The 71,148-nt window shown below is 46.5% G+C and overlaps 2 protein-coding genes across 5 annotated transcripts; both read left to right on the forward strand.

The window, feature by feature from the left end:
- The first annotated feature begins 568 nt into the window (after positions 1 to 568).
- Positions 569 to 32,104, forward strand: ZNF71 (zinc finger protein 71). Of its 4 annotated transcripts, none has more exons than XM_030912952.1 (4): positions 570 to 623; positions 8,231 to 8,314; positions 20,952 to 21,078; positions 29,197 to 31,364. In XM_030912952.1, exons 2-4 carry the CDS (start codon positions 8,282 to 8,284, stop codon positions 30,684 to 30,686), a joined length of 1,650 nt encoding a protein of 549 aa, XP_030768812.1. In that variant the 5' UTR covers positions 570 to 623; positions 8,231 to 8,281; the 3' UTR covers positions 30,687 to 31,364. The 4 variants fall into 4 exon arrangements, with proteins under 4 accessions (XP_010385334.1, XP_030768812.1, XP_030768814.1 ...); XM_030912953.1 differs by having other exon boundaries at positions 612 to 725; XM_010387032.2 differs by lacking the exon at positions 20,952 to 21,078 and having other exon boundaries at positions 569 to 725; positions 29,197 to 32,104.
- Positions 32,105 to 50,060: 17,956 nt separating this feature from the next.
- Positions 50,061 to 67,054, forward strand: SMIM17 (small integral membrane protein 17). The gene is made up of 4 exons (XM_030941601.1): positions 50,061 to 50,076; positions 56,825 to 57,093; positions 58,765 to 58,841; positions 66,944 to 67,054. The coding sequence occupies exons 2-4, from the start codon at positions 56,925 to 56,927 to the stop codon at positions 67,052 to 67,054; spliced, it is 357 nt and encodes a 118-aa protein (XP_030797461.1). The 5' UTR covers positions 50,061 to 50,076; positions 56,825 to 56,924.
- The last annotated feature ends 4,094 nt before the right edge of the window (positions 67,055 to 71,148 follow it).

Below are 71,148 nucleotides of genomic sequence, written 5' to 3' on the forward strand. Positions count from 1 at the left end.
TCCTGCCTCCCTGCCCCTCCCTCCTCCCACCTCCCTCCCTCTTCTTTCTGTTGGTTCTTCTCTCTGACCTGTTCTTTTCCCTTAGTCTCTCCCCAGCCCTTCCTTCTTCCCCTCCACCCTTCTTCCAACCCCTCCTCCTTCTCCATCTCTTCCTCCTTCTCCATCTCTTCTTCCTCCTCCTCCCTAGCTCTCCTCCCCAAGTCCCTCCCCTCCTATCTCTTCTCCCCGCTCCTCCCCATCCCTCCTCCCCTTCCATCCTTCCCACTCCTCCTACTTTTCTCCCTCCTCCCCCTTTCCTCCTCCTCGCCCCTCCTTTCCCTCCATCCTTCTTCCCACCCTTCTCCCCTCCGTCTGTTCTCTCTCCTCCCCTTTCTCTGCCTCCTCCCCCTCAATCCTCCCTCTTGCCCCCGCCTCCTTGGCCGCGGTGGCCTCTGGGAGCTAGAGGAGCTCAGTTGGCTCCGCTCGGCTCCGCTCGGCTGGGGGCAGGGCTTCGCTGAAAAAGCCCGAGGGGAAGTGACGTGCGCGGGCTTCTGGGAAGCGTAGTCCGGCGCAGTCCGCGCAGGCGCATTGCGGCCGGGCGGGCCTAGCGGGCGCGGTCATTGTCCTGGCAGAGCGGCTAGCGGGTGAGTGTGGCTGCGGGGTCCCGCCCACCCTTTACCTGTGTCGGGGGCCATACGCCGGCCCCGGGTAGGGCACAGCCTCGGGGAGAGGGCGTGCAGGCCCAGGTACGGGGAGTGCAGGGCTGGGTGCAGGTCCAGAGCATGCGGGCGCAGGGGAGGGCGTGCAGGCCGGGACCGAGGGGCGCCTGGAGCGGCCGAGCGGCCGAGGAGAAGCTGAGGGGAGGCTGAGGGGCTGAGGAGAGGCTGAAGGGCTGAGGAGAGGCTGAAGGGCTGAGGAGAGGCTGAAGGGCTGAGGAGAGGCTGAGGAGAAACTGAGGAGAGGCTGAAGGGAGGCTGAGGGACTGAGGGGAGGCTGAGGGGCTGAGGGGAGCCTGAGGGGCTAAGGGGAGGCTGAGGGACTGAGGGGAGGCTGAGGGGCTGAGGGGAGGCTGAGGGGCTGAGGGGAGGCTGAGGGGAGACTGAGAGGCTGAGGGGAGGCTGAGGGGCTGAGGGGAGGCTGAGGGGCTGAGGGGAGGCTGAGAGGCTGAGGGGAGACTGAGGCTGAGGGGAGGCTGAGGGGAGGCTGAGGGGCTGAGGGGAGGCTGAGAGGCTGAGGGGAGACTGAGAGGCTGAGGGGAGACTGAGAGGCTGAGGGGAGGCTGAGGGGCTGAGGGGAGGCTGAGAGGCTGAGGGGAGGCTGAGGGGCTGAGGGAAGGCTGAGGGGCTGAGGGGAGACTGAGGGGCTGAGGGGAGACTGAGGGGAGGCTGAGGGACTGAGGGGAGGCTGAGGGGCTGAGGGGAGGCTGAGGGGAGGCTGAGGGACTGAGGGGAGGCTGAGGGGAGACTGAGGGGCTGAGGGGAGGCTGAGGGGCTAAGGGGAGGCTGAGGGGAGGCTGAGGGACTGAGGGGAGGCTGAGGGGAGGCTGAGGGGCTGAGGGGAGACTGAGGGGAGACTGAGGGGCTGAGGGGAGGCTGAGGGACTGAGGGGAGGCTGAGGGACTGAGGGGAGGCTGAGGGGAGACTGAGGGGCTGAGGGGAGGCTGAGGGGAGGCTGAGGGACTAAGGGGAGGCTGAGGGGAGACTGAGGGGCTGAGGGGAGGCTGAGGGGCTGAGGGGAGGCTGAGGGGCTGAGGGGAGACTGAGGGGCTGAGGGGAGGCTGAGGGGCTGAGGGGAGGCTGAGGGACTGAGGGGAGGCTGAGGGACTGAGGGGAGGCTGAGGGACTGAGGGGAGGCTGAGGGGAGACTGAGGGGCTGAGGGGAGGCTGAGGGGCTGAGGGGAGGCTGAGGGGCTGAGGGGAGACTGAGGGGCTGAGGGGAGGCTGAGGGGCTGAGGGGAGGCTGAGGGGCTGAGGGGAGGCTGAGGGGAGACTGAGGGGCTGAGGGGAGGCTGAGGGGCTGAGGGGAGGCTGAGGGGCTGAGGGGAGGCTGAGGGGAGACTGAGGGGCTGAGGGGAGGCTGAGGGGCTGAGGGGAGGCTGAGGGGCTGAGGGGAGGCTGAGGGGCTGAGGGGAGGCCTGGGCCAGGAAGGGAGAGGCGTGACTGGGTTGGAGGTAGTAAAGTTGCATGGACAGCAGGGCCATCCTGGGGAGAAGGTGGCCTGTGTGAGAGACGGGCGGTGCATATCATCCTGAGGATGAGGCTGAGCCTTTGTGGATATTGTGAAGGTGTCCGTGTGGGTCTGTATGTGTGTGTGAGACAGATTGTGTCGTCCTGAGGGTATGGCTGTGTCTCTGGAGATTGTGAGGGTGTGTGTGTGTGTGAGAGAGAGAGAAACTGCGTGTCGTCCAGATGCTGGGTCTGTGAATGAATGTGAATGTGTCCATGTGTGTCCATGTGGGTTATGTGTGGTAATGTGTGTGTGTGTTTGTCCCACTTCTACAGAGTCTTGGTCTCTCTGTGGAGCTGTGTCTCTCCGGGTCTCTGCCTATGCATGTGTGGTGATATCTCTGAGTGACTGCCTGTGTCCTTGTCTTTGGTGTTGTGGGTGTGTCAGCCTTGATCTCTGTCCATGGGTGTCTCTGTGTGAGGGTTCCCTCTGGGTGTCCACTATGTCTGGTCTTTCCATGCATGTCTCTTGGCATGAGTGTAGGGGTGTGTCTCTCCAGGGTCCAGTCCTGTCGGGATCTTTCCCTATCTCTGTGTGTCCACCTGTGTCTGAGTGTTTCTTGATGTTTGCGTGTGACTCCGCAGAGGTGGATGCATCTGGGTGTGCCTCTTCCAAAGACTGTATGCCTGGACAAGGGGGCCTAGCAGAGCCACTACCTTCTCACCCCACACTTCTCCTAGTCTGCCCGCCCACAGTTCCCTGGGTTTTTCCTGCCCATAGAAGGCTCTGGAGGCATAGGGGCCTGGGAGTGACAGGGGCAGGGTGGAGGAGGGGAAAAGGAAGGCTGTTTCTTCTGCCTTCCACAGGATCTTCTTAAAGGGGAATCAGACTCCTAAAGGGTCTCTGTGCCCTGCTCTGTTCTGACCAAGGAGAGGTTGATTTGTTCACAGAATGTGTTTGCAGCCAGTGCTGGCCATTTATAGGTGTCCCAGTAACTCTGAGGTAGGGACCATCATCATCCTTATCTTACAGACAGGGAAACTGAGTCTCAGACTAAGTGACTCACTCAAGGTTACCTCAGGCATCCAGGTTCCACAGCCCCCACAATTAACCACTAGACAAATGGGAGATCCCTTTTTTCCCTTTCCGCTCAGCTGACACAAGGTTGCAGGGTTTTCCCCAAGGGAATCTCCGCTTGGAAACAGTAGAAATGGAAGAAAGGAAGGAAATGCTAAAAAGCTCAGAGGAAGAAGAATCCAGATATAAGGCCAAACCAGGTTCAACAGTCACTGGCAAGTACTCTTGGGCAAGTCACTTCCAGGGCCGCTGTATGATTTTTAAGGGTACTTTGCCTTTATGGACCTCTTGCTCCATTGGCTTTTTAAAGCACTAAAAGTTACATTTTGTTATTTCATTAATAGGAAGACAAATGTAGTCTAGGCTGGATTAGATCTTTTTTATGATTTTAAAAGAAATTAAGACCTTCCTACAGGCCCCTAAAGGTTTCATGGGCCCCAGGCTCTGTGCCTACTGGGTAAGTGGGCTCTGGTCACTGCTGTGGTCTGGCAAAATGGGCCAGTGTTCTTGACCTCATAGGACAGGGGTGAAAGTCAGAGACCACTGATCTGCAAGGAATATATTTTTTTAAATTAAATTCTGTTTCAAAAATGTGTATGGTGATAGGAGGTTTCTACACCCAGGGAAACAGTTCAAAGGAAGATAAAGAAAAAATAATTAATAACCCCTACCCCTTTCTCATTCCCATTCCATGCCCTCCAGATACCAACCCAGCCTCGTTCCACAACCTTTCCCAGGCTGGAAAACGCTGTACAGATGTGTCCACATCCACATGGGTTGGTTTGTTTTTTTCACAAAGGGGCTGAAGTTATGCATAAAACTGGGTAACTTGCTTTTCTCACTTAGTGAAGGAGTGGCCTGCCCCTCCACACCTGTGGGTGCTTCTCGTTTGGTGGAACGAGAGACTTGAGAAAAGAAATAATACACAGAGACAAAGTATAGAGAAAGAAAAGCGGGGCCTAGGGGACCGGTGCTGTGCTTACAGAGGACCCACACCGGCACCAGTCTCTGAGTTCCCTCAGTGTTTATTGCTCAAAAGATAAGGGAGTAAATCAGCAGTAAGACATACAGATACACGGAGATGTTCCATTTCCCAGGGACAGGCAGGAGACAGATGTTTTTCTTTTACTGAGATTTAAGAGAATGGTGATGGCCTTTAACCGCAAGCAGTCTTCAGGCATTTGTTTAACAAAGCACATTCCTTACAGCCCAAAATCCTTTAAACCTTAATTACCACAGCTATGTCTCTTGTAAGGACAAGGTTGGGGGTAGGGTCACAGATTAACAGCATCTCAAATACAGAGCCAAATGGAGTCTCTTAAATTTACTTCTTTCTATATAAACACAGTAACAGGCTGACCTCTCTTTTCCCCACAACTTAGTGAAACCACAGACATGTCAACAGATGCAGAACTAACTGCAAGATGCAGAACTAACTCTGCTTCACAGAGGCGACCTGATACTTCGTACTATGGAGACCCTACCATTGATTTGATTCCTTTAGTAATTTTATTAATTTTGTTTTCAGGGTGTGGTTTTTTTTTTTTTTTCTTTCCTCTAGAAACAATGCTGCCGTAAATATTTTTTTTTCCTGTATGTAACTTTTACACGGAGCTTTATTGGTGTGGGCAGATTCCCAGGAACAGGGTTGCTGGGTTATGGGATTTGTGTATTGCCCGCTCACTTTCCAGAAAAATGTTGAGCGACTCACATTCCCTCACCGGTGTGTGAGAGGGCCTGTTCCTTTGAATCCTGGCCAGCACTAGAAGTTAGCTCATCTGTTCATTCAGCTTGATGTCTAAGTGCCTCCTGTGTGTTAGACATTGTCCTAGATGTCAGAAATACAATCTAAAAATGATAATCCCTGCTCCCTGGGGGCTTCTGTTCTCATGGAGGGAAGACAGATGACAAACTTGAAAACAACTATTTAAAAAAAGACTGTTGTCAATAGTGGTTTGTACTGCAAGAAAATAGAGGGGGAGAGAGTTGCTGCTTGAGGTCAGGTGATTGGGGGTGGAGGACTTCTCCAAGGAAGTAACATTGGAGCTGACCAGGAAGTGGGGCTAGGCATGGGAAGAGCACTCCCTTCAGAGGGAACAGCAGATGCAAAGGCCAGGGTGCCTGGGCCCAAGCATGGGAGAGGGGAGTAGAGGAGATGGAAGAGGAGAGGCCATGGGGGCACATTGTAAGGGCTGTGTGGGCGGCAGTGAAGACTTTGAGTGATTTCTAATGGTGGGGGAAGCCAAGGAAGAGTTTTGAAGAGTTTTAACCCAGAGGACGTTTTCACTGAGTGATTACAGTTGGCCAGGTGTGGTGCATGTGTACAGGTGTTAAGTGGTAGGACCCCGGAGCCCACACCTTTGTGATCCTTTTGTTCTACAACAGGGCTTCTCAGCCTCCACACTACCGACCTTGGGGCCTAATCATTCTTTGTTGTGGGGCCCGTCCCGTGCATTGTATGATGTTTAGCAGCATCCCCAGTCTCTACCCACTGAATGCCCATAGTATTCCCCTGCCAAATTATGACAATTTGGCAAATGTCTCCAGACTTTGACAAATGTCTCCGGGGCGGGGGGGACAAAATTGTTCCCGGTTAAGTACCAAAGGCTTCTGCCAACTTGGCCATATATATACTCCCCTACAATTAAAATTACTTTTCACTTGTGGAAGTTGGGGCCATTTGGCCTAAGAAAGGCTCTTCTTTGTCTTAGTGGTTCTTACGCTTTCAGAGGTGTCAGAATCTCCTGGGAAACTTGTTTAGAAATACTGATTCAGGAGCCCTACCTAGGTAGTTTGATTCAGAGAATCTGGGAGAGGGGGTAGGAATATATATTCTGAGTGATATTTTAATAAGCATCCCCAGCGATTCTGGTACTTTGAGCTAAAAGAGTATTGTGTTGGAGAGGACTGAGGTTTTTCTGGGTGATCCTGAAGGGTTGGAGATGTAGAGAGGCATGTTTCTGTTTATAGCAGAAGAAAAACTTATTTCCAGTCAGAGGTATTGGTGGCACGGGTAGTGAGCCCCCGTCACGGGAGAAACCAGGACTGAGCCAACATGTCTCAAACTCCAAAAATTTGTCCTAACCTGTGCCATGGATCCTATTTTTTTACTTTGCCATTTACTTGAATTGGCTCACTGATTTTTTTTTTTTTTTATTTAAATCAAGTTAGTTTAAAAGGGCATTCTGTGTGACTGCTGTAAAAAGAAGCTGAGTTTTGCTGTAAGAAGGGAAACAAACATTAAAACAAATGGAAGTAAAGCCAGCTAGTTCTCATGAGATATTATGGTCACCCTAAATTTGGGTCCTGAACCCTGCTTTTCTTTTTAATTTTAATTTTTAATTTTTGTGGGTATGTAGTGGGTTTATATATTTATGGAGTACATGAGGTATTTTGATACAGGCATACAATGTGTAATAATCACATCAGGATAAATGGGGTATCTGTCACCTCAAGGATTTATCCTTTGTGTTACAAACAATCTGATTATACTTTTAGTTATTTTTAAATGTATCATTAAATTATTATTGATCATAGTCACCCTGTTGTGCTATCAAATACTAGGTCTTATTTATTCTTTGTGTGTATGTGTTTTTTGTTGTTGTTTGTGTATTTTGTTGTTGTTTGTTTTGAGATGGAGTCTCGCTTTGTTGCCAGGCTGAAGTGCAGTGGCGCCATCTTGGCTCACTGCAACCCTTTGTATTTTTTTTTTTTTTTTTTTTGAGACGGAGTCTCGCTCTGTGGCCCAGGCTGGAGTGCAGTGGCCGGATCTCAGCTCACTGCAAGCTCCGCCTCCCGGGTTTACGCCATTCTCCTGACGCAGCCTCCCGAGTAGCTGGAACTACAGGCGCCCGCCACCTCGCCCGGCTAGTTTTTTGTATTTTTTAGTAGAGACGGGGTTTCACCGTGTAGACCAGGATGGTCTTGATCTCCTGACCTCGTGATCCGCCCGTCTCGGCCTCCCAAAGTGCTGGGATTACAGGCTTGAGCCACCGCGCCCGGCCCCTTTGTGTTTTTTTAATATCCATTCGGCATCCCCACATTCCCCCTACCACTCCACTACCCTTCCCAGCCTTTGGTTTCTTCATCGTTCTAGTCTCTATCTCCATGAGTTTAATTGTTTTAATTTTTAGCTCACACAAGTAAGTGAGAACATGCAAAGTTTGTCTTTTTATGCCTGGCTTATTTCACTTAACATAATGACCTCTATGTTGTTGCAGATGACAGGATCTTATTCTCCTGCTTTTCTTTTGTTTCAAGGGGTGAGTGAGGGGTTGCAGGGATGTTAAGATACCTCTCCACTTGAGACTTTTTCCTGAGCTTGTCAGGAGAACTGAAAGAGAATTGAACCAAGCTGCATTTCTCCAGGCGAATCTGGCTCTGAGAGCCCCTGGGTGGAAGTTCCTTACACTCATATCTGCTAGTTGAACCTCATGGTAACCCCATGAAGTCTGGGGGAAGTACCCAAAGAGGCCCCAGGTGGTTCTGGGGCATCTCAGGGGGCCTCGGTCCAGCACTCACACTGAAGGAGGGATCCGGGCAGGCCACTGGGAGAAGGCAGGGTGTCCGGTGGCCCTCAGCAGCCTGCGGGAATATGTGTGAGTGGATGTGTGTTGACTGTATCTGTAGGAGTGTGCATGGGAGTGCATTTGTGAGGCATTGTAGCCTAGTGGCTAAGCATGTGGACCCAGACGTACTCTGCCTGACTCCAGTCCCAGCTTTGCAATCTTGAGCAAGTGGTTTAATCTTCTCGGGCCCCAGTCTCCTCATCCGTGAAATGGGTGAGTAGACGTAGTACCTACCTTCCAGGATGGTTAGAACATCAACTGAGATACGTTCAAGTACCCTACATGCAGTAAGCCCTCTAAATACTCACTGTTGGTGTGTGTGTATGTGTGTCTGTCTGTCTCTGCTTGTCTCTCAGTGTGTGTGGTTTGTCCCGTCTACATATGTGAGGCCAGCCTAGACTTGGTCTCTCAGCATGCCTCCGTCTCTCTTCTCCCTACAGCCCTGTTGGCCCCCTAGGCCTGTCTTCCTGTTCACCGTGGGCAGCAGAGGGATGGCTGCTCAGCTGCTGACTGATGAGGCACTGGTGAGTCATATTGCCCTGTCACTCTCCTTTCCAAAGGCTGGATTCCTGCCTTGGGTGAGCTTCTGCTGCTCGAACCCTCTCCAAGGCCCCCAGTCCCATCTTCTGGGGCTGTGTCTGTCCTGATGAGGAGGGCTGTGCTTACAGATGATGCTGACCCTGGCTGTGGGGTCAGTTGTGGGGGACAGGGAAGCTTTGGAATGGCCAAACTAGCTCTCTGGACTCTCAGGAGACATAGGTGGGCACCTGTGGGAAGTGGTGGTTTAGATATGTGACACTGAGTGAAAAAACTCGTGCAAGACCATGCTGGATGTGTCACCTTTAAAATGGGCAGACACACTAAATGCTCCTTGTGGATGCCTACATGTGTGATGAAAGTACAAAAGCTTATGGGAATGAGGCCCACAAATTCACCCATGATTTTACCCAAAAGATAATCACTCTGGAATGTTTGAGTCTGGCTAAGCAATTTTAATATTAAAGATTGCTTTTTCATCAGAGATCTCATCCTCAGCATTTCTCCACATCATTAAAAACTCCTTTGTAACATCCATTTTAATGACCACATAAAAGTGTTGTTCAGTGGCCATACCCTGGTTTACTTAATGGTTCCTCTGTTGTCGGACCTTTATTGGTTTCCAAGTATTCTTTTTTTGGTTATAAACAGTGTCGTGGGGGACACTGGGCATAAATCTTTCCTTGTATCTTATATGATTTCTTTAGGAGCAGTTCCTTGAAGAGGAAGATTGGGTTGGGTGTTTTTGAGGTATTTTGATACTACTTTCCAAATCAGTTATGGCGGTAGGTATTCCCACCAGCGTGTCTGAGCAGGTCTCCGCTGGTTTATATGGTTGTTGTCAGGCATTTATTCTGCATGTTGGATATATTTAGACTGGTGTAATATTGCACCATTGTAATCAATGATTATGGATATAAATGATGAAAGCTATAAACCATGAGCCTGAGAGGGCACAAGTGGTGCCAAGTGATTTCTTTCTGAGTAGCACTGTTTGTATTATTAGTGAAGTTCAAGTCTTAGAAAATGTTTACTGGCCATTTCTGTGGGCAGGGAAATGATCCATCTTGTGCTTTACCAGTCTACAGGAATCTGAGTATGCTTTAAAGACTTTACAGAAGTAAATGTGTGTGTGTAAATATTTGTTGCAAATATTCTTCCCAGATTTGCTTTTTGTTTCTTTATTTTGCCTTATTTTTTCATAAAAATATGAAAAAAGCATTTCATATTTTTAAAATCAAATCTGTTGGTTTCTCCCACTGTGGTGTCTTTCTTCCTCTTTAAGCTGTGAAAGGGTTTCTCCATCCACAGGTCACATAGCAGCTATATTTTCTTCCTTTTTGCCATTTATCATTTGAATGTTAACAATGAACTTTTGAATCTACCTGTAATTTATTTTGCTATATAAATGTGTCGATTGACGTATTTGGGAGGTTTGGTTTATTCTGTCTTCATTTATTTGATAACCTTTGTTGAGGTACACATCACGTACCACAAAGTGTACAATTCATTGATTGTGGGTACATTCACAGAGTTGTGTTAACCATCATCACAGTCAATTTCAGAATATTTTCATCGTCCTGAAAAGGAGCTGAGTACCCATTGGCACTCATTTCCATTTTCCCCCATCAGTCCGCGGCCCCTGGCAACCGATAATCAGCTTTCTGTCTCTATGAATTTGACTATTCTGGACATTTCAGATAAATGGAATCATACACTGTGTGGTCTTTTGTGACTAGCTTCTTTCGCTTAGCATAATATTTACAAGGTTCATCTATGTGGTTCATTCCTTTTTTTGACTGAACAATATTCCACTGCATGGTTATACACATTTTATTTATCCTTTCATCAGTTGATGGACATTTGGGTTGTTTCCACTGTTTGGCTATTATAAATAATGCTATGAACATTCATGTATACGTCTTTGAACATATGTTCTCAGTTCTCTTGGGTGTGTACCTGGAAGTGGAATGTTGGGTTTCATATGGTTAACTCTGTTGAACCATTAAAGGAACCACCAGACTGTTTTCCTAAGCGATTGCACCATGATGCCTTCATTTTTATCTCATCTGTGATTCTTGCCTTGAGTTCTTCTTTTACTTACATTACTTAGAAAGATTTGTTGTTTGTTTTTATTTCAACAGGGTTGGGAGTTTTGGTTTAAGTTTGGTTTTTTAAAAATTACTGCTAGTGTAATTACATCCTGATTTTTTAAAAAATTGAGCCTGTCTGGTTTCAGCTCTTTCAAGTTTTCCCTATGGTGAAACGGTTTGTGTCATTAGACAGGAAACAGAAAAAGGTAGAGTACTAGAAAAAGTGGCCTTGGACACGTACATGCAGAGAACTCAGAGGCCCTTTGTAGCACTTCTGTCCCAACACGATGGGCTCCCAGACCTGGAAGGCTGTGTTCTGTGTCTCAGCACAACTCTGGTGCCAGTCTGGGCTTGGTGCCTGGAGACTGCTCAGTGAATAGTTACTGAGTGAATTAGGTGGGTATACTTAGGGAAGACTTCCAGAAGGAATTGTTATATTACAATTTTGTTAAATAAATAAATATAGGGGTGAGAGGGAACTTTTGGAGGTAATGGATCCATTTATGGCCTTGATGGTGGTGATGGTTTCATGGGGGTGTATGCATCTGCTAACTCATCAAGTTATGTACATCATTAAATATGTACAGCTTTTTCTATATCAGTCACACCTCAATCAAGTAGTTTAAATTTTTAGAAAAGGAGGAATTACTAGCTGGACTGGCTGAAAGATATATTGGGCCAAAAGGTCAAATAATGTCATATAAGGATCTATAGTTGTACATAAGATATATATTAAATATCAAAATTAAATAATAATAGTAAGAGTCGACATTTACTGAGAGCTTCTGCCGTCACACGAGGCACTGTGCCTGGACCATATTTCTACACATTTAACCTTATGACCCTGTGGAGGGGAACGTTGTTATCAGGAAGCCTGCCTCTCATATGAGGCTCAGAAAGAGAAAGACAGTTGTCCAAGGAAACATAGCTTGTGAAGGGAAGAGCCAGGATTCTGTCGCAGAGTGTGGTTCCTGAGCTCACACTCTGAACCACCAGCCCAACCGCTTTCTATCAAAGGTGACCCCTGAGGCAGCTATCCTGAGCCCAAGCCCTAGAAAGGTACCCTAGGACCATGGAGGGACTAGCCAGCGGGGGTGAGGCCTCCCCTTGGGATTTAGTTGGTGGTGGGGAGACTCAGTATCCTGGAGAGAGCCAGCAAGCTCTGGGTGTCAATAACAATAGCTGGCAGTTATTGAGTGCCTGCTCTATGCTATGCACTACCATTCTGAATGTCTTACGTAAATAAGTGGGCAGGTGGGGCCCATGGCAAATTGGAGCTCTCTTGCCCCATCAAAGGGCCAGCCACCACTCAGCTCCAGCCTACAGTGGCCAGATATTCTGGTGTTTAAAGAGAAACTAGAAATTCATTTTCTTGGTAAATTGCGGATTTTTTTTCATGTAACAATTAAAAACAATTTTGAAACCCCCATAGGGCAAAATAGCAATGTGTGCAGCTAGCCTCAGGCCCAGATAATCTCATATGCGGTGCATGCTCAGAGCTCCCATTCTTTCCTTGTGCCATGGGGGTTGTACCACTGACTCAGTTCAGAACAGCAGGTCCCTCTGTAGGACACAGTAGGTCTCTCATTACTCACATACCATGCTGTGAGGAAGCCCAAGCAGCCGTAAGGAAAAGCAATGTAGAGAAAAAGAGATGCCCACCAAGGCCTCAGCTGTGCCATCCCTACCAGCTCAAGAGACAGACATGTATGCAAAGAGGCCAGCAGACTACTCTAGCCCAGCTGCCATCCAGCCACTTCGACACGAGATGCCAGGCACGAACTGCCCAGCTGAACCCATCAACCCCAAAATAGTAATAAATTGTTGTTTTTGAGCCATGAAGTTCTGAGATGGCTGCTACCCAGCAAAATATAACTGGATAGGAAATTTAATCTGTGACCGTGGCTCAAGATCTTCATGTGGTAGAGTCATGCATGGATGATGTGATCAGCCAGCAATAATGTGAGACGTGCAGGCCTTTGTCACACCAGGGAGGAGGTCGACTGTCAAGCACCATCTCTGGAAGTAGCTTCAGGATCACTTGTGATCTATCTGGAAGAGAAGCGCCAGCTGGGACACTCTGCTATATTTATCCAACTGTCTTCTTTATTGGAAAAAGACATGCCATCCATCTCAGGGTCTGATCCAAACTAAGCTGCTCCTTGGCCCTGATGCCGGCTAGATCGGTATTATATGTGGATGAGGCCATCTAGTGTTGGGGCTGAGAGTTGAACTGACTGGGTTTAAAATGCTGCCACTCCCATCTGTGTGACCTCTTGTGCCTCAGTCTCCCCCTTTGTAAAAGAGATGAGCTCATAAAAGTGCCTACATAGTAGGGTTGTTTTAAAGATTAAGTGAGATGATGTGTGCAATGGGCTTAGAACAATACCTGGCATGTAGTATGTGCTTAATGAACGTTAGTTATTTTTATCATTATTTACTAATGAATTAGTATGGAAGAAACCTGGCGCCAATACCATGTCTGTCTTATTCACAGTTGTATGCCCAGTGCCTGGTGCATAACAGGCACTTAATAAATATTGGTCGAATGAATACGTGAATGGGTGAAGTGTCACTCTGTGTGTTTTCAGAAACCAATGAACATATTTAGAATATGTCAGAATATGTATTAGATACCATTGATCTAGAATTCCTGTTTAGGGGATTCAACCATACTTTTCTGGTAGCCCAGAAAATTATAAATTAAAACACCAGTTAAATTTCCTATCCAGTTATATTTTGCTGGGTAGTAACCATCTCGGAACTTCATGGCTCAAAAACAACAATTTATTACTATTTTGGGGTTGATGGGCTCAGCTGGGCAGTTCGTGCCTGGCATCTCTTGTTGGTGGCAGTTGGATGGCAGCTAGGCAAGAGTAGTCTGCTGGCTTCTTTGCTTACATGTCTGTCTCTTGCTCTGGTACGGATGGCACAGCCGAGGCATTAGTGGGCATCTCTTTTTCTCCACATGGATTTTCCTTGTGGCTGTTTGGGCTTCCTCACAGCATGACATGTGAGTAATGAGACACCTCTTGTGATGACTGGCTTCTCCCAGTGCAAGTGTTCCAGGAGGCTGAGGCAGAAGCTGGAAGTCTTCTGTGATCTAGCCTGAGAGTCCCAGAACATTACTTCTGCCAGATTGTATTGGCCAAGCAGGTCCCTCAGGCCAGCCTAGATTCAAGGATAGGGGAACTAGACTCCACTAGTGACGGATTTGAGGCCATTTTCGACCAGTCTACCCACTTAAACCATTGTCTACCAAAACTGACTTACATTGAAAGAGAGTATGAAAATGGGTAATTTGATCCAGCAAAATATCACTGGATCAGAAATTTAACTGGTGTTTTAATTTTCAATTTTCTGGGCTACCAGAAAAGCACGGTTGAATTTTTACCCCCTAAACAGGAATTCTAGATCAATAGTATCTAATACTTATTCTGATGTATTCTAAATGTGTTCATTGATGGTTCCTGGAAAGGTACCCACATTTTCCTTGCTTAGGCAGCAGGACTGGGCATTTCTGATTCACAGCCCTGAGAGTATGAAAATTGAGAGTATGAGAGTTGTATGCTCATTTTGGGCAAATACTCAAAGCAGGTAGCTTTTTTTGTGTCTTCTTATCACATACGATTGCTTTCTCAGGACTGTTCAAGGTACCATGTAAGAAATTTAAGGATTCCATCATTTGCTGTACAAACATTTATTGAGTACCTACTAAGTCCCAGGCACTATTCTAGGACCTGAGGATTCTTTGGTGGCCCAGGCAGACACAACTTCACAACCCCCCATGAGGCAGATGCTGTTATCCCCTTTTAACAGAGGAGGAAACTGAAGCCTGGAGAGGTTAGGTAGTTGAAGATGTTCACTTTCACATATTCACATAGCTAGAAAATGGCCAAGCCAGGGTTTGAAAACAGGTCTTTGTACTTCCCAGACATGCCCTTTAGACACTGCACTGTCTTTCAAAACAAAAAACAAACAAAAACACTCACCTCCCTGTATCAGTTGTCGCTGTGTAACAAGTTATCCCCAAACTCAGCTGCTTAAAGCAACAATTATTTACTATCTTACCCAGTTTCTGAGGGTCAGGAATGGGACAGTGACATGGCTGAGGCTCAAGATCTTCAGTCTTCTCAGGGCTTCCCACGGCTGGAGAATCCTTTCTGAGAGGCTCGCACAGTGGTTAGTGGTGGCACGCCTTAGCTCCTTACTGACATTGGTGGGAGGCTTCAGCTGCTGGTCAGATGGGCCTCTCCAAAGGACTCTACAGGGCAGCTGGCTTGCTCCAAAGAGTAATCCAAGGGAAAAAGGGAGCGTGCCCAGGACCAAAACTGTGATCTTTATAACCTTTTTGTCTTTTTTTTTCCCTAAATGTCTTATTGTGCTAAACTACATGTAACGTAAGATGTGCCATCTTAACCATTTTTAAGTGTACAGTTGAGTGGCATTAAATACTTTCCTAATGTGCAGCACCATCACCATCCATCTCCAGAACTCTTTGATCTTGTAAAACTGAAACTGCAGCCATTAAACAAATACTTTCCATTCCCCTCGCCTCCGCCCCCAGCAGCCACCGTTCCACTTTCTGTCTCTCTGAATTTGACTTGATACTTCATTTAAATCATGGAATCGTGCAGTACTTTACTTCTGTGTCTGGCTTCTTTCGCTGAGCATAGTGTCCCCAAGGTTCACCCTTGTAGCGTGTGTCAGATGTTTTTTTAAAACAGGCTGAATAATATTCCATTGTATACACAGACCACATTTTGCTTATCCACTCATCTGCTTACGTACACTTGGGTTGCTTCCACCTTTTGGCGAGTGTGAATGGTGAGTGTGCATATAACCTTCCCTTGGAAGTGACACCATGCTAACCTCTGCTGTATGTTGTTGATCACACAGAACCACACTGGCACAGTGAAGGGGCTACATAAGGCTGTGGATACCAGGAGTTGGGGATCATTCGGGGCTGCCTTGGAGGCTGCTAACACACACACATATACATAAAACATGAAAATATTCACAGTGTCACTCTGATACGGTTGCTGTTCACATTTTGACACATTTCCTTCCATCTTTTTCCTGTGTATTGTTTTTCATGTGGTTGAGATAAAATGGTATTTATAATTTTGGAAACCCAGAGACAACTCTACATGGAAAAGCTCTGCATAATCTTGTAATGAAAATAGCTATATAATTGGCCATGGGGGTGGGCTATTATTTAATGAATCCCATGCCATGGATGTTATGGTTGTCCAAAGGCTTGCCCATAGAAATAAAATGGAGTGGACATCTTCGTGCATGAAGCTTTACCCAATTTTTGGATTGTCTTGTTGGGACAGATTTCCAGAAATGTCTGAACATTCTAAAGGCATAAAATGTATAATAACATTTTAATTGAAAAAACAATAGGTAAAATGCACCTATTTGAAAATTAGTAAACTGGGAAAATGAATTCTCCCACTTGCCCTCCCCATCTTGAAACCAATGGCATCACCTGCTCTTACCAGATACTATTTTGGTTAAGAGCTTTGTTGAGGTACAATTCACATATCATAAAATCCACCCAAATAAAGTAGACACGTTAACATCCAGTGCTTTTTAGTTTATTTACAGAGTTATGCAAGCATCACCACAATTTTTTTTTTTTTTTTTTTTTTGAGACGGAGTCTCGCTCTGCCGCCCAGGCTGGAGTGCTGTGGCCGGATCTCAGCTCACTGCAAGCTCCGCCTCCCGGGTTCACGCCATTCTCCTGCCTCAGCCTCCCGAGTAGCTGGGACTACAGGCGCCCACCACCTCGCCCGGCTAATTTTTTTGTATTTTTTTTTAGTAGAGACGGGGTTTCACCGTGTTAGCCAGGATGGTCTCGATCTTCTGACCTCGTGATCCGCCCGTCTCGGCCTCCCAAAGTGCTGGGATTACAGGCTTGAGCCACCGCGCCCGGCCCTCACCACAATATTTTTTAAAAATTTTACCACTCCTAAAAGAAACCCCATACCCACTGGCACTCACTCCGCATTTCTCTCCAACCCGCCCTCACCCCTAGGCAACCATATATCTACCTTCATTCTATTTTGCCTATTCTGGACATTGTATATAAATGAGGCATTGAGGCATACAATATGGATTTTGCTTATTCTGGACATTGTATGTAAATGAGGCATACAATATGGTCTTTTGTGTCCAGCATCTTTCACTTGGTGTAATGTTTTCCAGGTTCCTTCATGTTGCAGCGTATGTCAGAGCTGTCGTATGGACGAACCACATGATTTGTCCATTCGTCAGGAGATGGACATTTGAGTTGTTTCCACCTTGGGACTATTGCAAATAACATTGCTATGAGTGTCAGTGTATAGTTTTTGTGTGGCATTCTGTTTTCATTTTTCCTAGGTACCTACCAAGAATGGAAGTCCTAGGTCATAAGGTAACTCGGTGCTTAGTCACTTGAGGAAATGCCAGACTGTTTTACAAAGCAGCTGAACCATTTTACATCCTCACCAGCTGTGTATTCTTACCAGTTTCTTGCATTCACTTCCATAAAAAGTCTGCACCAGCCGGGCACGGTGGCTCACGCCTGTAATCCCAGCACTTTGGGAGTCTGAGGCAGGCGGATCACGAGGTCAGGAGATCAAGACCACGGTGAAACCCCGTCTCTACTAAAAATACAAAAAACCAGCTGGGCGCGGTGGCAGGCACCTGTAGTCCCAGCTACTCGGGAGGCTGAGGCAGGAGAATGGCATGAACCCGGGAGGCGGAGCTTGCAGTGAGCCGAGATCACACCACTGCACTATAGCCTGGGTGACAGAGCAAGACTCCATCAAGAAAAAAAAAATCTGCACCTATATAGGTACATATGTATAAATGTCCCTTATTATTTCCTCTTATGGAAATGTTAACAAACTAGACACACTATTCTGGGCATTGATTTGTTTTTTCATGTAACAGTATATTCAGGAGATCATTCTGCATCTGCAGCTAAGGAGCTGCCCCCCTTTTTTTTTGTTACGGTTGTGTGTATTCCACTGTGGTGGATTCGCTGACCTAATTTAACCAAACCCCTACTGATGGCTATTTGGGATGTGTTCAGTCTTTTTACTTCTTAATCTGATGCTGTAATAAACATCCTTACACATGTATGTTTTTGCATGTGTGTTAAGATAACTGAATTAGTCTAAAGTGTTCAAAAGAATTTGAATATTCGTTTTGATAGATTTTGCTAAATGCTACTCCATAGACATTGTTCCAGTCTGTTCTCCTATCAGGAGTGTCAGAGAGAAATATATCAGTATTTGAGTTGGACAGTGTTTCCTTTCAAGAAGAATGTTGCAGTATTTGTCCTTTTGTGACTGGCGTATTTCACTGAGCAGAATGTCCTCAAGGTTCACCCATGGTGTCGCATGTGTCAGAATTTCCTTCCCTATCAAGTCTGATAAGATTTCATTATATATACAGACCACATTTTGTTCATCTTTTCATCTGTTAGTGTACACTTGGGTTGCTTCCACCTTTTGTGTATTGTGAATGGTGCTGTTAGGAACATGGACGTGCAAATACAGAGTGCACTTGTAACATTCTAAATTAGATTCTGTCCCTCTCCTGCTCAAACCTTCCAAAGAATGAGTAAGAAGGAGCCAGCTTAGGCCAGACCTGAAGGAAGAGCATTTTGGGCAGAGGGAACAGCTAGTGCAAGTGCCCTGAGGTATATTCGAAGAGAGAAGGAAGGCTGGCAGGGCTGGAGCAGAGCCCAAGGGGCGGAGCAGGTGTGGGGACAGGGTGGGGGTCAGAGGTCAGAGTCAGGAATACACATTTGGGCACCACAAGTTTTCATTACCTGCCGCTCTGGGTAGTTCATGAGAGGCAGCAGCCTGTAAGGATGAGACTCGGGCTCTGGAGACAGCCCATGGGGTTCAAAGCATGGCTGTCCCACGCATTAGCTGTATGCTTTGGTCCAGGAATCTACCCTCTCTGTGCCTTGGTTTCTTTTTCTTTTCATTTCTTTATCTCCACCTTCCAGCCTCCCTCCAGTGCCCCCTATTGACAGAGCTTAATGGAGAGTAGCTACTAAGGTAGAAACAGCACCGGATCGCTGAGTCAAAGCCTGCAGACCTCTGTGCAGAGTGTGGAAGGTGGGCTTTGGGGATGAAAGACAATCATTTAATCACTTTTTTGGGGGGGGGGGTTTTTTTTTTTTTTTTTTTTTACTTTAAGTTCTAGGGTACATGTGCATAACGTTCAGGTTTGTTACATATGTATATTTGTGCCATGTTGGTGTGCTGCACTCATCAACTCGTCAGCACCCATCAATTCATCATTTATATCATGTATAACTCCCCAATGCAATCCCTCCCCCCTCCCTAATCACTTTTAAACAGGCATACTATATTATAATGTTAGTGCCTGCCTCGTAGGTCTGTTTTAAGTTAATAATGAATGAATCAATATGTGCCAAGCACAGTATCTGTTTCTCAAGGCTGCTGTAAATAAGTACCACAGAGTGTGCAACTTTAACAAAGGACATTTATTCTGTCACAGTTCTGGAGGCTGGAAGTCCATGATCAGAGTATCTGCAGGACCACACTCCCTCTGAATGCTCAAGGGAAGGCTCTGTTCCAGGCCTGTCTCCCACCTGCTGGCAAGTTCCCTGGCTTGTGGCGGCATAACTCCATTCTTCACACAGCCTTGTCCTTGTGTGCATGTCTGTCTCTGTCCGTATTTTTCCTTTCTGAAATGCAAATTAAAACCACAATGAGACACCACCTTACCCCAGCCAGGATGGCCATTATTAAAAAGTCAAAAAACAATAGATTGGCATGGATGTGGTGAAAAGGGAATGCTTAGACACTGCTGCTGGGAATGTAAATTAGTACAACTTCTTTGGCAAACAGTATGGAGGTTTCTCAAAGAACTAAAAGTAGATCTACCATTTGATCCAGCAATCTCACTACTTGGTGTCAACCCAAAGGAAAATAAGTAATCATATCAAAAAGACACCTGCACGCGTATGTTTATTGCAGCACAATTCACAATTGCAAAGATATGCAGTCAACCTGAGTGCCCATCAACCAATGAATACGTGCCCATCAACCAATAAAGAAAATGTGATACACATACCCACATTATATATCACATTTATACACACACACCTACACACACATCCCATGGAATACTACTCAGCCATAAAAAAGGATGAAATAATGTCTTTTCCAGCAACTTAGGTGGAACTAGAGGCCATTATCCTAAGTTAAGTAACTCAGGAATGGAAAACCAAATGCTGTGTGTTCTCACTGATGAGTGGGAGCTAAGCTATGGATATACAGAGGCATACTGAGTGGTATAATAGACTTTGGAAACTCAGAAGGGGGCAAGGTGGCAGGGGGGTGAGGGATGAAAAACTACATATTGGGTATAATGTACACTATTCAGGTGACGGGTGCACTAAAATCCCAGACTTTACCATTGAACATTTCATCCCTGTAACCAAAAATTACCTGTACCCCTAAAACTATTGAGATTTTAAAAATTAAAAACAAATTTCCCCTTTCGATAAGGACACCAGTCCTGTTGGATTAGGGCCCCCACCCCCACTCCAGGATGACCTCACTTTAACTGATTACATCTACAGCAGCCCTGTTTCCAAATAAGGTCATGTTCTTGAGGCCTTGAATGTTGGGACATCAACATATAAATTGGGGAGGCTCAATTCAGCCCGTACCAACCACTTAGAGTAGTACCTGGCACATAGCAGCTGCTGCATAATGTCTGGTGTTGCCTACCTCATCATCACCATCCACCCTGCTCCGCCAGGTTCTTCCAGTCCACAGGCTTGTGACATCTACCACAAAGCGCTGCTCCTTCCGCGTGGACTTCTCTCCACTCCCCAGCAGTCTCATCTGCCTCTTTACCTTCGGGTCTTGATCCAAACTCTCTTCCCTACCCAGAATCTCCCCCTAAAGACCCCCCACCCACCAGTTCTCTTCAGACGGCTTCCTGGGCGCCCCCTAGAGCTGACATTACTCAGGCACCTGGAGACCTCTGTTCATACCTTCATGATTGATTGCATTTACCAAGTTACGTGTCTTTGCCTGTCTGTGCCATGAGGAATTAGTTCGTGAACCTTTTGTGTCTGTATCCCAGACCTGGGCTTGCTGCCTGGCACTTAGTAGGGGCTCAGAAAAGTTAGCTGTGCCCCTGGATTCCATCTGGGGCTCTGCCTCTGCTGTGCTCCTAATGCACTTGTTGATTACACTGGGTTAGACTCACTTTGCCTTCAGTTCCTTTGCATCTGGTTCTCAGATCTGTGACCTTCTGTTCCAGAATGTCTCATATGGGATTTATTTCTCTGTCAGAGTGCCAACCCAATATAACTAGACACAGAGAAAACTGTGAGTGATCCCTTTAGAACCCTGCATCTTATTGAAATCACTTCAGCTACATCCCATCTGCCTCCCCTAAATCCTCTTGGCTTTTCTGGCCATTCCACTAGGCCTCTGTAAGGAGGGCCCTGCGATGAGCGGATGTGGGTTTCCTCTTACAGGAGTCAGTGACGTTCAGGGATGTGACTGTGGACTTCACCCAGGAGGAGTGGCAGCAGCTGGACCCTGCCCAGAAGGACCTGTACAGGGATGTCATGCTGGAGAACTACAGGAACCTGGTCTCACTGGGTAAGGGGCAGCTTCGTTGAGTTACTCATCATTGGCCCATAACTTCAGGACCATAAATAAATTTTTTTAAAAAAGATCAACAGATCTGACTACATGGAAAGTTTTAAAATTTGCTCTACTTGAAGCTAAAAATAAAGTTGATAGATGATGGTATGGGAAATAATATTTCTCAAGTGTTTTACGTTCAAAGGGTCATAATTATGTTAGCAGCTCCTGGGAATAAGAAAAAGACTAAGCAAATGATAGAATGGACCAAACTTATGAGTTGGTGATTCATAGATACAGAAATACACAAAGTTACACTTTATAAAAGTTTTTTAAACCTTACTACTGGAGACACACAAATTGAGATACCAGCAGTGTTTGCCCATGAGGTACACAAAGATCAAAAAAGAATAATAGCCTATATTATGAGGCTGTAGAGAAAAGGACTCCCATTGTAGGGGTATAAAGTTGCGACAGCTCTTTTGGAGGATAGCTTGGCCTTATCAATCAAATATTGAAGGATTCCATTTTTAGAGATCTGTCCTTTAGAAATTCTCACGTAAGTATGCAAAGTTTTCCATGGGAAGAAAAATCAAGGAAAACGACCTAAATGCCCAGCTGCCTAAGACTGACTGAACATATCAAGGCCTATGAATATGATGGAAACCAGGCATCTCTTCAAAGCTGAGGACTGTTTGTAGGCACTGCCATGAAAAGATGTCCCACAACATACTGTGAGGTGAAAACACTCACTTTTGGAATCAGAGTGTGGTCCTGTTTCTTGAACAGCTTTTCTGGAGATATTATTGACCTGTAATTAACGGCACATATATAAAGTGAAGAGTTTGATGCATTTTGACGTAGCGCATACCGTGACGTAGCGAAACCATCACCGTGATCAAGATAAAGGACACATATCCATCATCCCCAAGAGTTTCCTCATCCTCCTTTATTACCCCTCTCCCCCTCCTCAACCCCCATCTCAGGAATCCGCTGGTCTGCTTTATGTTGCTGTGGTTGAGTTTGCATGCTCTCCGATTTTATATACATAGAATCATACAGTATGTACTCCTTTTTTTTTTGGTCTGGCTTTTTTTTTTATTTGACTTGGCATTATTTTGAGATTCACCCATGTCATTGCATGTTTCGTAGTTCATTTATTTTTATCTCTGTGTATTATTCCACTGTATGGGTATGCCACAATTTGCTTAGCCATTCGCCTGGTTATCAACATTTGGGTCATTTCCAGCCCAGTTCTGGGCTATTAGAAATAAAGCTGCTGTGAACATTTGTGAACAGTTCTTTGTGTAGACATTTGCTTTTCCTTCTGTTGAGTGGAAAGTCTGGATCATGTGCTACATGTATATTTAACTTGTTTAAGAAACTGCCAACCTGTTTTCCAAAGTGACTGTTTCCACCAGCAGTGCACAAGCTTCATTCCAATTGCTTTATATTTTAAATTTAGCCTCCCTTGTAGGTATGTGGTCTCATCACTGTGCTTTTCATCTGATACTGACACTTGTAGGTGTGTGGTCTCATCACTGCGCTTTTCATCTGATACTGATACTTGTAGGTGTGTGGTCTCATCACTGCACTTTTCATTTGATACTGACACTTGCAGGTGTGTGGTCTCATCACTGTGCTTTTCATTTGATATGGATAATCTTTTCATGAGCTTATTTGATGTTTGTATATTCTCTTTGGTAAAGTATCCGTTCAAGTCTTTTGCCTGTTTTGGTTTTTTTCCCCCCTGTTGGGTTCTTTATTACTGAATTTTGAAAGTTCATTATGTATTCTTGATACAAGTTTTATCAGATATATGCTGTGCAAATATTTCCTCCCATTCTGTGGATTGTGTTTTCACTTTCTTGATGGCATTATTTCTGACTCTAAAGTTTTTAATTTTGATGTAGTCCGATGTATCTATTTTTTGTTGTTCTTGTTGCCTGTATTTTTGGCGTTATATCTAAACAATCTAACCCAAAGTCATGAAGATTTATTCCTGTGTTTTATCCTAAGGTTTTAGTGGTTTAGCTCTTCACTGAGGTCTTTGATCCATTTTGAATTAATTTTTGTGAATGATGTAAGAAAGGGGCTCAGCATCATTCCTTTGCATGTGAATATCCAGGTGCCCCAGCGCTATTTGTTGAAGAGCAGAAGGTTTTAATACAATGAAGTCCAGTTTATCAGTTTTTTGGTTTTGGTGTCATTTGTAAGAAATCTTGGCCTATCCCAAGGCCTCAGAGGTTTTCTTCTGTAAGTTATATAGTTTTAGGTTTTACATTTTGTTCTTTGATCTATTTAAATTTCTTAATATGATATAAAGTATTAATCCAAGTGTATTGGGGTATGTGGGGAGGGGGAACAAATGTATGCCCAGTTGTCCAACACCATTTGTTAAAAAGACCACTTTCTCCAATGAATTGCCTTTGCACTTTTGTCAAAAATCACTTGTCCATACAAGTGTGGGTCCAATTCTGAATCCTGTTCTGTCCATCTGTTTGTCTGCCTTTACATCAATACCAAGCAATGTCATCCTTTCAGATCTTGCTTTTATGACTCGTGCCCAGTCTGGAATGACATTCTCCTAAAGACCATTCTGGGTGTTCTGCCCAAAACCCCATGAATGACAAAGTTTTACAGTCTGACTGGTAGGAAAAGGCACTCTTCTCAGCCCTATGTCAGCTCTGGGCACTGTTTTCAAATCCTTTCAGATGGTTTTTTTCCTGTGTTGGGTAGTTTCCTGACTTGAATGTTTTGACCAATACTCTGCTGAATACTGGAGGGAGTTCCTTGCAGGTCTTCAGAACACTCTCTGTGCAGCTCATTCCTCTCTAGTCTGTCCTGGGAACTCTATCTGCCTTGGTCTCTCAGCTCCATCTCCTCAACTTGGGGAGTTGGCCAGACTGTACCTCAATTTACCTTTCCTTTGTCAGAGCCTGGAAACTTCCCAGGCAGTAAGCTGGGGCACTCGTAGGACCCACCTTGTTTAATTTTCTTGTCTCAGGGATTGTTGCCCTTCATTGCCTGATATTCAGTGTCTTCACATCCATTGTTTTATATATTTTGTTTTAGGCTCAAGGGAATCTCATCCTTTATACTCCATCTTGGATGAAAACCCCATTTGGGGGAAAAATGTGTGTGTGCATGTACAGGTGTGTCGTGTGTATTTTTTTAAAGGTATGTGTTGGAGGGGAGTCTAAAATATAAACCAAACTGTTAACTCTGGTGAATAAGATTACAGGAGACTTCCATTTTCTTTTCTTTTTTTTTTTTTTTTTTTTTTTTTTTTGAGACAGAGTCTTGCTGTGTCGCCCAAGCTGGAGTGCAGTGGTATGATCAGAGCTCACTGTAACCTCCGCCTCCCAGGTTCAAGCAATTCTCCTGCCTCAGCCTCCTAAGTAGCTGGGATTACAGACGCCTCAGCCTCTCAAGTAGCTGGGATTACAGGTGCCTGCCACCACACCCAGCTAATTCTTGTATTTTTAGTAGAGATAGGGTTTCACCATGTTGGCCAGGCTGGTCTCGAACTCCTGACCAAGTGATCTGCCTGATTCAGCCTCCCAATGTGCTGAGATTACAGAGACTTCCATTTTCTCCGTTCCATTTTGGCGTTTGATGTTTTAAAAACAAGTGTAAATTACTTTGTAATCAGAAACAAGCATAGAAAGACAGAAAACTGAAAAACCATGAAGGACAAGAGATATAGCAATGTGAAAAAACAATGCACCTACATTTGTATCAAAAGGAATGAATGGCATTTTGCACATTAACAGCTTTTGGCGACATTGCCCTGTGCAGAAGCTTGGGATGTCTCCCATGACAGTGGCCTTGCCATCAGACTTTCTGTTCTTTTGCTGACCTGATTAGAGAGAAGGTGTGATCAGGTAGTTTTAATCTGGGTGGGGTGGACTTGTGTTTTCACAACTGTCATGGTTAAGCACTGAGTGTTTGCTGTTTGCAGATGCTCTCTACTACAGGGTTTTAACCTGTGAAAGGAAGGTGGCTTCCTTCCCCCTGTCCCTCTGCTGGTATTCTTCCCCCAACTCTCCTGATTTCCTGAGGTCATGTTCACTCCAGGAGACTTCCAGCTGTATTCACAACCAAGACTCCTGGTCCTCTCCAATCGCTGCCAGCTCATATTCCAGAGCGTCTCAGACTCCATGGGCCCCAAACCAAATTCACCATCACCCCTGGAGACAGTCTTCTTTCCACCGAGTCTACATCCCACACTGCCATCTGTGCCAACATCTGGGCATTGTGCCACACCCTGACTAGGGTCTCTAAACCATGATCGTTCACCTGCATTAAGTATTTCTCAGCTCTTTTCGTCTGAGATGGGAAAAGTGATGCATGGTAATATAGCCACTCCTCAGGAGCCACAGCTCAGGGGCCACACTGCTAGGGCTTGAATCCTGCTGTGCCTCAGGTGTATTGTGTGCCCTTGAGTACATCTCTGACTCCATTCTTGGAATCTCCGTTTCCTCGTCAGCAAAATGGGGATGGTCATAACTGTCTACTACTGTATGTAACTCAAGTATGATTGTGAAGGTCTCCAGAGATCCATGCAAATTGCTTAGCACTGTGCCAGGCGTGTTGCCAGTGCTCCATACTCGCTTATCTGGTGCCTTCCATATGCAGGCTGTGTGAGGAGCTGGGGGGTGAGCAAGGCCCTTGCCTCTAGTGGAGCTGACTCCTGCTGGGGGCCAATAATAAACAGATCAAGGGACAGGCAGAGAAAAATTGCCACAGGTCACTGAGTGTTCATAAAGAAGTGGGCAGGAGGACCTTCCTTCCTTATGTAGGGTGGATTGGGAAGGCTCCCATGGGATTGTGGGGAAACAGGCCTGAAGGATAAGGACATCCACGGCAGGTCCACAGGACAGTGGGTGCAGAGGCCCTGAGGCAGGAAGAACACACGGACAAGAGGGAGAGCATGGTGATGAGAAGTTGGGAGGGAGGGTGGGCAGGGGACGACTCAAGAAGGCCAGCTGGGTGCTGAGAGCCCTGAGGCTGCTGAAGGTGCTGGCATCATTCTCAGTACAGTAGGAAGACTACGGGAGGGCTTGATCTGACTCCTCAGAAGACCACACTCCCGGAGGAGTGGAGGACGCATCGCAGGGGTGAGAATGGGGTGGGGAGGACAGAGAGGAGCTGCTGTTGCATTTCTGGCAAGGGCCCGCGGTGGCCAGCCAGCTCTTTTGTCAGTGGGGACCGGGAGATTTGGTCTGATTCCGGCTGTTTGCGCACAGCGACGCTTGCCAACGGTCAGGACAGTGGGAGGGAAAGGGCAAGTCAGGGTGTCTGCTAAGTCTCTCTAAAACAATTTTTTAAATTTTATATTTAAAACTGTGAAGGCTGGGCGCGGTGGCTCAAGCCTGTAATCCCAGCACTTTGGGAGGCCGAGGCGGGTGGATCACGAGGTCAGGAGATCGAGACCCTCCTGGCTAATACGGTGAAACCCCGTCTCTACTAAAAATACAAAAAACTAGCCGGGCGAGGTGGCGGGCGCCTGTAGTCCCAGCTACTCGGAGGCTGAGGCGGGAGAATGGCGGGAACCCGGGAGGCGGAGCTTGCAGTGAGCTGAGATCGCGCCACTGCACTCCAGCCTGGGTGACACAGCGAGACTCCGTCTCAAAAAAATAAAATAAAATAAAACTGAAAAAAAAAATACAGAACATAAAATGTACCATTTTAACCACTTTTAAGAGTACAGTTAGGTGGCCGTAAGGACATTGACGTTGTTGTGCAGCCATCACCGCCGTCCATCCCCACAACTCTTTTCATCTCTCGCAAATGAAATCCTATCCCCTAAACACCAACTCCCACCCACTCCTCAGCCCCTGGCATCCTCTGTTCTGCCGTCTGTCTCTGGGACTGCCACCTCCAGGTACCTCAGATGAGTGGAATCACATAGCATTCATCCTTCCGTGTCTCATTTATTTTACTAAGTCTCTTTGATGGGCTTTGCTTTTTTAAAAAATGTTTTTCGTGGGGAAAGTCTGAAATGCCAAGTTTCGTATCGGATGTATTAGGCTTGGGCTATCCAGTTGAGATGCTGGGCTTTTTTGAACAGTTTGGATATAGCCCAGAAAGCAGGTCTGGGCTGGAGGTGCATGTTTGAGCAGCATCAGCCTGTGGATAACATTTAGATCCAGACTCACTTCGTGTGGCTTTGCAGGTCTGGTGTGATTCAGGAGAGGGGTCTCAAACTCAGGTGGCCTCAGGAACTACCAGTTGGATCATTTATATAGGGTAGGGGGACAGCTGCTGCCCCACGCAACGTCTTGTCGCCCGTAAGAATGAGGCTCCATGTGGCTGTGTGTTCATGTTTTTTATGAGCTGGCAGCCACATGGACAGCAACTTTTTTTTTTTTTTTTTTTTTTTTTGAGACGGAGTCTCGCTCTGTCACCCAGGCTGGAGTGCTGTGGCCGGATCTCAGCTCACTGCAAGCTCCACCTCCCGGGTTCACGCCATTCTCCTGCCTCAGCCTCCCGAGTAGCTGGGACTACAGGCGCCGCCACGTCGCCCGGCTAGTTTTTTGTATTTTTTTAGTAGAGACAGGGTTTCACTGTGTTAGCCAGGATGGTCTCGATCTCCTGACCTCGTGATCCGCCCGTCTCGGCCTCCCAAAGTGCTGGGATTACAGGCTTGAGCCACCGCGCCCGGCCAGCAACTTTTAAATGTTGGGAATGAGTCCCCTGATTTAGAGTCTAGACTCCTGAGAGCCACCTAGGCTAGAAATCGAGGTTTAGAAATGAACAGGATACACATGGAAGGTGATTGAAGCTGTGGGTACGGAGGTAGTTAGCCAGGGCAGGGTGGATGAGCAGAGAAGAGGGTCTGAACCCAAGCTCCACAGAATGCCTGCCACCCAAGAACCAGGCAGCAGAGAGGGGTGTGATGGAGCAACAGAAGCAATTGTGAGACCTCAGGTCATGTGGTTATTATGGGCTCAAGTGAGCAGTCCTGTGTGTACGAACACTCTTAGTGCTGAGGCTGACAAGAGGGCCGGGGTGCGGGAGGTCTGGGGCCAGCCAGGGCAGGTGCATGATGAGCTAGCAGGAGCCAGAGCCCCAGCCAGGGGAGGGGATCTCGCAGCCAGCAACCCCAGGGCAGTTACACCAGGGAAGTGGCCAAGGGGCAGGAGAAATGCCCGATTTTTCTCTCATTTCACTTCCAGTTTCCTGCCTTCGGCCAAACACACAGGAAGCCAGTGGGTAAAGTCAGCATCCTGAGTACAGGGCAGGTCAGAGAAGGGTGGAGAATAGAGAGTGGGTCGAAGGAGTAGAGAATAACCAACGCATGCCATGTAAATGCTAGCTATTATTTCTTTATTCTTTTTTTTTTTTCAAAATTTATTTATTTTTTAAGAGGGTCTCACCCTGTCACCCATGCTAGAGTGCAGTGATGTGATCATAGCTCACTGCAACCTCGAATTCCTGGGCTCAAGTGATCCTCCCACCTCAGCCTCACAAGTAGCTGGGACAACAGGCATGTGCCACCATGCCTGGCTAATTACAAAAAAAAAAAATTTAGTAGAGGCGGCGGAGGTGGGGGTGCGTGAGGGAGTCTCACTTTGTTGTCCAGGCTGGTCTCAAGCAATCCTTGCCTCGGCCTCCCAAAGTGTTGGGGTTGCAGGCATGAGCTACTGCGCCTGGCCATCTTATTATTTCTGATAAAAACTGTTGCTTGAGGAGGATGACTGGTTGTGGGTCTGTGGGATGAGGTGAGGAGGCCCTGCAAGTCAGTAGCCGGCTGCAGTAATTCCTACTCAGGTTTGCAGAGCCCGCCCTTGGCTCCCTGCAAGCCCAGCTCACTGCTGCAGTTTCTCTCCAGGTGTGCCCTTTTCGAGCTCCTGGTGCCCCTGTCCTCCCTCTTCTGAAGGGACATTTGCTCTCCCTGCTCACCTCCTGTGTTGACTCTGCCTCATAAACCACATTGGCCTCAGTTCCATGCCTCCCACTTCCCTCCCTCTCTGATCCAACGTTCTTCTTAGCTAACTCGCTCTGTGCCTTGGGCCTCACTGGGGTCGGTTTCATTTGCTTCTTCCCGCTGTAGAGATTCCTCACTCCCAGCATCTTTAACTACATATATTTGCATCTTCTGTTTTTGTTTTGTTTTGTTTTCAGACTGGGAGACTAGACCTGAAATGAAAGAGTTGGATCCAAAGAATGACATTTCGGAAGACAAACCCTCTGTTGTTGGGGTGGCCACAGGGGGACCGACGAGGAACGGTGCCAGGGGTCCTGGCTCAGAAGGAGTGTGGGAACCAGGCAGCTGGCCAGAGAGGCCGCGGGGAGATCCGGGTGCCGAGTGCGAGCCACTGGGAATTCCCCAGGGGAACAAACTCTTGGGGGGCTCAGTACCCGGATGTCGTGAACTGAAGGCGTTTGCCAACCAAAGCTGTGTCCTGGTTCCACCACGGCTGGACGACCCCACAGAAAAGGGGGCCTGTTCACCCATAAGGCGCGACAAGAACTTCTCCAGTATTTCGGACCTCAGCAAGCCCCCCACGCCCTGCGTGGAGAAGAAAACCTATGACTGCAGCGAGTGTGGCAAGGCCTTTAGCCGAAGCTCGTCCCTGATAAAGCACCAAAGGATCCACACGGGAGAAAAGCCGTTTGAGTGCGACACCTGTGGGAAGCACTTTATCGAGCGCTCGTCCCTCACCATCCACCAGCGGGTGCACACGGGCGAGAAGCCCTATGCCTGCGGGGACTGCGGCAAGGCCTTCAGCCAGCGCATGAACCTCACTGTGCACCAGCGCACGCACACGGGCGAGAAGCCGTATGTGTGCGACGTGTGTGGGAAGGCCTTCCGGAAGACCTCCTCTCTCACCCAGCACGAGCGGATCCACACGGGGGAGAAGCCCTACGCGTGCGGGGACTGCGGCAAGGCCTTCAGCCAGAACATGCACCTCATCGTGCACCAGCGCACGCACACCGGGGAGAAGCCGTACGTGTGCCCCGAGTGCGGGCGAGCCTTCAGCCAGAACATGCACCTGACCGAGCACCAGCGCACGCACACCGGGGAGAAGCCGTACGCCTGCAAGGAGTGCGGCAAGGCCTTCAACAAGAGCTCCTCGCTCACCCTGCACCAGAGGAACCACACCGGCGAGAAGCCCTACGTGTGCGGCGAGTGCGGCAAGGCCTTCAGCCAGAGCTCCTACCTCATCCAGCACCAGCGCTTCCACATCGGGGTGAAGCCGTTCGAGTGCAGCGAGTGCGGCAAGGCCTTCAGCAAGAACTCCTCGCTCACGCAGCACCAGCGCATCCACACCGGGGAGAAGCCCTACGAGTGCTACATCTGCAAGAAGCACTTCACGGGGCGCTCGTCCCTCATCGTGCACCAGATCGTGCACACCGGGGAGAAGCCCTACGTGTGCGGCGAGTGCGGCAAGGCCTTCAGCCAGAGCGCCTACCTCATCGAGCACCAGCGGATCCACACCGGCGAGAAGCCGTACAGGTGCGGCCAGTGTGGGAAGTCCTTCATCAAGAACTCCTCCCTCACTGTGCACCAGCGGATCCACACGGGCGAGAAGCCCTACCGATGCGGCGAGTGCGGGAAAACCTTCAGCCGGAACACGAACCTGACGCGCCACCTGCGGATTCACACCTGAGCGCCGCGGTGCGGGACTCTCCTTGGCGGTGCTCAGGAGGGATGTCAGAGGGATGCGTGCTCTGTCAGCAGTGCTGTGAGAAGTTCTCCCCTGGGGTGGGGACTCGGGGTCAGGGGACCTCAGGAATGTGGGATTGTGGAGGGGCTGATCACACATGCCCCCTCCTTACTGAGCCTCAGAAAGCAAGCCCCTCGGTGTCGGACGTATCTGGGGACATTTCAGGGTTCACTGTAGCTGAGCCATGGCCGCTGGTAACAGACATCAGGGTTCCAGACTAGCTCTCTAAGTAACTGTCCTACGAGCTTGGACAGGTCATGCCTGCCTCCACATCTCTGTTTCTTCAATGGGAAAGTGGAGCTGGTGGAGGGGAGGGAGGAGGCATCTCCCCCTTTGTCAGATACACCCTGGAGTCCAGATGCAGCTTTGTCACCATCTGCATTGTCTCAGTGGGTTAGGAGCGTGAGGGCTTTCCTATCCCTCCACCCACCATTTCCCTGCAGTGCGCGCTGGAAGCCACCAAGCTAGGAAGTAGGCAGGAGTTTGCCAGTTGTTTGTGAGGGGGAAAAATTTTTTTTTTTTTCAGAGTTAGCAAATAACAGTAACTACTGCTTTGAATGCCAAAGTTTCTTAGAGTGTTCTGTTACATTTTTTAAAAATAAAACTTCTAATTAAGGGAAACTGTCATTTTAAACAGTCTTCTGTTTTGGCCAGTTGTCTGGTCAAAATCGCCTTCAGTGATTGTGGGAGGGGCAAGAGGGAAAAGAAACAGCAGCAGGTTTGATATTCAGGATTAAATATGCATGGATTCAATAAGTATATATATCTAAGCACAGACTATTTTTATAGTGATTTTTGCAGCTAAATGTGAAGGCAACTGTCTTAAGTCCCTTCCTGCTACTGTAACAAAAGACCTTAGACTGGGTAATTTATAAACAATAGAAATTTGTCACTCATGGTTCTGGATGCTGGGAAGTCCAAGATCAAGGCTCTGGCAGATTTGGTGTCTGATGGGATATGTTCTTCATAGGTAGTGCTTTGATGTGTGTCTTCACGTGGTTGAAAACGGCAGACTTCCTCAGGCCCCTTATAAGGGTGCAAATCCCAGTCACAAGGGCCCTGACCTCATGACCTCCCAAAGGTCCTCCCTCTTCATACTGTTACACTGAGGATCATGTTTCCGACATGTGAATATGGGGAGGCACCAACAGACCATGTCAGTAACTTCAAGTGAGTTTCCTAAGGCTGACTGAAGCTCTGTTTACACATGAGTGTTCCCCAAAGTGTACTTTCTCTGGGGCCTTTTAGACCATCCTTTTTCTTTTACAATTTGATACTACTGGTTGCTAATGTCCTGGCATTTCTAGTTGTTTCACACTCCTTGACACTGGTGTACACGAAGAAATAATACAGAAAAAAAATTATGTCAGCAAGCACATTCTGCAAGTAAGAAAAATGGCCACTCTGGCATGTATAAACAAGGTGGATCATTTTTCTTTCTTTTTTTTTTTTTTTTTTTCGAGATGGAGTCTCGCTCTGTTGCCCAGGCTGGAGTGCAGTGGTGTGATCACAGCTCCCTGCAAGCTCTGCCTACTCTACAGATGAGGAAACAGGCTTGCAGAGGTTCAGCCAGCTGCCCAAGGTCACACAGCTCCTGGATTAAAACCCAGTCTGACTCCAGAAGCTGGACTGCAGTCCACAGCACCATTCCACCCCCCAGTTCCTCAGTTGGGTACTTACTGAAGCCAAATTATATTTACCCTCCTGAAAATGTGGATTTGGCAGGAATCAAGCAGGTCAGGAACCTACTTTTTAACAAGTCTCCTATCCCATACATCTGTCCAAGGCACTATTTGGGGTTATGTGCTGGCCTTTGGGTTCACCCTCACGGGGCCCTGTGTCCCTGTGTCCCCGGGCCTGACCCAAGCCTGGCCTTGAGGTAGAGGTTGTGGGTGCTGGGTGGGGTCTGAATGACCCCTTTACTCACTCAGAGTAAATGCCAGACTCCTCACAAACCCCTGTGTGACGCAGCCTCTCCCACCTCCTGTCCTCTCCTCACTCTGCTCCAGCCACCCTATGCTTTCGTCCAGTCCCAGCGCTGACCCAGCCCACTCCCACCGAAGGGGACTCTCCCGTCCTGGCCCGGCACCCACACTGAGTTTCCTGAGGTCCGTGATGCTCAGTTTCACGTGTTGGCCTGGCTGGGCTCCAGTGCCCAGCAGTCCCATCACACAGTGAGTCCTGGTGGTGCTGAGAAGACACTTTATAGACGTGAATGCCGCCGACGTCAGCTGACTTTAAGTAAACGATTGTTATCTGTAATGTGGGTGGGCCTCATCTAATCAGTTGAAGGTCTGAAGAGCAAAACCAGTTTCTTGGAGAGGAAGAAACCCTGCCTCAGGATTACAGTACCAACTCTGGCCTGAGTTTCTAGCCTACCAGCCTGCCTTATGGATTTGGGACTTGCCAGCTCCCACAGTAGCATGAGCCAGTTATTTAAATTAAATCTATTTATATATAAAAGTATACATATGCCATATGTATAACAAGAAATATGAGGTATATAAAAGGATATGTATAAGATATATATAGGGTAGGGCATGGTGGCCCACACCTGTAATACCAGCACTTTGGGAGGCCAAGGTGGGACAATTATTTGAGACCAGGAGTTTGAGACCAGCCTGGGCAACATAGCAAGACCTCATCTCTACAAAAACATTAGAAAAATTAACCAGGTGTGGTGGCGTGTGCCTATAGTCCCAGCTACTCAGGAGACGGAAGTGGGAGGATTGCCTGAGTCCAGGAATTAGAAGTTGCAATGAGGTGTGATCATGCCATTGGACTCCAGCCTGGGTGACAAGGGAAGACTCTCTCTCTCTCTCAAAAAAAAAAAAAAAAAAAAAAAAAGGTCAGGCAGAGTGGCTTACGCCTGTAATCCCAGCACTTTGGGAGGCCGAGACAGGCCTGAGGTCAGGAGTTTGAGACCAGCCTGGCCAACATGGTGAAACCCCGTCTCTACTAAAAATACAAAATTAGCTGGGCGTGGTGGCATGTGTCTGTAATCTCAGCTACTTGGGAAACTGAGGCAGGAGAATCACTTGAACCCGGGAGACGGAGGTGAACCAAGATCATGCCACTGCACTCCAACCTAGCCGACAGAATGAGACTCTAAAGAAAAAAAACTATATGGGATATATAATGTATATATAATAAATACATAATATATATAATAGCATATATATGATACACCTATATGGGATATATATGATCTAAAGGCAATCTATAGGATAGGACATATGTAAATATATTAAGTTGTATCACTAATGCCTCTCTGCAGAACCCTAACTGATAGGAGGCCCTCCCTGATGACCCTTTTCCCCCTGCTTCGTATTCCCCGTCGCACGCACTGCAGTCTGTATCGATACCTGTTTTCTTTCTTTGCCATCCGTCTCCACACGGCATTCAGGTAGAGATCTGGATGTTACTGGTTCTGCCCACTGTTGTTTCCCCTGCACTTGGCACGGCACAGGCACAGAGTGAGTGCTCAGTAAATGTGTGTCGAATGAAAGAGTTAATGGTAGGTGCTCAATAAATGCTTCCTGGCTGAATCATGAATAAGCAAGTGAGTTTTCTGAGGCAGCAGCCCATTCCACTCTGGGCCTAATGTAGTCGCTAGAGACCTGGATCTGACTTGGATTCCTCAGCCTTTTGTCCACAGCCCCTGTCTGATTTAAAATGTGGGTTTTATTCTTATTCCAGGGAGGTGAGGCCCATAGGTCAGGAGATACCAGGGAGTGAAAAGAGAGTTGCTACAGTTCCTGGGAGGAGAGGGCGGTGCCAGGCCACACAGGGGAGCCCAGGGCAGATCAGGAGGCAGAGGGGCTGGGGGAAGACGGGGGCAGGAGCTTGTCTGTGGCTTCCATAGCAAGGAGCGGGATTGGCTTTTCTGAGTAATTTAGCGGTTCTGGGGCACAGGGGCTGCCCTGGCTGTCCAGTTCTCAGCCCTGGATGATGAGGACAGGTGCACAGAGCCCGAGTGTGGGAGCCCAGTGGGGCAGTTGCTGGGTGTGGGCTCTGGATTGGGTGATTTGCTTGTGAAAGGTATGCTGTCAGCGGGGTTGTTTGCTGTCTCTAGGAATCACCCAGATCTGGGAGGGACAGTCCCTCCAAGGTCGGCAAACCTCCAAAATATCAAAGCATCTGAAAATAAAAGGCATGGTTCATACACCTTTGCCCCAGCCAGAGATAATCCCCTGCATTCGGCCTTAGCGTGGGCAGCTGGAGAAGGCTCCTGACCCAGGCCTTGACTGAGGGGCAGCCTCAGAAGACCCAGGCTGCAGAGGAAGGCCCTTCTGCTCCTCCCCACCTGGAATCCCAATCAGAACCCAGGAACCCAGTGCGCCTGCCCCAGAGCATGACGAAGGGGCCTCCTGGTGGACACCTCTGGAGCTGCGGATTCCTGGCCTGAGAATGGTCCAACTGAGGGGCTGGGCCTCAGCTCACAGCCTCAGATATGGGGCAGAGAAGGAAGCTCTTCCTTCAGAATCCTAGTGTGGTGGCAGTTTGCGAATTACATGAGATGAGCTAGGGATCCTCTCCGAGATCACAGACTTTTCTATGACCCCTGACAGGCCAGGTGTAGGGCCATGAACATGAGTTATTTGAGTCAAGCAGGTGCACTATCCAGCACACACCTTATGGCCCTAATAATATTTTATTATAAATACTATTGTTTATTAATAGAAAGTTTATATTGTAATAGAGTCTTAAATATTTATATATAAGAGCTACATACATGAACAGGGTTTACATTATTAATATAGGGTAATACTATTCTCTCTTTCGATTGAAGAAATAGGCTCACAACACTAATAATTTATTTGAGATCATGGAGCTGAAAAGCCAGACTTTTATGTGCAATGTTTCTGATGTCTAAATGGCAACAAATTTACATATTTATTAAGAAACGCTGTTTTGGGTCAGGCGTGGTGATGTGTGCCTGCCCTCCCAGCCACTCTGGAGGCCAAGGTGGGAGGATTACTTGAGACCAGAAGTTGGAGGCTGCAGTGTGCCATGACTGTACCACTGCACTCCAGTCGGGGTAGGAGAGTGAGAGGCTATCTCAAAACAAACAAACAAAAAAGATATGCGATTTGGGCCTGGACTAGACAGGCCACACAAAATACCCCTGGGGAAGAAGGAGATTTGACTCCTGGCTTGCAGCCTGTGTAGGGCCACCAAGTAATCAGGTGGGGTCTGAGGTCAGGGAATCCTGGGCCCAGCTGCTAGTTCCACCACTTATAAGCTGGTGCTCGCTGAGCTCGCTTGGTACCTGGGGGTGGTCCTAGCATCTTATGCACAGGGTTGAGGCTCTAGGTGAGGTCGCAGACCTCATGCTGGTTGGCATGGATTGGATGCATCAACAAGCCCCAGAGACCAGGAGACATCCCATGCTGGAAAGTATTCCTCATGCATCAGTCTGATTCTGCTGCTGTCCCTCAGCAGGAGGATCTACTCCATGGGGTGACTCAGGGATCCAAGCTCCCTCCACCATCTTGAGCCCATAATTTCTCAAGTAGACATCTGGGCAGCAGACCGGGGAGGGCCAAGCCATTTCTGGACACATAGCTCTCCTCTCCTTCCACTGGTGAGCAGTGTTCCTTGCACTCTCCTGCACGTGAAGGGTCATGGGAAGTGCAGTCTCTGGTAGGTGGTCAGCCAATTCCCAGGACCAACTCCATACCCTGAAAGAAAGGTGCAGTGGTCTGAATGTGTGTGTCTCTCCAAAATTTACATGTTGAAACCCTAACCCCCAAGGTGATGGTATTAGGAGATAGGGCCTTTGGGAGGTGATGAGGTCATGAGGGTGGGGCCTCATGAATAGGATTGGTGCCCTTATGAAAGGGACCCCAGAGAACTCCCTCACTCCTTCCTCCATGTGTGGGCACAAGAGGGCTCCATCTATGAACTGGGAATGGGCCTTCACCACACACTGAACCTGCTGGCACCTTGACCTCAGCCTTCCCAGGCTCCAGAACCATAAGCAATGAATGTCTGTTGTGTATAAACCACTCAGTCTGTGATATTGTTACAGCAGCCCAAAAAGAAAACACAGAATTTGAGGAGAGGCTGACCCTCCCTGCTACCTGAAGCCCAGGGTGGTACTAGCACATGTAGACATCGGGTACAGGATTAAAAGGTTAAATTCCCAGCTGTTTGGGGTGGCAAATCTGAGCCATGACAGTAACAGAATAAATTGCCACCCCTGCCTGGTCCTGGCGATGCTCACCCCTTGCTGGGATGATTGCAGAGGTCTCCCCGCCTCACCCTTGCTCCATCCTCTGTGCCCCGAACCTGTTCGCCACACAGAAGCCCTTCATGTCCCTCCTCTGACCATAACCCTCCATGGCTAAGTTATATTCAAAGACATACAGACTGTGTTGGAATAAATTATATTAGAAGACATACAGACTGTGTCTGTTTGAAGCAGATCAAGTTCTAAGGGCTGGAGAGACAGCTATGAAGAAGACTTACAAAACCCCTGCCCTTGTGGGGTTGATGTTCTTCTGGGAAGTGACATTTTTTTTAAAGCCACAGAGAAAAAATCTTAGAAAGAGGAGGGTACTATGTGGAGGGTCGGGGCAGGTTCCAGATTTAAGAAGGTGGAGGGGGAAGGCACCCTGAGGAGGAGACAGGAAAGCAGAAACTCAGAGGCAGGACAAGGTGGGTAGGGATATGGGGGAAAGTGTTTGAGGAAGAAGGAAGAGCCAGGGCAGAGGCCTGGGGTTTCGCCCACACCTGAGGCAGAGTGACAAGAGGACAGAGAGCAGACAGGGGCCGGATCAGGTGGGGCGCTGGCCGGCAGGGTGAAGACTGCAGCTTGACTGGGTGAGGTGGGAGCCATGGAGGGTTATGGGCAGAGGAGGGACATGAAGGGCTTCTGTGTGGAGAACAGGCTGGGGTCAGGGAGAATGGAGCAAGGGCGAAGTGGGGAGACCCCTGCAGTTGTCCCAGCGAGGGGTGAGCGTGGCTGGGACCAGGCAGGGGTGGTGAGAAGGTAATGGATTGTGGGTAGGTTTTGAAGGTGAATCCGTGATACAATGAACTTTGGGGACTTGGGGGGAAGCGTGGGAGGAGGAGGCGAGGGATAAAAGACAACATACATGGTGCAGTGTGATGGGTGCACCAGAATCTCACAAATCACCACTAAAGAACTTATGTAACCAAATAAAACCTGTACCCCAATAACTTATGGAAAAATAAAATAAAATAATAATAATAAAAAGAAAGTAAAGTCAATGGGATTTATGATCCAACACAGCATCCAACTCCACTGTATCAATCTTAGGTCTCCAATAGGAGAGCACAGCTCTGAAGGGGTCTGGGCTGGTGAGCGTTGCAGGCTGAATTTTTGTGCTCCCCACCAAATTGATAGGCTGATGTCCTAACCCCAGTACTTCCCAATACGGTGACTGTATTGGCAGATGGGACCTTTACCAAGGTGATCAAGGTCAAATGAGGTCACTAGGGCCGGCCGTAATCCAATCTGCTGGTGTAATTACAAGGAGATTAGGACTCAGACATGCACAGAGGGTCGACCATCTACAAGCCAAGGAGGGAGGCCTCCGGGAAACCAACCCTGCCAACAAGTGATGGTGTGTCCATTCAGAGGCTAAACCCCAAGATGCCTCTGTGCTCTCTCTTCCTCTCAGGTCCCTGCTCAGCCATGTGCACTGGCTTGAGCTAGCTTGCTGGAGGATGACAGGCCCATGGGGGAAGTCATCCTGGTCAAAGTTATTCTAGGCCAGCCAGCACAACCACCAGCTCACAGTCCAAGCTGTGGACAGATGTAGAAGCAAGTCCAGCCAAGATCAGCCAAAGACAGATCTGCAGAACTGTCTAGCTGGTTCATAACTTCATGAACTATGGTAAATAATGGTTGTTTCTGTTTTGAGCTTTTAAATGTTGCCATGGTTGGTTATATAGCAATAGCTAACTGACGCACCTTCCCAGAGCAATGTCTTTATTGGTACTCCCACTACCAATGTATAAGAACACTTATCTCAGTTACTCCCTGACCCATCCTGAGGAATAACTGCAAACTGCTGATTTTTCAGATCTTCAAGGGTCCAGGGTGGGTATGTAGAGACTGTTCATTTTTCCCAACATCTGGTCCCTCCTTCTTCCATAGTGCTAGAACCCTTACATTTTAGCTGCATTTCCCAGTCTCCCTTGCAGCTAGGTGTGGCCATGTGACTAGCTTCCAACCAATGAAGTGTAAGTAGCAACATCATGTTGCCATTTCTAGGAGACTGACTACTGCATTCAGATGCTGGTTTTGCCACTTCTTTGTTGAGGAACTTCGGAAAAGTGACTTAGTTTCTCTGGTGCATCAGTTTCCTCATCTGTAGAGTGGGGATAGCGATAGTATCCACTTTATGTTACTTCACTTCTTCTTGACAACACTATAAGGCGGAGTGAAGTAACACAATGATGCATTTAGAACAGTGCTTACAGCTGGATGTGGTGGCTAACGGCCAGATGTGGTGGCTAATGCCTGCAATCCCAGCACTTTGGGAAGCCAAGGTGGGCAGATCACTTGACGTCAGGAGTTCGAGACCAGCCTGGGCAACATGGTGAAACCCCGTCTCTACTAAAAATACGAGAATTAGCTGGGTGTGGTGGTGCACACCTGTAGTCCCAGCTACTTGGGAGGCTGAGATGTGAGAATCACTTGAACCCAGGAGATGAAGGTTGCAGTAAGCTGAGATCGTGCCACTGCACTCCAGCCTGAGCAATACAGTGAGACTCTGTCTCAAAAAAAAAAAAAAAAAAAAAAAAGAAAAGAACACTACTTACACATGGGAAGTTTTGTTATGTGTTGTTATCATTATCAGTATAATAATACTTTCATTTTATTTTTTGAGACTGGATCCTGCTCTGTCCTGAGGCTGGAGTGCAATGGCACAATCATGGTTCTCTGCAGCCTCAACCTCAACCTCCTGGGCTCAAGTGATCCTCCCACCTCAGCCTCCTCAGTAGGTGGGACTACAGATGTGTGCCACCACATTTGGTTGTTTTTCAAAAAAATTTTTTTGTAGAGATGGGATCTCTCTCTGTTTCCCAGGCTGGTCTTGAACTGCTGGGCTCAAGCAATGATCCCACCTCAGCCTCCCAAAGCATTGGGGTAACAGGTGCTAGCCACCACACCCAGCCAATAATACTTTCATTATCACCTCCTAAGGTTGATGTAAAGTTTAAGTTTAAGTATGACCGCCGGGCGCGGTGGCTCAAGCCTGTAATCCCAGCACTTTGGGAGGCCGAGACGGGCGGATCACGAGGTCAAGAGATCGAGACCATCCTGGCTAACACGGTGAAACCCCGTCTCTACTAAAAAATACAAAAAACTAGCCGGGCGAGGTGGCGGGCGCCTGTAGTCCCAGCTACTCGGGAGGCTGAGGCAGGAGAATGGCGGGAACCCGGGAGGTGGAGCTTGCAGTGAGCTGAGATCCAACCACGGCACTCCAGCCTGGGCGATGGAGCGAGACTCCGTCTCAAAAAAAAAAAAAAAAAAAAAAAAAAAAAAAAAAAAAAAAAAAAAAAAAAGTATGACCAAGCTCCATGTCATATCAGAACAACATATCAGAACAAGTTTCCCTGATGCTTATTTGTCTACCAAGACCAGGGAGAAATATTAGGAATTATATCCATCCATCTACTCCCTCCTCCCCAGCACCACCCCATGAGGCTCAATAGATTTTCTATTTCCTTCATGACATGTACTCGTTTGCCCAGTAAATCTTCTTCAAGGCATGAACATTCATAAGGGGATCTTTTTGGGCGCAAGTTTCTTTTAAAAGATGCCTACAGGGATGTAAATGTTTATTTATAGCTGATCACCTGTTTTACAGAGAGATGGAGAGGTGGAAAGAAATGGAGGGAAGGAAGAGGTAGGTGTGAAGTTGGCATTTTTCATTGTTGATCCAATGTAGCACAGAGAGGTTGGTGTGAGCAGATGCATGTGGAAAGGAGGAGGAGAAATTTGGGTCAGGAAGGAGACTGAGCTATTTTTTTCTCTCCCCCTTAGTGGTGGGTGAGTAGCTGTTTTAAGGAAAAAGAAAGTGAAAAAAAGGAAGTAAGAGAGTGAATACCTAATATATAAATACTCAGAACTTCTGTGCCCTCTGATAAGGAGGAATCCCAAGAAATAAGAAACTTTGGGGGTGAGCAGGGAGTCATTCATTCAACAAACATCTGAGCACCTACTCTGTGCCAGGCACTGTTCCAGGGTCTGGGAACCCAGCAATGAACAAACCAAAGTCTTTTGCTGTATGGAACCACCACTCCTAATTTCTGGGTATGACCAGAGAATGGGATGAAATGGAGAGTGAAGGCGGAGGCCACCTCAACTTCAGTGGTCAGAGAGGGCCACTCTAAGAAGGTAACATTTGAGCAGAGACCCACTTGGCAAAGAGAAGACAGTTACATAGGTATCTAAAGAAGACATTCTCCTTTCATCCAAGTGTTCACTGATGCTTTGCTTAGAAGAATTGGCAACACCCAAGAGTCCATCTTTAGAAGACTGGCTAAATATATCAGGATTCAGCTGGGTGAGAAATAAGTTGAATATTTGAATATGGTAGGAGTTCTGAATTCCAGAATTAAATCAAAACAAACAAAGAACAATATGTGTCTTATTTGTGTTTTCTTTAAGTGAGGGGGCTTCAGGGGCTTTCAGTGAGCAGCTATTTACTGACTTTCACAGAAACATTTCAATAAGTTAACAACCTATATAGAAGTAGTAGTGCTCTCTGCTAATTATCAGTTGTGTATATAAAGTGTACCAGCAATAGTGCTCTCTGCTGATTGTCAGTTGTGTATATAAAATGTATCAGTCAGCTTTTGCTGTGTAACAAACCACTCCAAAACTTAGTGACTTAAAATAACAAGCATTATTAGCTCATGAACGTGGCCATTTGGGCTAAGTTAAATTGGATAGTTCTGGCCTCAGCGGGCCTCATGTGTTCAAATGTGATCAGCTGTGGGCTGCCTGGTCCAGAATAACTTTGTCCAAGATAACTCCCCTCTCCTCCCTGGGCATCTCATCCTCCAGCAAGCCAGCTGAAGCCAGTGCACATGACTGAGCAGGGATTTGAGAGGAAGAGAAAGCATAGAATTCTCTTGAGGTGTCTGTGTGTATGTATTGATCCTCAGCTTCACTTTTCTTATACATAGAATGAACCTGGTTACTATTACCCATTCCATAATAACAATGCCAAATGCCTATCATCTGCATACTATCAGATATGCACTGTTGTTATTGGATAAGTTGTGATAAGTAAATTATTATTATTATTATTATTTTTGAGATGGAGTTTTGCTCTTGATGCCCAGGCTGGAGTGCAATGGTGCAGTCTTGGCTCACTGCAACCTCTGTCTCCCGAGTACAAGCGATTCTCCTGCCTCAGTCTCCCAAGTAGCTGGGATTACGGGCGCCCACCACCATGCCGGCTTTTTTGTTTTTGTATTTTTAGTAGAGACGGGGTTTTGCCGTGTTGGCCAGGCTGCTCTCGAACTTCTGACCTTGGCTGATCCGCCCACCTCGGCCTCCCAAAGTGTTGGGATTACAGGCGTGAGCCACCGCGCCCGGCCAGTAAATCATATTTTATTGATGCTGAGTTGTTAGTTATTTACATTTTAATATCTCTCACATTGAAATGTGTCTTACAATTGTTCATATCTTTGGCTTTTCTTCTTCTTTCTTTACAAAGTTCTTAATTTCTTTGTTTCATAAGCAAAACATTTGAAAAGAAAATCATCACATTCATGACATATGATAGGAAGAAAAATTAGGTTGCATCCTGAGGTTGACCAAACATACCAGATTCACCCTGTTTAGTCCTGGTCCCCAAATAATAAAACATTGAGCACTTCCTGTAAGCTGGACTCCTTAGCAATATATATATATATAAATATTTCTGAGTTTTGCCATGCTGAAATTTGAAGAGACTTCACAAACTTTCTGGATGTGGTAATCATTTAATCATTTAATATTATTACTGCTTTCTTTTTTATCATGAAAGAACAAATGTAATTTTGGTAAACTTGGTAATCTTGTGATTTTTTCTTTTAAATACCTTTTGTGTTTTTAACTTGTGAAGACTTTTTACACATATCTATGTGCCCACAGAAAATATCGACATTGTTTTATGTGTTGTTGGGTTTTCACGTAATTCATGCCAGACTACATCTGTAGTTTTGCAACTTGCTCCCCACATCCTCCCATGAAATGATGTGTCTTGGAGACCTTTCCATATCCATCCACAACGATCTATTTTGTTCTGTAAAATGAGTATAATAACAACACCCAACCAACAGGATCTTGGTGAGGACACATTAAGCTCTCAATAAATGTTACTTGATGTGTAGCGATTCTGTCTTTGGAATCATTTTTCTAGCGAGACTGCAGAAAAACCCTGTGGGCTGGAAATGGCTAGGAGAACCTGTTTCTCTAAGCAGACTTGGCAGCTCACTGCCCTTGTATGATTTACCCCATACACCCCCAAGTAATAGTATCCTTCTAGGTTTTAAGTAACAAGGTGAGTTTTCCCATTTCAATCATACTTCTTCCCCCTGCAACCCCATCTTAAATAAATGGAAAATTTTTTAGTAGTAGTGAAACAAGAAGGTCTTTGGGGACATATTGCTCTGGGTTTAATCCTGGACATGCCATTTCCAAGCTGACCTGCCCGAGGGGATCCGAGGCTCCCAAATGATCACCATTTGGAGACAGTCACATAAACGAGACACATCCACATAGTGTGATTAATTCCCTGCAGTTGTCAAAAAGCATGAAATAGATTCCTCTCCTTGTGGGATGGTCCCTACTGATAGGAATCCCTGCTTGGTGCCACAGAACCCTGCCTTATGGGCCACAGCAGATGTACTAGAGGATAGAACAACAGGTCACCAGCCCATGAAGTGGTCTTATGGCAGAGTCTTGCTCAGCAGGGGTCTATGATCTTGGATGTCTCAACCAGGCAGATCATAGACTGCATCCTGCCAACTGATGAGCACAGTTTGGGTCACTCATTTTCCTTTTAATTTAATGAGTTACCAGCATTAAAACATTGAGGTAGTTTACATTTACAAACACCATCTTTCATTCATTCGACTGTTTCAAAGCATTCATAGGCCATCTGGTATGTGCCAAGACATGTTCCAGGTTCTGGAGGCTCAGAGGTAAATCAGAAACACACAGCCCCTACCATCAGGGGTCTGTACCATGTTAGAAACAAGGCAGAGAGTAAGCAAACAGAAATATTCACGACATAATAACTCCAGCTTATTTTGAGAAATTGAAATATCAAAACTCACTGGGGCAGCAACTTCATTAGAGGATATAATAGAAAGATAGTGAAGAGCCATATCACAGTGGTTCTAGGTAAACAAAGAGCTCAAAGTCAGAGCCCCAAAGTTCTCTGGCCCTTGAAGAGTTGTGAATATCATCCTATTAGGCATAGAGGATATGCTTCAGGCATACTGGGTGTCACCTGCAATGTCCAGCACATAGTGAGTGCTTTATAAATGTCTGTCTCTTGAATGATGGTGGAAGCTGTGCCTTTTCTAGTGACCAGATCATTGGGAAGAATACTTATTCATCCATTCAACAATTCAAGAGAGGTGTGATTTTGTGAAGGACTCACTCTTGAAGAGGGTGTACAATTCATTTTTTTTCTCTCTTTTTTCTTTTTTCTTTTCTTTTCTTTTTTTTTTTTTTTTTTGAGACGGAGTCTGGCTCTGTCGCCCAGGCTGGAGTGCAGTGGCCGGAGCTCAGCTCACTGCAAGCTCCGCCTCCCGGGTTTACGCCATTCTCCTGCCTCCGCCTCCCAAGTAGCTGGGACTACAGGCGCCCGCCTCGTCGCCCGGCTAGTTTTTTGTATTCTTTAATAGAGACGGGGTTTCACCGTATTAGCCAGGGTGGTCTCGATCTCCTGACCTTGTGATCCGCCCGTCTCGGCCTCCCAAAGTGCTGGGATTACAGGCTTGAGCCACCGCGCCCGGCCGAGGGTGTACAATTCAAAACCCACATAATTCAAGACTAACCCTGACAAAAAGATGATGGGTGTGTCTATTCACCAGCTAAAGCGACACTAAAATAACAGTCACAGTTTACAACGTATGTGATTGGTTGTATTTGGAAGCATGAGAAACTGTAGCCATGCTGCATTTCTGTAAATCTACAATAACATCCCTCTTGTGACCCCAGCTTGCAACATAAAAAATAGGGCTTTGCCAATAACTCACGTATACTTATATAGTCCTCTCCTCCCCCACTCCACTGCTTCTCCCAACACAGAATAACCAACAGCCTGAATCCTGGGCATCTCTTTCTTTGAATTTCCTTTCTGTACTTTCCCCTCTCTTCAGAGCTGTTTGGGAAACTTCATGTTAATAATTTCAATCAGGTTGTAGCCAGGCCCTGCTGTCCTAAGAACCAAAGCTGTCACTTAAAAATGACTTTGCAGTTCTTGCCCTCATCTGCTTTCATCCCATGCTCTCCACAGCCCAGAGATCTTTGTTTCCAGGCAACAGCAGGGCTTTCCCCAGGCGGATGGGTTCTTTAAAGGAGGGGCAAAAATTTTCTTCTGCTTGTCTGTGTACAGCGTCAGCACCACCGAACGCTAATGCTTGAATGGTTTAGAACTGCGGACAGCTCATACCAGACAGATTCAGCACCACGGACAGCCCCCAAGACAACTCGTGATGTGAATGGTTCAGCACGGCAGACAGCCCAAGCCTCGCAGGATAGCCCTGCTGGAAATAGTTCAGCACCACGGACAGCCCTGCTAATATCCATCAGAGCCCCGGGCGGCTCAGGCCAGAATGGTTCAGCACCACGGGCAGCCTCCCAGCCTCGCAGGACAGTGCCTCCCAGCCTCGCAGGGTAGCGTGTGCCTGGACTATTCCAGCATCAGGGAGAGCCCTGCTGGACTGGTTCTGCAACATGGATAGGAACAAGTGTCATTTCGCCACCACCTGTGCTAGATGTAGGCGCTCTTCTGAGTTGATTCCTGAGCCCACACTGCAACCCTCACCCCTGGAGGCTCTGATGGGGCTATTCGGGTAATCCAGGCTCTTCTGGAGCTGACCTCAGAAACGCAGGCATCCAACAGTTAACATGCCCAAAAGGGAACTCTGGATTTCCTCCACAAAATAAACTTGATCCCAATTAGTGCACTTCAGAGCACTCAGTTGCTCAGGCCCAAAGCCTGGAAGTCTCCCTTGATTCCTCTTGTTCTCTCACATCTCACACTCCAGCCATTAGTGAGTTCGCTCAGCTCCGCCTGTAGAGCAAATCCTGAATCTACCCACTGCTCTCCATCCCCACTGCCACTGCCTTACTCCAGGCCACCGTTGCTTCTCACCTGATTTACTGCAAGAGCCTCCTAATTGATCATCCTACTTTATTGCCCCTTCTAGTGCATTCCTCACAGAGCAGTTTCAGTGACCCCTGGAAAATGTAAACCACAGTCTATCACACCATTCCTCAGTACTTTCCACTACTTTCCAATACACCTACAATAAAATTCAAAGCTCTTCCTGTGGCTTTCGTGACTCTGGATGCCTCTCTATTTTTTTTTTTTTTTTTTTTTTTTAGACGGAGTCTCACTCTGTCGCCCAGGCTGGAGTACAATGGCGTGATCTTGGCTCAGTGCAACCTCCGCCTGCCGGGTTCAAGCGATTCTCCTTCCTCAGGCTCCTGAGTAGCTGAGACTACAGGTGCGCGCCACCATGCCCAGCTAATTTTTGTATTTTTAGTGGAGATGGGGTTTCACCATGTTAGCCAGGATGGTCTCGATCTCTTGACCTCGTGATCTGCCCGCCTCAGCCTCCCAAAGCGCTGGGATTATAGGCGTGAGCCACCGCGCCCAGGCGCCTCTCTATCTTACATCCCATTACACTCTCGCTTTCCTGGTCACACTGGCCGCACCACCTCCTTGTTGGTTCCTCAGGGCCTTTGCGGCTGGTGTGCTCTGTCCGTGGTGCTGAGCGCATTCTAGTGTGGATTCAACTGTAATTGTCTCCTTTCCACCATATGGTTCTTAGCTCAAAATGTTACCTTTTCTAAAAGACCTTCCCTGACCATCCCCGTCTAAACTGGCTTCAAAGTTACTATCACAGTGATTTATTTCACAGAATTTAGTACTTCACAGAATTTAGCACAAACTATATTTCATTTTGCACTTATTGGTTTACTTGACATTGTCTGTTTTCATCATTAGAATGTAAGCTCCATGAGGCCACAGACATCAGTTGCCTTAGCTACCCGGAGCAGCATCTTCACATGGCAGTTGTTTAACAAATAGTAGTTGAATGAGTGAATGAATGAATGAGTGGATGAATTCTCAGCCCTGCATTAATTTTTCTTTTCCTGGCTAGTCATGGAGCCCCAGAAAGGTGTCAACAGCACTCACCTCCTGATAAAATTGTGGTCCAGGGTTTGAGGCCTGTGTTGGGGTCCCCAAGGTCACTGTCAGGTTTGATGCTTTCCTGGGAGGAGGACTCAAGAGAGACTCAGCACACAGTCATATGCACGGCTATGATTTACTACAGTGAAAGCATACAAAGCACAATCAACAAAGGGAAAAGGCCCATGGGCATAACACATCTGTACTCCACCCCTTGACTTGCCATGAGGCTATGGCAAGACAGAGAATGTGTTATGTTACATCAGGATAATGAAGAATTGGACCCAATAACTCAATCTACCACACCTAGTGGTGGCATGTAGCTATAATTTATTAATGGTGATTTTATTTCCCTTTTAGGTTATGGCACTTGAAACTGGTTTTCCATTCATAGGAGTGCTGTAAAGTTTCCATTTACAGGTACTTCTTAAATGGTTTTAGAAAACAAATTCATTTTAAATACAATTATTAAGTAAATAAGAATGCGGGGATGTTATGTGGAAATGAAAGCAATCATGAAGATATTAATCGTTGCTGCAGAAACAGGGTAAACATTGAAAAAGGATATTTGAGCAGTTGAAGTTTGAGAAACATTAAAGTAAGACATAAAATAGGATTACAGGGCTCTCCCTTCATTGTTTTCTTCTCTTTCAGGAAGAAATCACCTCTAAGGGGTCACTCAGTAACATTCCTTTGGGCCAGGCATGGTGGCTCATGCCTGTCATCCCAACACTTTGGGTGGCTGAGGCAGGTGGATCACCTGAGGTCAGGAGTTCGAGACCAGCCTGACCAACATGGAGAAAACCTATCTCTACTAAAACTGCAAAAATTAGCTGGGCATAGTGGCACAAGCCTGTAATCCCAGCTACTCAGGAGGCTGAGACAGGAGAATCGCTTGAACCCGGGAGACAGAGGTTGCGGTGAGCTGAGATTATGCCACTGCACTCCAGCCTGGGCAACAAGAGTGAAACTCCATCTCAAAAAGAAAAAGAAAAAAAAATCCTTCCCTCAGAATTCTGGGGTAAGGATTTAACCTCTTTTTCCAAATGGATGTTGGAAAAACTTCAGTCCATTTTGAAATAACCATAATTCATCTGGACTATGAGGGTTATAACTGGAGATTTTCTCCCCATATTGAGGACCTGCTATTCAATAATTATAATGACAAACCAGTGACATTTACTGAGCACTCAAAACTAGGAGGCATATGTATTAACTTCTAGGATGTTCACAATAACCCTATGAGGTAGAAAATATTATTGTGCCCATTTTGCAGGTAAGGAAACGGACACCAAGTTAATTCACTTCCCAAAGTTATACAGCTAGTACATGGTTAGATCTGCATCTGGGTGCCTGGTTCCTAACCCTCTCAAGACTCTGTGACCTGGGGCAGCTCCCCTGGTCTCCTGTACTAAATGTCTCGTTATCAAAGGAAGTGATGAGGATTGGATGAAATGTCTAATTCTTGACAGTTCATCTCTCTTCTCTGCACACTCTGAACTATCTTTGGAATGGCAGGAAACTCATCTCCTAAACATAGCAATGAAGGAAGTTTCCCCTCCCAATTACATAACCTATCTGAAAACTCCTAGGCAAACCCAATCTCAGCTCTTCCATAATCTTGCTGTGTGTCCTTCACACAACTCATTTAACTCCTTCGTGCCTCAGTTCCCTTCTCTGTAAAATGGCGATAATAATATTTCCACTTTGGGCTGTTGGAATTAAATGAGATAATATTAATGAGAGGCCTTTCCTTATAGTATTTTTTGGATAAACGAGAGTTATTTTTGCTTTTCTGAATAATCAGGGTAATTCAATTTTCTATCCATTTGGAAAAGGAGGTTAAATCCTTACCTCATACCATTCAAAAAAATTCCAGAAGGTTCAAACAAAATAAATATATAAAATAAGACTGTAAAATATAAGATTATCCAGGAAAATGTGTTTATGAGAGTAGGGTGAGGCCAGGTGAAGTGACCCATGCCTGTAATCCTAGCACTTTGAAAGGCTGAGCTGGGAAGAACAGTTGAGGCCAGGAGTTTGAGACCAGCCTGGGCAACATAGTGAGACCCCCTTTCTACAAAAAAATTAAAAATTAGCCAGGTGTGGTAGCACATGCTTGCAGTCCCAGCTACTCAGGAGGCTGAGGCAAGAGCATCACTTGAGCCCAGGAGTTCAAGGCTGCTGTGAGCTATGATCACACTACTGCACTCCAGCCTGGGTGACAGAGTGAGACCCTGTCCCAAAGAGATGGGGTGGGGGGAGGGAGAGACAGAGAGGGAGAGAGAGAAGGGATAGAAGGCTGAGGAAGGGCATCTTAAGACGTTAAAAGCAAAAAATATAAAATTAAAAGGATATCTTGGATTTTTATTAAAATTCAGGCAAAACTTCAGGCACTCTGTAAACACAATAAAAACATAAGGGAGAGGCCAGGAGAAAATATTTGCCACAGAGAGAGTAACAGGCGAACGATTAATATGCAGACTATAGAAAGAATACCTATTAATCAGTAAGTAAAAGCTATATAAACAAATAGAGCAATGCGGAGAGGAGACAAACAGGTAATTCGCAGAAGAGAGAATAAGCCTGTTCAAAAACATGTGAGTTTACTTCTCACTAGTAATCAGGGGAATGTAGCTAAGATTACGCAGGCACACCGTTTTCCTCCTACTTACGACTTTGTCGAAAATTTTAAAAATTTAACGTAGCCTCCATGAGAGCAACTTGGCTGTAGTCACTGCAATGGCAAATTTGAACAACAATGGTCATTGATAATAATAGCAGCTATTAGGAACTGTTGTAAGAACTGCACGTGTATTACTTATCATTGTTATTATTGTTTTACTTTCACAGAAAATCCTGGGACTTGGTAACCATAATTATTCCCACTTAACAGCATGGGCAACCGAGGCACGGAAATGGTAAGCAACACACCCGAGGACTCACTAGTAACTAATAGCAAAACCAGCCGCTGCCCCAGGCGGTGGGGCCTCAGGGTCCCCGGGCTGCCACGCCCTGCCCCAGCTCCTTCTCCCTTCCGCCCACCCCGGACTCCCGGTTTGCAGACTGGAGAACCACGGGGGGCGTGCGCAAAGCCGCTGGCCTTGGGGCATCTGTCGCAGGGGACCTCGAACATAACGTACGTGCCCATCAGCTGGGGATGGACCAGCTCGGTACCACACCCCCCTGCACCACGCCGCGGGTACACGGCCTCTGCGGCCCCTCCACTGCCTTCCCCACGCCCCTCCAGGTGCAGGCTTCCCGGGGGTGGAGGAGGGGAGGAGGCCGCCCACGCTCCCCAATTCCCCACCTCCCACCTCCCACTCCCCCCACCCCGCAGCCTCCGCGTCTGCGCAGCCGCAGTCAGTGCGGCGCCAGCTCTGCAGAGCCCAGACAGGGTCTGGTTGGGGAGGGTGAGTCCTTCGAGGGACCCCCGCGGGCGGGAAGGAGGCAGAGAAAAGGGGCTGGGGGCTCGGGCGGCGATCCGGGGAGGCGCGCGCGAGTGTGGATGCGCAGAGTGTGTGTGTGCATGGGTGGGGGTGAAGGGCAGAGCCGCTCCAGGGATGGGGTCCGGGGAGGGGGGCGTCTCCAAGCCGGTCCGGTGGGAGAGGGCCGGGGTCTGTCGGGGTCGCGTCTGTTTCTCCACAGCGGCGGTCTGTGTCCTGGCTTGGGGTTGCAGGTGAATTCCAGCCTCCGCGTCAGGAGGGGAGCCCGGACCTGCACTGAGAGTGCACTGATGGTCTGTGGACCCTCGTGGGGCGGCGCGGGCACGGGCGCCCGTCTCGCGGGGACCCCGTGTCGATGTTCGCTCCTCCCTGGGTGTCAGCGCACCTGCCCGCGTGTGCACCTGTGCGTGTTCGCGTCGTGTGTCCGCCTGGGCCCCTGTGGACCACCCTGCAACGGTGGGAGCGCAGGCTCTCAGCAAACAGGTGCTGCAGCCCCGCCCCCACTCTTCTGAGCTGTGTGACTTTGATCAAGGGACTTCCCTGTCTGTCAAAAGGCAACATGGTAGTGTCTGTAGCGAGAGGTATGGCGAGCTTTATGTGAGAAAAGGGATTCGCAGTGCTCAGCAGGACTGGGCACAAGGAGAGTCCTGGGCTCCAGGAAACACTGCCGATATAGTTATTGCTTTTGTTGTGGTTGCTGGTAGTCGTTGTTGTGACTGCGTCTCCATCCTCTCAGGGGATGACTTGTTTGCTATTTCACCAAGAACACTCAGGCTGTGGAGTGTGAATCCCCCCCCCCACCATACCTCTGTCTCATCCCCTTTCCTTCTTCCTCCTCCATTCACTGCAGATCCAGCTTCTCCTGACCTTGACCTGATGGCTCCTGTCTTACCCATCTGTCACCCTGCTTGCCTGCATTTTCTCCTTTTCCATGCCGTCCCCTCCCCTCAACCTAGATCCATGATTAATTATGTCTCACATTAAAAACAAAGCCAAACAGAACCCCAAAGCAATAAACAAAGCAGAACTCCCTGATGGTACTCTGTAACACTCTTTCTCATGAACGTCCCGTAGGAATTTTCTTCCCCTGAAAAATATCTAGGCAGCCTCCTCTCCTCACTCCCAACAGACTCCTCAACCCACAATGAGGTTGCAAATGGGCAACCCCAGGGTCTAATTCAACCCCACAACTTGTGCTGTTTGACTACAGGTGTCTTCCTGTTACACACTGGAAATAATTATTGACATCATGAAATGTAGAAAATGCCATCTGAAAATACAGATTTCCAGTCTTCTTTTGAGAAATCACAGGATGGTTGACATCAGTCCCAAGCATTTGCTCTGCAAACATTAGCTGAGTTGCACGGTGCAGCTTCTTCAGACAGGAGACCTGATCTCTCTTTTGCTGCACTCCCCACGGTCCCGGTCGTCTCTTCCCATGCCATACATCCGCTGCCATTTGTTCATGTGCACCTTACAACAGAGAAATATTTCTCTGGACCTATATTTAATTTTCATGTGTAGAAAACTCACAGTAAAAGAGTACTCTTGATTCATTGATTGAAAGAGTACTCTTGATTCATTGATTCATTGATTGGTTTTTTGAGACAGAGTCTTGCTCTGTCACCCAGGCTGGAGTGCAGTAGTACGATCCTAACTCATTGAAGCCTTGAACTCCCAGGCTCAAAGGATCCTCCCAGTAACTGAGACTACAGGTTCGTGACACCACATCTGGCTAATTTTTTTTTTTTTTTTTTTTTGAGATGGAGTCTCGCTCTGCTGCCCAGGCTGGAGTGCAGTGGCCGGATCTCAGCTCACTGCAAGCTCCACCTCCCAGGTTTACGCCATTCTCCTGCCTCAGCCTCCCGAGTAGCTGGGACTACAGGCGCCCGCCACCTCGCCCGGCTAGTTTTTGTATTTTTAGTAGAGACAGGGTTTCACCGTGTTAGCCAGGATGGTCTCGATCTCCTGACCTCGTGATCCACCCGTCTCGGGCTCCCAAAATGCTGGGATTACAGGCTTGAGCCACCGCGCCCGGCCTTTATTTTTTATATTTATAATATATATATTTATTTTTTATATTTATGATATAAATATATTTATTTTTAATATTTATAATATAAATATATTTATTTTTTATATTTATAATACAAATATATTTATTTTTTATATTTATAATACAAAAATATTTATTTTTTATATTTATAATACAAATATATTTATTTTTTATATTTATAAGTATATATTTATATACAATAATTATATACTAAAATATATTTGATTATTTAAATACATATATATTCTATTCACCCATGTTGCCGCCTATATCCTTTTGTGGGCCCCTCTCATTACTGAGCTGTACTACTCCCCTGAATGCATAAACTGCAATTTATGTCTGCATTATCTTGTTGATAAACACCTGTTTTTTTTAGCATTTTCATTATGCCTATGAGTGCTTCTGGCTATGCATATAAACCACTGCGTTCTTATGAATGGTTATGAATACAGCAGACATCAACATTCACGCACACGCGTGTGTGTGGACACAGGTTCTCATTGCTCCTGGCTAAGTGTTGGGGGTTTAATCACCAGGTCCCAGGGTGCTCAGCTTTCCTAGATGTTGCCAAATAGTTTTCCAAAGTGATTGAGCCGACAGACACATCCACCAGCAGGCATGAGTCAACCTGCTTTAAAACTCTACCTCAGTGGGTTTCAAAGGCAAACTTTGGATCACTGTTGCAAAGGGAAAGCCAGTATCACTTTTAATGTTTATTTCTTACTGAGGGGAAGCTCTGTGCTGCCTGCTTTGCCTGCCTGAAGCTGCTCTCCCTTTGTTAGAAAGGAAGCTCAGCGAGAGAGATGCTAAAAGCATAGGGGCACCCAACAGAGACTTTCTCTTTGAGGTAATGCGGAGGATCACAGGGGCTGACGCAGGAGATGCTTTTTCTCCCTGGAATTCAGTGTCAGAGATCCCTGGCTGTGCCTGAAATCTCCACCTGGACTGTCTAGGAGGTGAGAGCATGCAGGGACAGTAGTGCCCACTCCTGGGCATTGAGAATCTCATAACTAGAGGGGTCTTGAGGAGGTTGAAGCTGGGGGCAGGGGAGTGGGGAGCAGGATCCATGGGCGAAGGGCTGAGTGGACCCCCAGGAGGCAGGGTGATGAACACGGTGGAGGTCACTCTATCCAGGGGAACAAAAACGCAGACTGGGACGGACCCTGGGCAGCAGGCAGGAGGGCAGAGTATTTTCTGAGGCAAGAGGAAGTGGACTTGAACAAGGATTGGATGTGGCAGGGGAGGCAGAGGCAAGTTGAAGATGAGTCCTGTAGAGATTGTTGGGGAGGACGGTGGAGTCCTGGCAGAGAGCGGGGGACCCAGGAGGAGGGAGTGCTGTGAGTGGGGCAGTGGGCAGAGGGGTCTGGGGAAATGATGAGCTTGAATTTGGGTTCTAGGGAAATGTGAGACACCCCGCTGCAGGAAGGAGACAGAAATGCTGATTGGTAATGCAGAAAAAGAAAGACATATTCTGCATATACACACACATATAAACATATATATTTTCTATTATGAAAACATTTCAAACACACTGTTCAGTGTGAGGATAGTACTGTGAACCACCATCTACCAACTTCCCAGATTCAGCATTTCTCATTTTCTTGTGTGCTCTTTCTTTGTGGGAGTTTGTTTTTTGTTTGTTTTTGTTTTTTTCCGTAAGTTCTGGGATACATGTGCAGAACGTGCAGGTTTGTTCCATAGGTATACATGTGCCATGGTGGTTTGCTGCACCTATCAACCTGTCATCTAGGTTTAAGCCCTGCATGCATTAGCTATTTGTCCTAATGCGCTCCCTCCCCTTCCCCCACCCCCCGACAGGCCCCGGTGCGTGCTGTTCCCCTCCCTGTGTCCATGTGTTCTCATTGTTCAACTCCCGCTTATGAGTGAGAACATGCGGTGTTTGGTTTTCTGTTCCTGTGTTAGTTTGCTGAGAATGATGGCTTTCAGGATCATCCATGTCCCTGCAAAGGACATGAATTCATTCTTTTTATGGCTGCATATGGGAGTATTTTAAAGCAAATCTCAGCCATCAGGTCAATTCACCCCTACGTACTACAAAAGCACCTCTAAAAGCTAAGGTGGACCTCTCCCTATCTATCCGTAAAGCCATTCCCGTACGCAACAAAAGTCACTGATACTACCTTGGGGTAGTCAAATACCCAGTCCATAATCACATTAATTTGGTTTTCTTTTAAAAAAGTTTTCTTTTCACAGAAGATTTAGTTTTTTAATCTGAGACCAAACATCATAGTCTCTACATGGTTTTAGTTGTTGAGTCACAAACTTCTTCTTGATCTACAGTGTCTGCCCCATGATTTTAAAATTTGACAGAACAATTTCTATTTACATAAGCCTAAGCAAAGAGAAAAAGGCTCACAAAGCTTTCCATTCACTCCAAGATAATTTACTTTTTTTAAAAGTTATTATTCACAAGGATAGTCTTTGGGTTACACATACAAAATTGATGATACAATTTCCTAAAACAGAAGCATAAACCAGCTTTAGAGTTTTAAGGCAAAGGGTTACATAATTATAAGTCCTTAGAGTTTAGATAGCTTCTTGCAAACAACCACCTGAATTTCAGGTTGATCAACTATATAGAATATGGGTATTAAATAATAGTTCATTTAAAATTAGACTTTTGAGACTGGGCACAGTGGCTCATGTCTGCAAATCCCAGCACACCGGGAGGCCCAGGTGGGGAGATCACTTGAGGTCAGGAGTTTGAGACCAGCTTGGCCAACGTAGTGAAGCCTCACCTCTACTGAAAATGCAAAAATTAGCTGCGCATGGTGGTGCACGCCTGTAATCCCAGCTACTCAGGAGGCTGAGGCAGGAGAATCCATGGAACCTGGGGGGCAGAGGTTGCAGTGAGCCGAGATCCTGTCACAGCACTGCAGTCTGGGAAACAGAAAAACCCTGTCTCAAAAAATAAAATAAAATAAAACAAAACAAAAAAGACTTTTAACCCCCATATGGTGAATGCATCATTTTTTATGACAACCAAGGAGAAATTGGGGGCCGTGGGGGGCTGGTGCGAAGACTAGGGCTCTTCTCTCTATAGCCAGAGGGATTCCAGGGGCAACCCTCTCTAAAACCCCCTCTATGGGCTTTGGGATGTGGACTGTGTGTGTGAATGTATGTGAGTGTGTGTGAGAAGTGTGTGAGTGTATGTGTGAATGTGTATGTGCGTGTATATGTTAGTGTGTGTGAGTGTATGAGTGTGTATGTGTGTGAGAGTTTGTATACGTGACTGTGTATGTGTATGCGTGTATGTGTATGTGAGGGCGTATGTGTGTGTGATTGTGAATGCATGTGAGTGTGTGTCTGTGAATGTATGTGTGTGTATGTGTATGTGTGTATGTGTTAGTGTGTGTGAGTTTGAGCATGTGTATATGTGACTGTGTGTGTATGTGTATACGTGTATATGTATGTGAGGGCATATGTGAGTGTGTGTATTCTGAAAGCATATGAGTGTGTGTGAATGTAAGTGTATGTGTGTGAGAGAGTTTGAGCGTGTGTATATGTGACTGTATGTGTATATGTATGTGAGGTGTGTGTGTGAATGTGTATGTGTGTGTATGTGTGTACGTGACTGTATGTATGTGTGAATGTGAGTGTGTATGAGTGTGTATATGTATGTTAGTGTATCGTGTGTGTGTATGTGAGTGTGAGTGTGGGCATGAGTATGTGAGTGTATGAGTGTGGGTATGAGTGTGTGTGCCTATGTGACTGTGTGTGTCTAGGTGCATGTGTGGCTGTATGTGTGTATATGAGTATGTGTGTGTGAATGTGTGTGTGAATGTGGGTGTGTACGAGTGTGTTAGTGTGTGTGAATGTGTATGTGTGTGTTAGTGTGAGTGTATGTGACTGTGTATGTGTTTATGTTTGTATGTATGTATATATGAGTATGTGAGTGTGTGTCTGCGTGTACCTGCCCATGACAAACATTCCCTTTCCAGCTTTGTCTCCAGAGCACTCTCTACCGTTTGACCTGCTGCGTGCTTTATTTGTTCCCTGCCTGTCTCTTTCTCTCTCTACTAGAATGTAAGCCCCAGGAGGGCAGGAATCTCCACTTGATTACTACTGTATTTCTAATGCTTAGAATCGTGTCTAGCCCCTGCTGGCCCTCTGTAACGATTCACTGCATGATGAAATGTTCGTCAGTCCTCAGGTTCTGAACCCTGTGCCTGGGGAACCAGAGAGGACCCTGGAGCGGGAGGAGAAAGAGAAGCTTGTCTCAGAAGCTTCACCTCCTCCTGGGGCGATGCAGAGTCTCAGTCCTGAGCAGACGCGGGGGCTGCTGGAGCCCGAGAGGACCAAGACGCTGCTGCCTCGGGAGAGCCGGGCCTGGGAGAAGCCTCCCCATCCCACCTGCACCAAGGACTGGGAGGCTGTGGAGGTTGGGGCCTCCAGCCATGACAGTGATGAGAAGGGTGAGAGGCAGGGGTCCTTTGGGAGGTGAGTGGGTGGAGGGGAAGGAATTGGCAGGGCCTAGGGAAAGACCAAACATTCACTCCTTCACTCATCCATTCAACAGCTATTCATGGGGCACTGTGTCAGTCAGCTTTTGCCGTGTAACAAGTCATCCCCAAACTTAGAGGCTTAAAGCAACAATCACATATTGGCTCATGATTCTGTGGGTCAGAAGTGTGACCTGCCCTCAGGGGACGCTTTTCCTGCCTGTACTTGTCTGTGTGGCCTCAGAGAGCTGGTGAGGCCACTGGTCGATCTCAGATGGCTTTACTCCCATGTCTGCTGGTGCTGGCTGTTGGCTGGCTTGGTGGTGCTGAGGACAGGTCATGTGTCTCCAGCAGGATTTTTCAGGGTTATCCTCATGGTGGTGCTTGCAGGGTTCTCAGGGAGGGCAAGAAAGGGAACACCCCAATTTTCAAGCACTGGAAGATTTGAAGGGGAAAAACACATGATCTTATTTGCATTTCAAAAATAATCCTCTAACTCAGTGGATTTCAACTGGGCATGGTCTTATACCCCACCTCTCCACCCCAGGTGATTTTTGGCAGTGTCTGGAAACGTTTAGGGTTATCCTAACTGTGGAGATGCTGCTGTTATCTGGTGGGGAGAAGCCAGTAGTGATGCTGATAAACGTCCTATCATGCACAGGACGTCCTATCGTGCACCACACAAAGCATGGTGCAGCTCCAAATGCCGATAGTGCCAAGTGTGAGAAACCCTGAGTCTCACTGCATGTGACAATGGATTGTAGGGCTAGGAAGTCAAGAATGGAAGGTGGGAGGCCAGTTAGGAGACTCCTGCAACTGTCCAAGAGAGAGGTGGGGTAAGTGGAGAGATTTGGGACACCTTTGGGAGGAGGAATCAGTTCTTGCTGATGGATGTGGAGAAGGGAAGGAAAAGAGAGGTATCACGATGACTTTTAGGGTTTGGGCCCAAACAGATGGATAAAGGGTAGTGCCATTTGCTGATATCTCAATGGCACCCCATAGCAGAAAGGGGCTGAGCCTTATATCGCCTACTAGGCACTGTCTTTTTCCTCAGGGGGATAAGCAGGCCTGGGACAGGTGTGGATAACAGAGGCCAGCTCTGCTAGTGAGGCTTGGAGCTCCTGGCTAGGGCTCAGGTACAGGAAGACTGGAAAATGCCAGGATTTGCCCAGTCTATTCAGCTTAGGGATGAGAAGGACGCTAAGGTTCTGACTGTGGGGACATGTCTCCACTAGTGTCTGTTCTTTGGAAGCTGGGGAAGCCTTCATCATCCTGGTTTACTTCTGTGGCTTTTTCTTCTGCTCCTTCACTCAGTTTCTGCCTATAGAGAAGGAACTCTTACTTACTGGACAGGTAAGGGAGTGAAGACTTAAGTGGCAGGGCACATCAGGTGACCCAGTTGAAGTTGTCTAGGTAGTTATAGAACAGAATTCAGGCCTCTCATTCTCTCAGCCCCATCTGAACCACATAGGCATGTGTGTATGTGGGGGGGTTGTGTGTTTGTGTGTGTGTGTGAGAGAGGGAGGGTGAGACAGAGAGAGAAGACTGTTAGTAAAGGGACAAGCTGCCAGTGGGAAGAGCCCACTCCCGCCGTCTAGCCACTCACTCATGGCTCCTTTTTCCTTCACTCCCACCCTCATCCAGACCTGTCTTCTCAAGAGACTGGGCTTTCCCAGGAGTGGAGTTCGGTGGAGGAAGATGACGAATCAGAGGGCTCCCAGGTACACTGGGGGGTTTGTTCCTTTTCCACAAATGTCCCGCTCTGTAGATCTCAGCAGTTTGTCACATTTGCATTCTCAGCTTGGAATTTACCTGCCCCATAAAAATCTCAAGAGATCTCTTGTGTCTGATCTCTATGGTGATCAGACACAGACTGGAGGGTCTCCATGTGGTGTGCGTAACTTAGTTCACACATACCCTCCAACACTTCCTTCATAAATCCATCTACCCATGCATCCACCTCTGTAATTCATCTTTTATCCACTTATTCATCAACTCTCCCTTCCACCCACCCTCTTACCTTTCCAATCACTCATCCATTCATTCATCCACCACTCAAACATCTACCAGCCATTCACTCATCTGTCCAGTCATTCATCCACCCAAACTTTTATTCACCTATTCATTTGTATACCCATTCCATCCATCCATCCATCCATCCATCCACCTTACATTTCATCTGTTTATACACTTATCCACCATCCATCCATCCATCCATCCATCCGTCTGTCCATCCATCCATCCATCCATCCATCCATCCATCCATCCATTCATCCATCCATCCCTATACTTTATCTGTTTATCCACTTATCCATCCATCCATCCATCCATCCATCCATCCATCCATCCATCCATCCATTCATCCATCCATCCCTATACTTTATCTGTTTATCCACTTATCCATCCATCCATCCATCCATCCATCCATCCATCCATCCATCCATGCATCAACCCATCCCTATACCTCAGCTGTCTATCCACTTATCCATCCACCCATAAACCCTCCCTTCCACCTACCCTCTCACCTTTCCATTCACCCATCCATTCATTCCGCTACCCATTGAACATCCACCAACCATTCATCTGTCTACTCATTAATTTACCCAACCTTTCATCCCTTATGCATCCATATACCCATTCCATGCATCCTTCCATCCACCCACCCATTCATCCATCCATATATCCAGTTATCCATACACATACTCATTCACCCTTTTATTCAGATGCCATCAATCCATCTATTCAATCCACCCACCTACATACCCATCCCATATCCACTCATCTGTCCACCCACCTATTCATCCCTCTACTACCTGTTGGCTGTGGTAGGATGTGGCTAGTATGCATCCACGCATATGCCCACTCATGCGTTCATCCATCTGTATCTATTCACACATCCAGTCATAAGGCCACCTACCAATCTATTCACCCATCCACCCACTATTCCATTTATCCATCCACTAACCATCTACTGAGTTTTAATCCACATACTACAAGTAAAACCAAAGAGAATCATCAAACACATTCCTTTCACTAAAAAAAACCTAATGTTTCATTTTTTGAGGAATAAGACATCAATATAAGAAAACCAATGGTTCTTTCATTTATACATTCATCTCATACATGAGAAAAATCACATAATCACTCTCAGTGAGCACATGAGAGTCCCATCCATCTCCCAATCATGTCAGGAATGTAACTCTGGCTGCCTCAAGCCAGAAAATGGATTTATTGACTCGTGGTGCAGAGGTGAGGGTGAGGGAAACAAACTGGCCAACAAACCATGATAGTGCAGAAATAAGTGCTGGGCACAGTGGGGAGGCCCAAAGGAAGAAGTTAACTGCATGCCAGGCGGTTTATTCTTGGATATCCTAGAGAGGAGGACACACCAGACCTGGGGTTTTCGGGATAGTAAGAATTCCACGGGCCTAACAGGGAAGGGAAGAGCATGTTCACAGGCAAGGTGGCATAGCACAGTATGGTTCGGGGACACTGAAGTTAAGGGCAGAGCAGTGGGAGATTTGGGTGAAAATATGGCTGGGATGACATCATTCATTCATTGCATGTCTATTTCTTGAGCACCTACTCAGTGCCAAGCAGTGTTCAATGCACAGAGCATACAATAGTAAGACAGAAATGGTCCCTGCCTTCATGGAGCTCACCGTCACCGAGGTAGACAGATAACAACTGAAATAAGCAGCTAAAATATGAATTGCACTGAGTGGTGATAACTGCTATGGAGAAAAATAAAGCAGGAAGGGGATTTGGGAGTAGGAGTTGGGGCTGGGGGTTGCCATTTTAAGAAGGGTGTCTAGGAAAGTCCCCACTGAGAGGAAGCTATTGAGTGAGGACCTGAAGGAGGTGGGGAGTGATACTGGCAGATGTCTAGAGGGAGCAGGCTCTATGCAGAGGACACAGCAAGTGCAAAGGCCCTGAGGTACAGATGTGCCTGGTATATTTGGGGAACACCAAGAGGGGTGGTGGTCAGCGTGGCTGAAGGGTGGGAGGGAGGACTAGTGGGTGAGGTCACGGAGGCGATGGGATGGATGACGTAGCGTCTCATGGACCATGGTGAAATGTGGGTTTTACTCTGAGTGGGGTGGGAGCCATTGGCGAGTTCTAGACAGAGGAGGAACGTGTTCTGATTTGGCCTTTAAGAGGACTCCTCTCTCTGCCAAGTCCCACACCGATGAGGTGGGATGTGTTTTGCAGGCAGTGGGAGCCATAGAACGGGTTTGGGGACTTAGAGAATGTGGGAGCCCATGTAGAAGGAAAGTGGGTTGGATGTGGCTGGGGTTAGAGTGTGGGGGGCAAAGAAGCAAGTCAGAAATGTGTAGTTAGGGAAAAAAGCAGAGAAGAGTTGCCACTTTCCTTCTGCATGTTACAAGCTTGATGTTACTCTTTTTTTTTTTTTTTTTTGAGTCAGAGTCTTGCTCTGTCGCCAGGCTGGAGTGCAGTGGCGTGATCTTGGCTCACTGCTCACTGCAACCTCCACCTCCTCTGTTCAAGCAATTCTCCTGCCTCAGCCTCCTGAGTAGCTGGGACTACAGGTGCACACCACCACACCCAGCTAATTCTTGTATTTTTAGTAGAAACGGGGTTTCTACATAGTAATGTTGGCCAAGAAGGTCTTGATCTCTTGACTTCATGATCCACCCACCTCGGCCTCGGAAAGTGCTGGGATTGCAGGCATGAGCCACGACACCCAGCCAGCTTGCTGCTATTCTAAGCGCATCTTATTATAACTCATCTAGTAACTGAACACTAATTAACTCCCATGATTAACTCATGAGCCCTGTGAGATCGTTAGCATGGTTTCCTCCTCTACAGATGAGGAAACTGAGGCAGAGAGAAACCAAATGGCTTGCTTTGCGTCCCACAATGAGTGGGTCGCAGAGCTAGCATAGAGTTTGGGCTTGGAGGCGAGGACAGGAGCCATTGGGACTCAGGACGTGTCGAGTCGGGAACCTGATGGCATTTCCAGATCTGTGGGACATAAAAGCTGCAGGAACAGGGGCAAGCCCAGGGGCAACACCTGAATTCTGATGTGGGGACAGGGCAGACGGAGGCTCTAGCCTCCAGCATAGGGATCAAGGAGGAAGTCTGGAAGAAATGACAATGTCAATTTTAGACCTGCTGCTTGGGAGAGGCCTCTGTGATATCATTCATTCACTCACTCGTTCGCCCAGTTGTAATCCATTGAACCAGCATTGATGGAGCACACACCAGGGGGCTGATAGGGGAGGGCCTCTCGTTGGCAGGCCCTGGGTCCGTTTTCTGCATGGACAGACCCTCCTTCCTGCAGACAACAACCCATTTCCAAAAAAGAAAGAGGAGCGGGCTGTCTGGAACCAGAGACCTTTGATGGCAGTTACAGCCTCATCGTGGGCCAGGAGCTGGCCTTCGTGCTCTACTTACCTTAATTTACTTGGTCCTCTTATCAGTCCTTAAGGTAGGACCTGTTTTCCCATTTTACAGATGGGAAAACTAAGGCACTGAGAGGTTATGTAACTTTCCCTTGTCATGCAACATGTAAATGGCAGAGCTAGGATTTGAACCCAGCATGTCTCTTAACCACTAGGTGTCCTGCCTGTTTGGGGCTTGATCCTGCCCTGAGAGAGGACTGGGGACAGAGATGAAGGCCTCTCCCTGTTCTCCTAGTCACTATACCTCCTGTGGAGAGGAGTGAGTGAAGAAGTAGAAGAAAGAAAAAGGGTTACTTTCCAGGAGGCAGAAGTTCCCAGTCTGTGGGCCCAGAGGAAAGCAAGCAGGGGAAAACCCATTCCCATTCCATAAAATGCAAGCGTATGTAACACCTTCAAATCTTATCTAAGTGCATGAGATTTTAAAAAGATCAATGCCCAGAATAACCCCTGGTAAAAGGTACTGTAAGAGGCCAAATTCATCCACAGTGTGAGAAGTTGGGGTAGTTACCTCTGAGGTGGGGGGGATTTGCGGGGTTGATAATGATCTGCTTCCTGTTTGGGGTGCTAGTTACGTGGTGTGTTCACCTTCTGAAGTTGCCTCAGGCTGTACACCTAGGATGTGTGCAACCTCCTCTTTCTACATTCCACTTCAACAGAATGTTTTAAGCTGGCCGGGCACAGGGACTCCTGTCTGTAATCGCAGCGCTTTGGGAGGCAGAGGCAGGCGGATCGCTTAAGGTCATGAGTTCGAGACCAGCCTGCATAACATGGCAAAACCCCATTTCTACTAAAAATACAAAAATTAGCTGGGCATGGTGGCACTTGCCTGTAATCCCAGCTACTCAGGAGGCTGTGGCAGGAGAATCGCTTGAACATCAGAGGCAGAGGTTGCAATGAGCTGAGATTGTACCGCTGCACTCCAGCCTGGGTGACAGAGTGAGACTCTGCCTCAAAAAAAAAAAAAAAAGAAAAGAAAAAAAAAAGAAAAATAAGTTGCTGTATATATCCTGCCAAACGTGTTTCCCTATATACTGAGACTGAATTGAGATTTGTGTGCCAGTGCTTGATTGAGGGTTGTGCTCTCCGGTGAAGCCCAGGAGGGAGTGAGGGAAGCTGGGGAGGGGAGGAGAGGGAACCAGGCAAGTATGTTGGTAGAACTGAAGTCCAGCCTCCGTCTTATCTCAGGGGAGCCCTGGAATGTGAATAGAGAGTTGTCCTCCTCTGGGCCGGGTGCAGTGGCTCAAGCCTGTAATCCCAGCACTTTGGGAGGCCGAGGCGGGTGGATCACGAGGTCAGGAGTTTAAGACCAGCCTGGCCAAGATGGTGAAACCTCATCTCTACTAAAAATACGAAAATTAGCTGGGTGTGCTGGCGGACACCTGTAATCCCAGCTACTCGGGAGGCTGAGGCAGAGAATTGCTTGAACCCGGGAGGCAGAGATTGCCGTTAGCTGAGATTGCCACTGCACTCCAGCCTGGGCAACACAGCGAGAGTCTCCTTCTCAAAAAAAAAAAAAAAAAAAAAAAAAAAAAAAAAAAAAAGAGAGAGAGAGAGAATTGTCCTCCTCTGAGTCAATGGAATGGCCTTTTGTATCCCATATGAGTTATTGTTGGCTGTGGACTGCCCTGGAGGGCGAGTTAACCTCCTGGGTAATCCTCTAGGAAGGAGGATCTCATTAGCAAAGGGCATTTGTCAGAAGAGAAGGAGCAACTACAAACTGTAAACCATACAACTTGCAGCCAATACCGCTAGCATCCAGGGGAGAGCTGCATCAGCCTGAAAATCAGAAATAAAGAGGAACTAGGTGAGGCATCTATGGGTCTATTATGTGTGATGTGGGTAAAATTACTGGATTTCAGATGACCTGTATTTATTACATTTTCTTAACTTTATATTCTGCTTTTCAAAATTGAAGTATAATTATTTCCAATAAAATGCACTAACCAGAGAGTGTTTACACACGTACATCCATGTAACCAACACCCCAATCAAGATATTGAGTGCTGTCATCATTCTAGAACATTCTCTTATTTTCCCTTTTGGTCCCTCGCACTCCCCAGCCCTGGAGGCAACTACAGTTCTTGATTTCCACTTGCATGGATTAGTTTTGCTTGTTGTTGAATTTTATCTAAATACTGTCATGTAGTAAACTACACATATATTTTTTAATTCCACAAAAGGAAATTATGGCAAAATTGTTATTGCTCCAATTGGCATTGTCACTTAATACATGCTGGACAGTTTTCCATTTAATACATATTGATTATCTTCATTGTATTTCAAAGTTACTTTTTACTGCTGCCAAATGTTCTCTAGCTCCTGTTGTGTCAGACCCATTTCCTTGGCTGATGAATTGTTAGGCTGCCATTGTTGTGACTGTTACAGAAGGCAATGCTACAATGAGCATTTGTTCAGTTGGCCCAATTTTATGCATAGATTATGAGGAACTTTATACAAATTCACATTCTCTGGTTCTCCTCAGATACATTGAACCAGAAAATCCAAAGGGGATCCCAAGATATTTGAAAAACTCTCCCAACAACTTTTGGGGCTCTACCAGGTTTGGGAACTGCTTAAGTGGGTCATTGTCCCTAGGTATCTGGTTGTAAAGGAAGATTTGAAATGAGGTACCATCCAGAGGGAATCAGCAGGCTAGAGGGAGGAATTTGTTTTCAAAGATTAGAAATGTGAATTCCGGCCGGGCGCGGTGGCTCAAGCCTGTAATCCCAGCACTTTGGGAGGTCGAGACGGGCGGATCACGAGGTCAGGAGATCGAGACCATCCTGGCTAACACGGTGAAACCCCGACTCTACTAAAAAATACAAAAAAAAAAAAAAAACTAGCCGGGCGACATGGCGGGCGCCTGTAGTCCCAGCTACTCGGGAGGCTGAGGCAGGAGAATAGCGGGAACCCGGGAGGCGGAGCTTGCAGTGAGCTGAGATCCGGCCACTGCACTCCAGCCTGGGCGACAGAGCAAGACTCCGTCTCAAAAAAAAAAAAAGAAAGAAAAAAAAAAAAGAAATGTGAATTTCATCAATGATTTATAATATATTTTAATAATTCATAGTATGTGTCCTTCCATTTTTCTTCTTTCACAGGATTTTTTTCAGCGTTCACCATTGCCTAACTTTCCAGATAATCCATTATGTCTTGTGCATTCACCATTCACTTCCTTGATATTTTAATAGCAATTGCATGAAATTCATCATTAATTTGGAAAATTGTCATCATTAAACATTTTGTCTTCTCATCTCTTATCATGGTATGTTTTTTCATTTATTAAATCATTCAACAAATATTTACAGAGTTCATACCCTGTTCCAGGCACTGGGACTACAGTAGCAAACAAAGCAAGGGTTTGCCGTCTTGGTGCTTACAGTGTCATTGGAGGAAGAGATGATAAACATACATAGCATGTCAGGTGGTGATAAGAGCGTGGAGAAAAAGACAAGGGGCATGCACAGTGCAGGTCTTTGTTGGGAAGCGGTTATGCAGGGCATCCTGGTTTACATAGGTAGTGAGGGAAAGGTTTTCTAAGGACTGACAGGCAAGCTTTAAGGGTATCTGGAGGAAGAGCATTCCAGGAAGAAGAGCTCGTAACTACAAAGGCTTGGAAGTGACTGTGGCTGGAACAGAGTGAGAAAGGCAAGGAATGACGTCAACTTTAGAAGGAGCACTCTGACCCATGGACAAGAAATTGGGTGGGATTATCAAGATAAGAAAGGAAATTCTGTATCAAGAGTACAAGATAGATGACAGTGGCTTTGACCAGGGTGGTGGTAGTGAAGGGGAGGGAAATGGTCATATTTTGAATGTTTTGAAGATAAAGCCAATAGTATTTGCTGATGTCTTGAATGTGGGTGGCGACAGAAAGACAGGAGTCAAGGATACCACAGCTGGAGGTCTGGAGGGGCCTGAAGGAGTAATGGGAGGAAAACTGCATGAGGAGCTTTTGTGTGTGGCGGGGGACATTAGAAAATTTGTTTGGGGACATGTGAAATTTAAGATGTCCATCAGATATCCAACCGGAGATGGCAAATAGGCAGTGAGATATATAGTTGGGTCAAAAAATACACATACATATGCATGCACACACATATCTCTTGAGGGGTGAGGTCATTAGCGCATAGACGGTATGTTAAAACTGAGATTTAATATACCAATGAGATTTTGAAATTGTCATCCCATTATTTGAACATTTCCTCTGAGAGAGCATAGTTATGTTACATTCATTTGTTTATCTTATATCTAGTTACTCAGCTGTACCGTTTTAAATTCAAACAGCTTTTCTCTTGATATGACATTTCATTTCTAATCATATAAGTCTATTTTCCTGCAAGTAACAATGGTGGCCCCTTCCTTTCCAATATTTATCCTTTTCCTTTTTTCTGTTTCAGGGCTTTGTGGAGTGGTCAAAAGCTCCACAACAAACAACCATAGTCTTGGTAGTGTGCGTGCTTTTTTTGTTCCTGGTTTTAACGGGGATGCCTATGATGTTTCACATCTAACTAGAATGGTGGCTGTTGTTTTAAAAGTTTAATTTAATGAAATAGATGCCCTGCGTTATGTTAAGGAAGTGTGCTAGTTAAAAATCAGGAATAGGTGTTGAATATTTTCAAATGCCTTTCAAACATCCTTTGAGATGATTTAAAAATTTTTTTTGGTGTGAGTTTTCACATACTTTATTTCCATGAAATGAAGACATCATTGATTGTAAAACATTATTTTGTATACTACGGAGAAAGAAAAATGCTAATAATCGTAAGATGCCACCAACTGGAAGATATCTCCTGACTTTGAGAAGATGAAAAAATGTGCAACTGAGGATCAATGAAATCTGGTAGATTTCCTAACATCAAACCAACTTTGCATTCTTAAGGTTGTGGTGCACCAGTCTTTTCATACACTAAATTCTATTTATTGATATTTTATGTAGGATTCTTGCCTCTATCTTCATATGTGAGATTGGTGCTATCTTTGTGAAGTTTTGGTATCATGGTTAAGCTTGCATCATAGAAAGACTTGGGTAACTTTTACCTTTTCTATGCTTTTAAGCAGTTTCTGTAGCTTGAGAAGTATCAGTCCCTTGATATTTTTTATTTTTTATTATTTATTTATTTATTTATTTATTTTTGAGGCAGAGTCTCGCTCTGTCGCCCAGACTGGAGTGCAGTGGCGCAATCTCGGCTCACTGCAAGCTCCGCCTCCCAGGTTCACGCCATTCTCCTGCCTCAGCCTCCCGAGTAGCTGGGACTACAGGCGCCCGCCACCTCGCCCGGCTAGTTTTTTGTATTTTTAGTAGAGACGGGGGTTTCACCATGTTAGCCAGGATGGTCTCGATCTCCTGACCTCGTGATCCGCCCGTCTCGGCCTCCCAAAGTGCTGGGATTACAGGCTTGAGCCACCGCTCCCAGCCGAAATTTTAAATGAATTCATTGTTATAACCAGGTCATAGAGTCATGGAGAGAATGTTTCAGCTAATTCTTGGGCTGCTTTCTTAGTTCTTTACAATGTTATCAGTTTATTAATACGTTTTGCCTCTTGCATTTATTTTGGCAAATTACAGAGGTTTCTTTTGTTTTGTTTTGTTTTGTTTTTTTTGAGACCGAGTCTCACTCTGTCGCCCAGGCTGGAGCGCAGTGGCCGGATCTCAGCTCACTGCAGGCTCTGCCTCCCAGGTTCACACCATTCTCCTGCCTCAGCCTCCTGAGTAGCTGGGACTACAGGCGCTCACCACCTCGCCTGGCTAGTTTTTTGTATTTTTAGTAGAGACGGGGTGTCACCGTGTTAGCCAGGATGGTCTCAATCTCCTGACCTCGTGAACCACCCGCTTTGGTCTCCCTAAGTGCTGGGATTACAGGCGTGAGCCCCCACGCCCAGCCCAGAGTTCTTTTATCCTCTAGAAAATTCTTCATTCCATAGGGCTTTTTCATAGTATTAGTTTAATTATGCCTACTGTTTTATAATTAAAATTTTCCCTTTATTTTGTTCTATCCCCTGTATCCTGTCAACTGCTGTTTGTGGTTTACTTATCATTAAATTTGTCAAAGGTCTATCTAGTTTACTATTGTTTTTCCAAAGAACCAGCATTAGGATTAATTTATATCCGTTATTTCTTTTATTTGTAATTTGTTTTCCTTTGATATGTATTGCATTTATTTTTTATTGTTTTTCTTCGTCTCAGTTTTTATATTGAATACTTGATTTATATTCTCTTTATATTTTCTATAGTAGTATACTTACTTATTAATACAAATGTACTTCGGGATATAGCCTTGGCCACATCTTAACATTTGATTATTCATTTTTATGTTGTCTAAAGATTATATTGTAGTGTTTCTAAAGAGTGCTTTGAAACTCAGTGATTTGGTTTATTTTTTGTTTAAAAATAGTTTTGTTTTCTTGTTTTACTGCACTGTGAACACAGAATGTGGCCTACAACACATCTGCTTTCAAAACTTTTTAAAAAGCTTTTAGTGTGGCCTAGAACATGTCCATTTTTTTGTAATTGTTTCTCAAACATTTAAGATGAAGATAGCTTCTCTGTCTGTAGAATTGAAAACTTTACATGCCTGTTAATTAACTCAGTATCATCAATTATATTGTTCAGATTCATGTGTTATCTAATTTTGGCCTACTGTATTCATTAAAAACCAATAAGGTTATGTGAAAATCTGTTAGTACAATTGTTTTTGCTAATGAATTTTTATAATCTTTGCTTTATGTACTCAACAGCTGTGTAATTCGATGTATATAAGTGCAGCATTGTTATGTCCTTGCCAATTAAATAATATATGTAAAACGCCATATGACAGTGGCTGGCAGATAGTAGGTACTCAATAAATGTTAATTAAAACCTGATTCTGAATCCTTTTTTAAATATAAAATGATTGTTTTCAGTCAGTTTAATCCTTTGCTTTAAATTTTACCTTGTCTAATACTGGTTGATATTACCATCCTGCACTTTAAAAAAAAAATTCTTCTGTCTACGTATATGAGGTTCTCTAGAGAAATTAACAGGGAAAAGTATGGGATTATCTCTCCATTCCTCTCTCAGGCTGATTGCCTGCAATAAGCAACCAGCCCTTAAAAGAAAGGAAAACTGGCCTTAACTATTACATTTTTTTTTGATATTCTACTGGAAATAAGAGAAGCTCAATTCAAAGGAGCTTAAGCAAAATAATGATGATAATAATAATTATTATTATTGGTTCATGTTACACCAAAGTTTGGGATAAAATTGGCTTTAATTACAGCTGGTTCTGGGGGACCCAAAAATCTCACTGGGGCTTTTCCTCTCCTCACCTCCCTCTTTTTCTTCTACGTGGCTAGGGATGGCCATCATGGACCCTGTGATCATCTCTTCCACACAGCAAGGTCGGAGACCCGGCAGATTCTCATGACACACACTCACAACTCGCATCCTTGTTCTGCCTTGGGGACAACAGTGAAATAAGGGGAGAGAGAGCAGCAACTGCAAAGGCCCTGAGGCATAAACCAACTGCCCAAGTAACGGGTGGAGAATGGACTGTAGCAGGGCAAAGCAGAAGCAGGGAGATGAGTGTGGAGACTGTCTTAGGTGTCCAATCAACAGCGGCTGGGCTGGGCACAGTGGTTCACGCCTATAATCCCAGCACTTTGGGAAGCCAAGGCAGGAGGATCACTTGAGGTTAGGAGTTTGAGACCAACCTGGGCAACACAGTCAGACCCTGTCTCTACAAATAATAATAATAAAAAAAATTGTCAGGCATGGTGGCATGCACCTGTAGTCCCAGCTACTCAGCAAGCTGAGGCAAGAGGACTGCTTAAGCCCAGGAGGCTGAGACTGCAGAGAGCCATGATTAGGCCACTGCAGTCCAGCCTGGGTGAGTGAGACCCTGTATCAAAAAACAAACAAACAAACACACACACCCAAAAAACAAAAAGTAGGGATGATGTTTGGGGGCTGAGTGGGCTCTGATTAGCTCAGACAGTGCCACAGGTCTTGATTGATTTTGTGGGATACTGAAAATAATCAGGGCCAGGCACGGTGGCTCACACCTATAATTCCAACACCTTGGGAGGCCAAGGTGGGCAGCTCACTTGAGGTCAGGAGCGCGAGACCAGCCTGGCCAACATAGTGAAACCCTGTCTCTACTAAAATACAAAGAAATTAGCTAGGCCTGGTGGGTGCCTGTAATCCCAGCTACTCAGGAGGCTGACGCAGGAGAATCGCTTGAACCTGGGAGGTCGGGAGGTGGAGGCTGCAGTGAGCAGCAGAGATTGTGCCATGCCACTGCACTCCAGCCTGGGCAACAGAGCAAAACTCTGTATCCAAAAAAAAAAAAAAAAAAAAAAAAAAAAAAAAAAAAAAAAAGGAAAGGAAAGAAAGAAAAGAGAATAGAAGAGAAGAATCATGATACTATCAGTAATATAAATCATATTAGCAATGGTCTGCTAATTAGCTCTACAGTATGCCAGGGACCTAATTTCATTGATGACGGAAGTATCCACTCAAGCCACTGACGTTCCATTCTCTACCCAACAGCTGGACAGATCCCATGAAAACATAATTAACCAGATTGGGCAACATAGTGAGACCCCGTCTCTACAAAAATAAAAA

Source organism: Rhinopithecus roxellana, chromosome 12 (assembly GCF_007565055.1).
Source record: "Rhinopithecus roxellana isolate Shanxi Qingling chromosome 12, ASM756505v1, whole genome shotgun sequence".
Taxonomy (NCBI): Eukaryota; Metazoa; Chordata; class Mammalia; order Primates; family Cercopithecidae; genus Rhinopithecus; species Rhinopithecus roxellana.

What these genes read in the sequence shown, in the direction of transcription:
- ZNF71 (XM_030912952.1), top strand. Translation starts at nt 8,282, where the DNA reads ATGGCTGCTCAGCTGCTGACTGATGAGGCACTG. An exon ending in TGCTGACTGATGAGGCACTG is followed by an intron (nt 8,315 to 20,951) that starts GTGAGTCATATT and finishes TTCCTCTTACAG; the next exon opens with GAGTCAGTGACGTTCAGGGA. An exon ending in CAGGAACCTGGTCTCACTGG is followed by an intron (nt 21,079 to 29,196) that starts GTAAGGGGCAGC and finishes TTTTGTTTTCAG; the next exon opens with ACTGGGAGACTAGACCTGAA.
- SMIM17 (XM_030941601.1), top strand. Translation starts at nt 56,925, where the DNA reads ATGCAGAGTCTCAGTCCTGAGCAGACGCGGGGGCTGCTGGAGCCCGAG. An exon ending in CCATGACAGTGATGAGAAGG is followed by an intron (nt 57,094 to 58,764) that starts GTGAGAGGCAGG and finishes ACCCTCATCCAG; the next exon opens with ACCTGTCTTCTCAAGAGACT. An exon ending in ACGAATCAGAGGGCTCCCAG is followed by an intron (nt 58,842 to 66,943) that starts GTACACTGGGGG and finishes TTTCTGTTTCAG; the next exon opens with GGCTTTGTGGAGTGGTCAAA.